Raw genomic sequence first — 63843 nt, forward strand, 5'->3', positions numbered from 1 at the left:
CATCTCTGCCAACTAATCCAATGATTCTTGGGTAAATTACTTACCCTCTCTGTGCCTCACACTCCTCATCGGTAAGAGCAGGGATTAACAATACCCACCACAAGGCTGCAATTACACTTAAATAAGGCAGCATGTGTAAGAGCCCCTGGCACATAGTAGGCCTGTGCTGAGTCAGGATTATTGGTTACCAGATGCCATCAACCAATCTTTCACCAGAGCAGGGAACCCTGCCTGACACTTCAGAGGGAATTCTGAAGCCAGCTGAGGGGTTTCCTGATGGTCCCTCCAATTTTGAGTTTCCCTCATCCAAACAGTCACATTCATCATGTTTCAGGGCCCTGGATTCCAGGGTCAGAACCCCTGACGCCTCATCAGGGAAGAAGCAAGATATGCCTGTGGACTGGTGATGGTTACCATTGGATCCCCCAGTGTCATGTGGACAAGTCAGCTCCCTGGCTGCATCTCAGACCGCTCACACAGTGCTGGGCTCATCCCAAGCTCCAGCTCTGAGACCCCTTGTGTCAACTGTACTCTACATCTGTCTGTTTCAGCCCAGGAACCACCAGGAGGACAGGAGGGGCGAGCTTCTGTCTGGCTCTGTTCAGGGGTCTATCCTAGGAATCCCACAGAGCTGGCCTGCTCTTGGGCTAAGGGGATCCTTCTGAGCCCCCAGACCTACAGGAGTCAGGTCATGGCTGGGGACCTGACCACTTCCAAGGAGAGAGCCATGGGCACCAACTCGACAGGGCCACTCACAGGTTAGGACAATGAGTCATCAGTGACAAACTTGAGAGAAGACCTCAGGCCTGCTGAGTCCTGGGCCAGGGCCCTGCCCCTGCACCGGCCTTTCTCCTGAGACTAGGAATGGCTTCACTGAGCTGGGGAGCCCTGTCGCTATGGAATGTCACTCAGTGCTGGAGTGCACAGGGAGATCTGAGTTCAAATTCTGGCTCTTCTACTTTCTGGTGGGAACAAACCCACTTAAGGTCTCTGAGCCTCTGTTTTTTATCCATAAAATGAGGTCATAATTGCTTACTTCCCAGGATGGCTATGAGGATTCAGGGAGATGAGTTCGGTACAGGGATGTAGCAGGTGCCTGGTACATGATGAGAACACAATATGGGGAAGCAGGTGCCACGGCCACCCCTCTGTAAACTGCCTTCTTATTGTCACACATACACATGTGCATGTACACCCCAGATGCACAAATATGCCCACTCAAACATATATACACACAGCATATACTGCAAATATTAATACTGGATAAAAGGGAAGAAAAGAAAAACCTCAAGCCAACTAACAGGGACTTTGTCCCATCCCTGCACACATTTGCTTTTAATGGCACTAGATAGGGAGAGACGGGGGAGAAGGAAACGAGGAGGCAGGAGGACAGGACCCGACAGGGGGCAGGGATTCACCCAGAAGCTAACAGTAAAAGGGACAGGGGAGAGGCAGTCCTCCTTGCCTCTCCCCCAGCCCCTGCTGGTCACCTAGCAACAAGCATCTCTTCAGAATCCTTCCTAAACTGCGGAGAGTCTTCTGCTCAGCAATGCCCTCCACAACTTCCCCTCACCCTTCCTCCAGGTATGAGCTGCCCTCACCTGTAAATCCACACCTCACATGTCCTCCAGGCCCACCTCCCAGGGCCAGGAGAACTGTAGGAAGGGACATCGATGGCAAGGTGCTAAGGGTGGGGCACAAATATCTGGGTGTTCCATGTGGAGGGGAGGGGCAACCAGTCTGAGATGGTCAGGATCAGGGCCCAGGAGGGGGCCCACAGCCGTACCCTGAGAAAGGAGAAAGGACAGGATCCAGAGCCACCTGATATCTCAGTTCAGAAGGCACAGCTGTGAAAACCCAGAGCTATTTAATATCTGGGACCAATGTTTGGGGAAAGCCAGAGTGGAACAGGGAAAATAAGTGAGAGGAAGCATTTGAGCTTGTACTTAGCTCGTACTGTGTGCCAAGCATTTTACACACACACTCACACACACACACACACACGTGCGCGCAAAGTCTCAATCCAAAAGCCCTGCAAGGTTGGGACCTCGAACCTCACTTTACCAATAAAGCATCCGAGGCCTCAAGGAGAGAGGTCCCTTGTCCTTGGTCAGAGAGCAGCAGATGTGCGGCAGCCCTGGGGTCAGAACTCACATCTGACTGACCTCAAGGCACTGGAATTTCAGGGCTAGTGCCAGGAGTCTGTGAGATAGAACCTGATCAAAGACAGGGCTTCACAGAGTGCCCAGCATGCACAGGGCCACTGCCACATGAAAACACCTGCCTGAACCAGGACATAAGTCAGTCAGTGAGCCCTTTCCCTCCTCCCCTCTCCAGGGGCCATGGCCTCCACTTCCCAGTGGCCCTGGGCTCTGGGTTGCCATGGTGGGTCATCGGCCCCCTCCAAGGGTTTCCCCAAGTCCCAGGGTCTCTAACAGGCAATGGCCATCCACCCCCTGAGACCTCCAAGCCCTCCCAGCAGTCCTGAGCTGCCTCTAAGAGCCCAGGGCTCTTTAGTACTGATCCAGCACCGTTCCGAGGGGTAGGCTCTGCACACAGCTGGCAGGATGACTGGTGGCTTCATGGAGAGGCGGTGATAAAAACAGAAGTATTAGCTGAATGCCTGCCCCTCACCAAGGCAGCCAGCACCCTCAGGATGGGTACTGGGCATGGGGTGGGCTGGCAGCAAGGAGACTCCTGCCCAGGACCTGGGGTGTGGGGTGTGTGCCCACTCTCCCCCATCTGCAGCCCTTACAGCTCTCCCTGCATTCAGCCTTCTGTCCACTGCTTTGCAGCCCCCTGAACACGCCACCCTCTCTCCCACCTTCATGCCATCGCTATCTCACCCTGTTATCCTCTTCCCCATTAGCTCCTCCTTTCTTCCTGTAATTCAGCGGCTCTCACTGTTGGCTGCACATTAGAATCACCAGGGGAGATTCTGATTCAATAAGTCTGGATAGGGTCTGGGCATCAGCATTTTTTAAAAGCTTGCCAGGGGATTCTACTGTGCCAACCTGAGGAACTGCTACTTTTTATCAGACCTCAGCTCAGAAGTCAACTCTTCTAGGAAGCTTTCCCTAACCATCCCTCCACCCCCAGCCTGGGCTGGATGCCCCTCCTCTGAGCTCCCAGGTCCCCTGATACCTCCAACTATCAACAGCCTTATCACATAACACTATAATTGACTTTATTACAAGCCTGTCTTGCAAAGACTGCAATCAACTCCAGGGCCAGGACTAGGTCTTGTTCATTGTTATATCCCCAGCACAGGGCCTGCTATGAAGAAGAGGCTTCAGAAATGTTTGATGCATGGATGGATGGATGGATGGATGGATGGATGGGTGGATGGATGGATGGATGGATGGATGGATGGATGGATGGATGGATGGATGGATGGGTGGATGGATGGATGGACGGATGGATGAACAAACACAGGTGCTAATGCTCTGCTCACCAATGTCTCTTCCCCTTCTTGTTCAGACAAGCCTCCTGGATTGCTAAGCTGCCTGAAGTCCCCTTTGCTTAATCATCGCATTCCAGCCGCCCATCCGTTGCCTACACAGGGTCACATGCCTGGGGTGCCCACCACACCAACCTGGATAAACCTCTCAGATCATTCTGACTGCTCCACAAATCTCTCCTGCTCCAGGAAGCCCCCATGGATGGTTAACCAGGTGGACCCCCAACAATTCTCCTTGATTTAGAATACCCTGGTTACTTTCCCACCACTTTCCCCCACACCTCGTCTTGGAGGGTCCGTGCTGGACTGACCTCACAGGTGACAGTCAGCAACAAGTCCAGGACTAGAGTCAAGAGACCTGAGTTCGTGCCACCAACTTCCTGCGTGACCCTGGGCCATTTAACCTCTCTGGGTCTCAGGTTTCCCATCTACACGATGAAGGAAATAATAGTACTCTCCTCATAGAGTTGCTGTGAGGATTAATGAGTTAACACATCTAAGGCCTTACAGTAGGACCAGGCAAAACGAGCTATTATCAAGGTGTTTGTTAACTCTTCTTATCTACCAATTGACAGAACAATAACCACTAGACTTGAGGCCTTTCCAGCCTGATGCATTATTTTACTATATCATCTGCCCAAGCCCCCACCTGTGGACAAGGCCACCAACGAGGGACGGCGACAGGCCTGGACTTATGCCAGCTGGCCCCTGGCTGAGGCCTGGTGATGCTTCTGTAAACGCAGTGGAGGTGTACCCAGGCTGCCACCCAGCCACTACCAGACTAGAGGATGGTCCACACAATAGATCGCCGCCCCAGAGTCCGGACCCACCTCGCCAGGATCAGGGAAGAGCCTTTTTCAAAACATCATGGGCACCACAGCCCCTCGGTCGTTTTTCCTGCTCACTTTTCAGCCTCCATTTCCCACACACTGAGGCCCAGTTAGATTCCCTCCGCACCTTCTGCCCTCCCCTTAAATAGACAGAGCATCAAAGCACGAAAAACACTGAAATTACCAAACGCAATTTCTCTCCAGAGATGACCAATCTGCTGCACTTTGTATTTCCAAACAGGAGCTGCAGCTCTTGAGCAGCTCCAAGGCAGGTTCCCTGCCCCCACTGACCAACTCCTCATAGGCACGGCACCCCCTCTCCCTCCACCCCTGCAGAGGAGGGGCACCCTGCATCTTCACTCTAGGGATAAGGATGCTGCAGGGGGGAAGGGTCAGAGCAAGGGCAGAAGGCAGAGGAGGGAAGCAGGCAACAGGTCCCTCGAGGTTCACTCAGCCACACCTGTCCCGCCAAGGCCAGACAGAACACCCAACAATGATCCCTGAGATGGGCCTGCTTGTTAAAGTTCTGCCTCCAATAAACAATGACAGCAATAACAGAGCCCACCATGCACTGAGAGCTGGACCACCCACTTCACTTACAAAATCTCATTTACTCCCCCCAACCCCGAGAGCTGAGTGGTCTCCTTCCTTCCCATTTTACAGGCAAGGACTTTGTGGGCTGGCCCAAAGCCATGCAGTTAGTAGGATATGATGTTGGACCTCTCACCTCCCTGACTCCAAAGCTGGCATTCTTCCCAACCACCATCCCGTGACCTGGGACACCTCTTTCAACTGAGTTTTTCTCTTCTGCAAATTAGTTTGAACCAATGTTTCTTCAAATACTTTTTTAAATTATGTCCTTGTTTAAGCAACATCAAGTATTTTTACATGAAAAAATTATAAACAAAATTAAAAGACAAATGATAAGGTCAAGGAAAATACACTTTAAAACATATTTCAGAAAAAGGATTAATTTCTTAAAGAACTGGAAATGAATGAGAAAATACCAAAGATCTAGTTCAAAAAATGGGTAAAGAACATGATGAGACAATTCACAGAAAAGAACAAAAATAGCTCTCAGACATATGATAAGATCCTCAACTTCATTAACAAGAAAACACACAAAACCTGGAGCAGGATATCTATGGCTTTTCACCTGTCATTTTTTTAAAACTCTCAATTATACTTCAATAAAGCTGGAATTTTTTTTAATTTTAAAGTTTGATAATAGTCTTTTGGAGAAATAGGAAGTCTCACTTTGCTGGTGTGAATTGACAAAATGTATATGGAAGGCAATCTGGCAAAATTTGACCCAGCACTTCTATTTCGAGGAATTCACCCTAAAGATTTCTTTACACATATGCAAAATGACTTATGTATAAGGGTATCATTGTATAATAAATCCACACCAGTGGGGATAACTAACCAAATGTGGGACCTTGGGCAAAGTTACTTAACCTCTCTGGGCCTTAGTTTCCTCATCGTAAAATGGGGATAATAACGGAAATTGCCTCAGAGATTGTTGTCAAATATGTACATAAAGCCCCTCGAACAATCGCCTGGGGTGTAGTAAGTGCTCAGCAAATATTACCGTTCATATCATTATTATAATTAATGTTGTCACCAGTGGAACCCAACTAGAGGCTGGCTCTGATGGTAGGAGTGAGGAGTTTGGGAGCCACCCATCATCTTCCTTTAAGGAGGAATCTCAGGGAGGCAAAGTGAGATTGCAACTGTGGCTGAGTAAGTAGAAACCCAGTCTTTGTATTATGGCCTTTGTATTACAGCAGCCCGGTCAGCAACATAAAGAGGAAAAATGGCTTTCCGAGAAGCAAACCTTGACAATGCCCATCCCTGCTCTCGTCCTGGAAGAAAGCATTTTGGCTAAGTAGGACTGAACCATTCCTCCTTTCTTGGAAAACCTACCCCAGTGATGGGTGAAAGACTTGCTTACTTAAGGCCAACTAATAATAACAGTAACAGCTAACATTTTGTGGTGTGTTTTCTAAATGCCACACAGAGCTAAGCATTTAACATACAATAATTCATTATTCCTCATACCACTCTATCTGGTAGGTTTTTATTATTCTCCCCATTTTATAGAAAAGGAAACTGAGGCTGCAATTTGGAGAGATTCACACAGCAGGTAAGTGGCAGAGTCCACATCTGGGCCTGGATCTCTGTTGCATCAGCCTTGCCCAGGTGGGCATTTCATTGTATTTCTCTGTATAAACCACAGGGTAGCATCTTGGCTTGTGTGCATCTGCTTCTTCTATGTATCTGTTAGTATGAATCAGTGCCAAAGGCAGGACCTCTCTGAGCCCAAGAACAACATTGGGGTTTAGAGCGTAGGAGGCATGGGCCAGGGCACGGGACCCATCCAGCCCATGTGAAACATGCATTTCTGTCCTGATCCCTATTTTCAGACAGAGAAACGGTCTCAAGGTGGCACACCCAGCAATGCCAGAACCAGGTCGCCCTCGCTCCTACTTATTGCATCTCTCCGTGGCACCTCAATGCCTAAGAAGCCTAGGCAAAGGCTGTGCTGGCAGGCAGGGTGAAATGAAGTCCCCCACATGCTCCTACAATGACAAGTGGTCCCTGAGCAGAACCAGAATTCCATTCAAGGCCATGGAGCCCCATTCCCTCACACATATGTGGCCGCCAGCTGTCCCGGCTAATTATAATACCTTCCCAATAAAGGAGGGGTCAACACTGGGGGAAGGTGTGCAGTAAGAACGCAGCTTCCCGGAGTCCTCACAGTCCCTTTAGCACAAGATAAACTGTGGCCTCTGATTCAATTTCTTCCTCCCTCACCCCCTAAAACAATAAGAAAACATATTTCTCATCACTGCATTTAATCCTCCAGGTAGGGAAAAGGAGCTATGCATCTACGCAGGTAATGACGAGGGAGGGAGAAGGCTAGGGAGGGGTAGGGTCGGGGCAGGCGAGTCCAGGAAAAGACTCAGAGGGGAAGACGGCTCAAAATGAAATTCTTAGGGAGATAGGATGCAGCTTGCTGTACTACGCCCTTAGTGAGTTAATCATTCTTTCACTCAACTAGTATCCACTGACACAGGCCCTGTTGTATGCTGGACAGACAGAGAAGAGAAAGACACAGTCCAGGATTGACTGTGTCATGGGAGACACTAACCTATAAGCCACTCACTAGATTACAGTATTCCATGAACTCTGATAGGCTTTGAGGGAGCAAGGACAAGGGAGGGCTTCACTCTGGCTACAGGAGGTGTTGCAGTGGATGGGGTATTTGTGCTGCCTCTCAGAAATTCACCCGGCAGGTGACCTGGGGAGGGAAAATGTCATTTTAATAATGGCATTCTAGTACTGTAGTGGTCCTTGCAGTGAACATGTGTACAGGGCTTTACAGTGTGCAAAGTGCTATTGCACCCATCATCTCATTTAATCTCATGCCATGCCTATGAAGCAGGGATTCTCCTATCACACTCATTCTGCAGAGGAAAAAACAGGAGAAATGTCTTGCCTGGGTCTCCCCTGTCAATCAGTAACAGAGCTGGAATTCAAGCTCAGGTTATCTGACTCTAAAACCCACGCTCTTTCGGGACTTCCCTGGTGGTCCAGTGGTTAAGAACCCACCTTCCAATGCAGGGGACGCAGGTTCGATCCCTGGTCGGGGAACTAAGATCCCACATGCCACGGGGCAACTAAGCCTAAACGCTCTTGAGCCCGTGCGCCGCAACTACTGAGCCCGCACCTCGCAACTACAGAGACAAGCCCGTGTGCCACAATGAAGAGCCTGCACGCCACAACAAAGAGCCCCACACACTGCAATGAAAGTTCCCACGTGTTGCAACAAAGATCCCATGTGCCTCAACGAAGACCCGACACAGCCAAATAAATATTTTTAATATTAAAAAAATAATAATAAAACCTGTGCTCTTTCTACAGCCCTACTGACGCCAGTTTGCTCCCCAGGAGAAGGATGCTGCAGGGAAGGCAGCAAAAGTAGAGTGAGGTCAAGGTAGGGTTAAGGAGGGCTGTGGACAAACAGCCATGGACTCCCTGAAACCGGTCAGCTACATCCCCAGGCCAGTCCACACACACTGCTAGGTCTGAGCTCAGAGAGCCCCTGCCCTTGGGGAGACATTCTCACTCAGCCAGGCAGCCACTGTGACAGTGGGTATGGTTAGTGTTTTGTAGAAAAGGATGTCTGGTCTGTTGGCTTAGATTTGCTCTTGCCTTGTAATTATGGCTCTCTATATATAAATACATGGAATCAGCTGCTATTTTGAAAATGGACTGAAGGGCAAGGAACAAGGACATAACTTTTTGTAGCACTTACAATGTACCAGATGCTATGTATGCTAAATTGTCCATCTCACTGGCTCCCCTGAAAGCCCCATGAAGGGAAATACTACAATTCCCATTATATAGATGAGGAAACTGAGTCTCAGAGAAGTGAAGCTATTTGCCCAAGGCCTCTGACCCAACCCCTGAGCCACTCATTCCTTTGTACCATAAATGTCCAGAAAAGGAGCAACCAGGGGTCGTCAGGACCCACGTAGCCTGAGCATCACTCTGCAGCATCCTCCTGAATGTGCCAGGGGTCTGCAGAAAGTCCCTTGTCTTCATTTTAAGACAATCAGTGTCAATAATAATAATTTAGTGCTAACATCGATTCATCAGAGCATGACCCTGGCAGTTGTGAGCACAAAGTTAAACCAAACCATGAGAGAGAACCAGAACGCCAAAGGATGCCACTTTAACATCAAGGAAAGTGCTACCCTAAAAAGTAGAAATAATAAAAACAGAACTACAGAATCTCCTCAAGGTCAAAGGTTTCTGGAGCCTGGAGACAGGAGGAGATTTCGATATCTCAAGAGGCCAACAAATGCAAAGTTCGATCACATGTGGAGGTAGCCCAGGAGGGGGCTGCCCGCTTCTGCAGTGGACTGAAGAACTGAGTCATGAAGGGACTCGAAGCCTGCCTGGTGCATGGAGTGCATGACCACCTTCTTTAATTCATGGAGTCTCTGACACAGCATCTAGACTGGAGCTCAGTGGGTTCCATCAATGCCACTGATAAGAATCCAGTCAGCATTGTCGCCAGTAACTATTATACAGCCTCAGTCGTCTGCGAAGGTGACCCCCAAAACTACTTAGGAATGCATAATTATCTCCTTAGTGCATAAAGATCTTTCAGTCTCAAAGACAGAAATGTCTGAGAAACTCAAACCCACAGGATGAATATTTTTAGATGTTAAAGGGTGTGTACATATTGGTACCATTAAGTATTTGTAATGTTGGAGAATGTGGCCTATTTGACTAGCAAGTCAGTCTTTAATTCCAATCTAAAATGTAATTTAATAATTGAGTTAGATATGTGATTTTAAGTTGAAAAAAATCATTAAATAAATAGACAGTGTTGGAACATTTAAGATAATTTAATATTCTCTTAGATTTATAAGAATTACTTAAAATTACTTGGGAAGGTTTATCAGTCAGGTAATAAAACATAGTACTTTAAATTTATCAATTAACATTTTACATATTTGAAGGTGTTTGATTAAGTTGGTAAATGAAACAAACATCATCCAAAAGCCCCTTAAAAAGACTGCTAAATTTTGACAGACTTATAAACAGAAAAAGAAAAATTATAAGCTAAATCTTAAAACTTAAGAACTAGATTTTTATGAAATTTATAACTTTAATAGATTAAATATTCCTTTCAAAGCCCAAAGGATCTTCTGGATATTTTTCCTGTGCATACATACAAACTGTCTTTGAGGATTGAAAGAAATCTCACATTGACATCAAGTACTTCCTACATGCTCAGAGCTAACGCTTTAAATGAATGATCTCATTTAGTCCTTACGACAGCTCTATGAAGTAGCTACTATTGTTATCTCCATCTCTGGGCACTGAAGGTGGGAGCCAGGATTCTGAACTGGGGCGGTTGGAATTTCAGAGCCATCTGTCTTAATCCCTGTGTCACAAGTTCCTGTGTAAAGAAAGAACCCCCTCTCGGGGCTGGCTTGGAAACACCATTGAACAGCCTGGTGGCTGGCCTCTTCTTTCTGCGTCCATTAGTGTTTGAGCCACAGCTCCCGTCCTCATCTCTGGACTGAAGCATGCGCGCCTAGAGCCCGTGCTCCGCAACAAGAGAAGCCGTTGCAATGGGAAGCCCGCACACCGCAACGAAGAGTAGCCCCCGCTCGCCGCAACTAGAGAAAGCCCGCGTGCAGCTTTCCTCCTCACTGTGTGTTCTAAGAACTAGCAGCCTGGGCATCACCTGGGAGCTTGTTAGAAATTCACTGTCTCAGGCCCACTCCAAGCTTTCTGAATAACCTGCATTCACAGGATGTCCCGGTGATGTGGTTGCCCATCAGAGTTTGAGAAGCCTAGATCTACAGTATTACTTTGGATCAGCCTCGCTCTACCTGGCAAAACAAGTTGCTGCTCCACTCTCCCTTTCCCCAGAAAACCCCCATTTCCTGAGGGCAAGCACAGTGTTAATAGAAGGGATGCAAAGCCACCTGGCCCAGCCCTTAGCGACTGTGAGGGTCTTCCACCACTCAAAGAAGTTCTGCCACCATCTGCAGAGAAGGGTAAATTTTGTTGAACTGCCCAAGGCCACGCTTATCTTTAATTATGCCGTTAATGTGTGTCTCCCCCCAGGTAGCTGTTATGCCAGCAGTAACTGCGGTGCCCTGGCTTTAAACAGCTTGCAGATTTCCTGACAGTATTAATGGAAGTTTTGCAAATTGATTTGGGGAGATTAGGTGGAGAGAGGCTGGCGTGACTTGACGTGAAGCCCATTCTAAGCAGCTCATATCCTCCTGTCCTTGATCCCTGCCCAGGACAAGGGGAAAGAGCAGGCATCAGGAAACCTGGGTTCCAGGCCTGGCTCTCCCACAGTGGAACTGTGGCCTAGGCCCTGTCACTTCCTGTCTGAACCTCTTCTTTAAAATGAGCAGGTTGGTCTAGTCTAGGCTCACCGATGATCCTCCTGGCTTGAATGGCTCTGATTTCTGAGTCGCAGAAGCTTAGAGGGGACGAGCTTCCTTCGTTCCTTCTTTCCCTCGACCATCATTCATACACTCACCTCTTCACTCAGTACAAATGACTGAGGACCATATGAGGCTCTGCTGTAGACACTGGGGACACAGGTATGAATTAGCTGCTTCGGGCTCGCATAGTCACCCTCAGGAAAGCCAAAAGGCAAGTGGTGCTCATCATGGACTGAGTCAGCTTGGCTTCAGGTTCAGAGTACATTGGCCCTGTCTCCATCATCCCCTCTGCTCCAAGATTCAGAGGAGGGAGGTGACCAGAAGAGGCAGTGAGATGGGGCGGAAAGAGAATTGGCCTTGGTGCCAGGGACCTGGGTTCTGGAACCAACTCTGGCTCTAAATGCTGTGTGACCTTGGGCAAGTCACTTCCTATTTCTAAAGTTCCCTTCTCGGGACTTCCCTGGTGGCACAGTGGTTAAGAATCCGTCTGCCAGTGCAAGGGACATGGGTTCGATCCCTGGTCCGGGAAGATCCCACATGCCACGGAGCAACTGAGTCTGTGCGCCACAACTACTGAGCCTGCGCTCTAGAGCCAGCCCACGAGCCACAACTACTGAGCCCGCGTGCCACAACTACTGAAGCCCGCGCACCTAGAGCCCATGCTCTGCAACAAGAGAGCCCATTGCAATGGGAAGCCTGCGCACCGCAACAAAGAGTAGTCCCCGCTCGCTGCAGCTAGAGAAAGCCTGCGCGCAGCAATGAAGACCCAACGCAGCCAATAAACAAATAAATAAATAATAAAATTTTAAAAAATAAAGTTTCCTTCTCTGGAACATGTGGAAACACAGATGATCATTCCTGTTCTGTCTTGCTAGGGGGTGGTTGAAAAGAATGTCATTAGTGAACCCAAGTGCCTTTTGTGTGTGGGTGGGGGAGAAGGATTCTTCAGTTGCCAGGAGCTGCCCCGCCCATTTCCAAGAAATCCAGCCTTGGGGCAGAGTATCCAGGGGGCCAGGCCTTGGCTGAAATCTCTACCACCCCCCGTCCCCATCTCATGAGTGACTGGGACTGCAAAGCTTTTAAACTACTCCCAGGGAGACACGCAGGGCAGGGACAATGGGAAAGTGGAGCCGGGGTAGAGGGAAGCAGAGTCAGAACAAGGATGGAGACCAGGGATCTGCCCTAGTTCCTGTGGGTGGTCCCTAGTGGCGGAACTGGATCCTCAAGTGTGTCCCCATCTCTAAACCACCCCACTGCAGAAAGCAAGGACAAAGTCCAGTATCCCAGCGAGGGGAAGTAACTGACCTGGGGAAGTGGCCCTGGCCCACACTCAGTCGGGGCAGTTGGGAGACACCTTGGGCCTCCTGGCTCTCCCCACGCCCAGGTGGTACCCCTCTAAGCTGGGCCTCCCCTGTATCTCTGCCCTTGTCTCTCTAGCTTCCAGCTTCCTTCCTTGGCCCTCACTCCCCCTAGGTACCACAGCCTCAGTGTCTTCACCCTCTCTGACAAGCTGGCTAATGCCAAGTGTCCTAAATTCTGCCCAACACCAGAGCCTCTGGCACCTAAGGGCTCTCCACGCCCCCAGCCCCTCCATCATCACTGCCATCAGCAGCAAGAAGGGTTTATATGCCTGGGTTTATTCTAAAAATAAGTTTTCAATTAAAGCTGAGAGGTATGAGAGAATGCTGCCTTGGGCAAGCAGCCCCTCTCTGAGGCTTCCTGTCGAACAGATGGTTTGTAGCATTTTTAATTAATGAGAGATGTGCAGATGGGGACACTTAATAGCCTGCAGCAAAATGTAGAGGCTGGGGAGGGGTGGAGCACAGCTGGCCCTGAGCAGCCTCTGAGCCAGGGGATGCTGTCCAGGTTGGAGAAGGGAGCCCTGCCTTTAGTCCTGTCTCTCCACGGCCAGCCCGGCACGCAGCACCCGGGCCAGCCCTGGCCAGCCCTGAGGATGAGAAAGCCTTGCACTGTGGGTTCTATGCTCCGCACCACAGGTGGGAAAGGCAGGCATATGGAAGGGCAAGCTGCTCTGTACAAATCAGATGGGCCTGAAGGGCCTCTGCACACCTTGCTTTAGGGTATTTTATGCCTCTCTCATCTGAATGCCCCCTTTCCCCTGATCTACACCTTGAGCAAGGCTTTTAGTGGCTCTGAGCCTTAATATTCTCATGGGGAAGATAAGGATTGGAGAATCATAAACCTGCAGGCTTGAAAGGATCATAAAGTCCATACTATTCCACCACCAGGGCCTGAATACCTACCAAATCTCTCCCACCAAGAGGTGGCCTGGTCTCCAAGGCTGAGGCCTCACTTCCGCCAAGAGCCACACAGAAGCCACTTTTCCCTGCGGTCAGCTCTGATAGAAAAGTCTACCCTAGAGTACGGTGGACCGGCCTCCCTGAGTTAAGTATGAGCGTTGTGGAAAATTAGGAAGGAGACAAGGCATATGAAGTTGCTGGGTAAACTGACTGTAACTGTCTTTAATTATGGGAACAGATGATCTAGGGCCAGAAGAGGAGAAAGTAGGGGTCAGCCAAGACAAGGTCCCAAAACAGCATCCCAAGCCTTGCTACGGAAGCCCACCAGGTGATAACTAGCCCCCCACCCTATCCCACCCCAGAAACCCCTGCCTCTTGGGCTCAACAAGGGAAAAACGGTCAGAGAAAGTGTGCTTAGGTCAGCATTAACTAGCTATCACTAGATCAGCAAAAGCTCCTGGAGCCCCTACTATGTGCCAAGGACTGTTCTAGGCACTGCGGATTCAGCTGAGGACAGAAAGCATCTTCCACTCTGGTGCAGGGGAAGTAAAAAATTAACCAACAAGCATTTTATTTAAATCTCAGGTGGTGAGTAGTAGTCTGAAGAAAAATAAAGCAGACAATACAGAACATGGCAGGAGGCAGGGTACTTCTTTAAAAAGGAAGTGTAATAATTAAGTAAGGAGTAAGCCAGGCAAGGGTCTGGGGGAGGAGTGTTCTAGGCTGAGAAAAAGCAAAGTCCCCAAGACAGAAACGAGCTTGACAGGAGGAGCAGCAAGGAGGCCAGTGTGGCTGGAAAGAAGTGAAGGGAGCGGGGAGGGTGAGAGATGAGGCAGGAGAGGGAGGTGGGGTGGTGTGATGTAAGGCCCCTTAGGCCACGGTGATGACTGGTGGGGGCTGGGCACTCAGGTGACCCTCCCGGACAGAAGCCTTCCTCCCATTCCCAACACAGCAGTCCACCCCCACCCCACCCCCACCGCCAGCTCCCAAGTTCACACTCTGCTGCTGCTTAGGGTTCTGCGAGGACAAGGAGGCGGCAAACTGTTTGTCATCCACTGGGGCATCGCCAGAGAGAAGCGGGATGGTGAGGGAGGGCTGACTGGACAGCTACAAGGACTGAGGAAGAGGTGCTTCGTCATTCATGAGAGACAGAGGATGTGAATTTCAGTGGGGAAGGAAAAAGAACATAAAATGTAGACAAAGTAGACAGAGAGAAAGAGAATGCCAGATAATAACAGTAGCTAACGCCACGTGCCAGGAGTGTGATGTAAGGTGCCAAGTGCCACTGTGTTCTTAAAACTTCATAAAGTCTTTTCACCTTCCAAACAACCCTATTAGGTACTATTTTATGATTCCCATTTTAGAGATGAGGAAGCTGAGGCACAGAGCAGTTAAGTAACTTACTGAGAGTCAACCAGTCAAGTGACAGAGCTGAGACTTAACCCAGGCATGCTGGCTTCAGAGTCCACGCTCATAGCTATGTAGGATGCTCCAGACAGGAAATGGACAAAGATGGCTTGAAGAGAAGCAGGCTGAGCAAGGGGGAGGGAACCTCAAGGGACAAATTTTGCCACCCATACTATTTTTTCCCCATAAAATTCAATGCTATCCATTCAGTACTTGGGAAGTTTACAAAGTGCTTTCCTATTTGATCCAAAATGACTGTGAAGTAGGTTCTATCATCATCCCCAATTTATAGATAAGGACACTAAGACTCAAGAGGTTAAGTAACCTTACAAGGGAGTGGTAAAGACAAAATTCAAATACAAGGTTTACCTGACTCCAAATCCCACACTCTTTCATTCATCCAAAAAGCACTTACGAGCATGATAAAGTGGTAGGCACTGAACCAAGTATTCAGACATGGGAAAGACGCTGCCCTTGGAAGGATCCCTTGGTTAGTGACCCTGTCTCCTATACTGTGTACTCAGCCCCATAAAGAACAATTCATCTTACTCCTGGCTAAAGCACTCGAGAGCCAGGGGGAGGGAGGGAAAGAACACTCATGAGCTCCTGCTCTGTGCTTGGTTTTTTCAGGGATTACATCACTGAGCCCCTCCATCAGCTCAGCAGGGTAAGATGTGGCTGGGACCGCTTTGCCTATCCAGTGTCATGCTTCCGTACCTCTGCAGCATGAGAACCCTGGTCTTATCTAGAGTGATGATGTGCCTAACTAAATACTACATTTTAAAGCCTCTATTGCAACTAGGTGTAGCCAAAAGACTAAGCCGTGGCTAACAAAATACAGAGGAAATCACTGTGTGGGACTTCTGAAAAGTCTCCTTAAAACAAAGACAGACTCCTGAGATGGGCCCTTTGGACCCTTTCTCCTTTTCTCCTGTTTCCTGCCCGGAACTCGGTTATGATAGGTGAAGTTCCAACAGACATCATGGATCATAAAGGCAACTTTAAGAATGGAAATCAATAGTGGAACAAAAAAGATTAGGGTCCTGGATCCCAGATGATACTGAGGAACCACTATACAAGCCCTGATCTCCCTGCTTCTGAGAAAGAAACTTCTATATTGCTTAAGTTACTTATCTCAGTTGCTGGAAGTCAAGAGCATGTCTTTGTAACAGATACAGTAGTTACTACCATCAACCCATCTGGAAACCGAGGTTGGCAGTTTGCCCCAAATCCCACAGCTAGGCAAGGGAAAGAAGCAAGTTTCAAACTTGAATTTGCCTGGTTCCAAAAGCCATACTCCCATCCCTTTGGTGAGAGCCTCGTTCACTCTGAGTAATTCATGAGAAGGCACGGGCATGGCAGTAGAGTATTAAACAGCCAACAACCTCTACGTCCCCTGCTCTGGCCTTAAGGATGCACATCAGAGCACACTGTCTTCCTCCCTACCTATGCGCTCTAGTAGGTCAATTAACTATATACCAGACCGCAGGCAGATCTTTTATTTCCCATCTAACGTCTCCTCTGCCTCCAAGACCCAAGTTGCCAGGCCTTTTCAGGACTCCCGGAAGAAAGTCCCCTAAACTCATCCTTGTGCAAACTTGACAATGTGCTCCACTCTAAGTACAACTTGTGTATATTAATTCCTTAGAATTTCCTAGATACCAGATAATGTTGTCTGTGAATAAACATAGTTCTACTTCTTCCTTTCCAATCTGGATGCCTTTTATTTCCTTTTCTTGTCTACATGCACTAGCTAAACCTCTAGTACTATGTTGAATCAAAGATGTGAAACTGGACATCCTTGCTTTGCTTTGTTCCTGATCTCAGGTGGAAAGCATTCAGGCTTTCAGCATTAAGTATGTTGTTTCCTGTGGGTTTTTTTATAGATGCCCTTTATCAGGTTAAGGAGGTTTCCTTCTACTCTAATTTTACTGAATTGTATTGTGAATTTTGCAAATGATTTTTTGTGTGCACACTGAGATGATTGTGTGGGTTTTGTCCTTACATTAACTGATTTGGGGATATTAAAACAACCTTTCATTCCTGGGATAAATCCCACTTGGTCATGGTGTATAATCTTTTTTATATGATGCTGGTTTTGGCTTGCTAATATTTTATTGAGGATTTTTGCTCAGATATGGCTCTGTAGTTTTCTTGGATATCAGGAATATTGTTGTGTTGGAGGTCACCAAGAGCATCCCCAGGTTCGATGATTCACTAGGAAAACTCAAAGGACTCAGCATAGTCATACTTATGGCTATAATTTATTACAGAAAGAGGATACAAAGCAAAATCAGCAAAGTAAAAGGTGCATAGGATTAAGTCCAGAAGAAGCCAAGGGCAAGTTTTCAAGGACCCTCTCAGTGGAGTCAGACCGGAAGCTCTTAATTCCCCCAGCAAGAAATTGTGACAACATGTGTGAAATGTTTGCAACCAGGGAAGCTCATTAGGGACTCAGTACCCAGGGTTTTTCTTAGAGACTGGTCACATGGGCACCCTGTGCCTGACATGTACCCAAATTCCAGACTCCCAAAGGAAAGCAAATGTTCAGCATAAGCCGTATTATCAACAGTTTAGGCACAGTGAGCCACTCTTTGATGTTAGGGCAGTGGGAATACTCCTGAAATCCGAGTTTCCAGATGCCAACCAAGGACCAACTGCAGAAGCAGGCCTTTCAAAAGACAGGAGTCAGATCTGCCATGTTAACCCTTTTTTGCACACTTGCATTTAAAACAAAAACCCAGAAAGCAGATATTGCTTAATACAAAGGAATTCAATGCTAATGTTGGCATATTAGCCACAGGAGTTAGGGAGGATTGAGTATCAGGATGTTCTTGGTGCCTTGAAACCACACTCTTTCAGCTCACCCACATGGATGTGGAAGGTCAAGCCTGTGTCTCTAGAAAGCTCCATCTGGACTGACAGAAAAGGCCTCTCAGTTCACGCTATGCAGTGCTCGGGCCCAGCACTGTAGGAAAAATGGCTTTACAGGCCTTCTGGCCTTTCAGCAACGTGAGCCTCCCACCCCGGCCAAAAATGCCCAAGTTTCTTCAGTCACAGTCTAGGGTAGAGGCTGAGGTGAGCCAAAGGGGAAACAGGAGAGCAAACACTCATTTGGCATCCCTCTGGCACACTCTCAAGATGCAACCTGCCTCCAGGCAGCAAAATCCTGGTCCTACAGACAAAGCAATGTTGACACTGAGTTCCACTGGCTACAGTCAGACACTTACAGGTTTATTCTGCACTAGCTGATTTTACTCTGTGTATGTCACAAACTGCACCCCTAACCCTTCTCTGATGCATACCACTGATGGTAATCAAAAAAAAAAAAATAGCTAAGCAGTTGTTAAGCACAAAGTATGAATCAAGCACTGTGTGAAGGAATTTGCACAAACTTATCCCCACAACAATCCTGTAAGATAGGTAAAATATTATCCCCCTTTTAAAGATGAGAAAACTGAGGTTAGGTAACTGGCCCCAGGTCACACAGCTGATAGATGGCAGAGATGGAATATGATCCCATGCACTCTGGCTCCCAAGTCAAAATTCTTAGCTGCCAGCACAACCCTGCTTCACCAAGACAACACCATGACCCAGGGGGTTTCCAACACTGTCCTCCCCCCAGGATAGCCCATCAGATTCTCTGACCTGGATTGGGGGTGAGGTAGAAAGAGTACTGAGGCTGAAGTTTAGTGAAGACAAAGAATACAATGATACACAAGTGGGTGGATCATGAACAGTTGAAGTTTCCTTCAGTGGTACCACCTTCCAGAGGACACCTGGAAATGCAGGGGCATTCTTGGCTGTCACAAGGAATGGGGGTGTACCGGCCATTAGTGGCCAGGTGCTAGGAATGTGAAACATTCTACAGTGGATAGAACAGTCAACACAATAATCGGTGCCTCCCAGATGTCAACAGCACTCCCACTAACAAACATGGTGCAACCAACTGGCCCTCGTATACAGCTCCAGGGCAACAGAAGAAACAGGCAATGGGAAAGATCCTTTGAAGCTCATTGCTTTTGAAGCCTTACCTTATGCATCTTGAGCTTTTGTGAAGCACCTGCCAGGCAAGCATATGGCCCAAACCTGTCCCTCAAACTCCACATCAAGATTTATCTCCAAGGTACGGACAGGAGCCAGATTCAGGCCCACAGGCTATTTGTCCAACAAGACATTTGGCTCCATCCTGGCCCAGGCAATGAGCAGACACAGGGCTATGCCAGCGGATTCTTGGACTAAGCAATTGAGAATGTTGAGAAAATCTCAGAAGGAAGGAGACTGCAGTCATTGCTCATTGTGACTGTCATCAGCTCTGTTCTGTACTGTCAAGGACTCTGCTGAGCACGGAGAAGGTGGCAAGTCAGGTCATGGGAAAACAATTCTTACCATCTGTGGGCTCTGGGGAAATACCAGCACCCTGGTACTTCCCTTCTCTCTCTGTCCTCAAACACAATGCCCCTCAGTAAAGGCTCCAACTCAGGTCCCAAAGTCTCCTTTATAAAGAAAGGCTAATATTCATGAAATAACTAAAGAGCAGCATAGTCAAGAATCCACAAGTAAGTCCGTGTTGCAAGGCAACCTGTAAAGATAGCTTAGCAGCATATGTTTGTTTTTCACTAAAAGCACTAAATCAGTGATCTTCTAAATACTGAAACACTGATCTTCTAGTTTCCCATCTCTGTCCCTCTCCTACATAGCCTAAACATCTGGCCAGGCAAAGTATGACTGAAGATTAACTCTAATTCATGAGACACTTGATTTCCTAGTTGATAAGCTTAAAGACCTCAATTTAGCATAGGATAAGGAAAGCAAGGCTATTTACAGGGTCGCTGGGGTATCCGCAATGATTATACCCTTGTTCCCCTAGATCTCGTTGACAATTATATGGGCAGCTGTAAAGGAAGAGTGAATGGATTGTTACAAGGCCTTAATACTTAGTGATATTAAACTGAATTATGTTCAAGAGCAAGAACCCTGGAATGACAGTGGTATTGTGGGAGTCTGGGAAGGCAGTAATATATGACTATCAGACAGGATCAAAACATAAAGCAATACTGATGGCACCAGTAAAGTGATCTCAAAGAAACAGTTATTGTCATGGAAAGGACTGTAAAAAAATATATGGGTAGGAAACAAACTGTTAGGAAGAGAATGGCAGATGGGGGATAACAGTTCTTGGCTCGTGATTCTTTAAGTGAAACTGAGAGATTTATGAAACAAACTTACGATAAAGTCTTTTTTATTTTTAATGGAAGTGTCATGAATTTTTTATGTACTCAAAAGTTGGCTACTCTCCAAAAGAGAAAATTAGTTAAACAACTTGAATTAAAAATACGTAGGTTGGCCTCCCTGGTGGCGCAAGTGGTTGAGAGTCCGCCTGCCGATGCAGGGGATACGGGTTCGTGCCCCGGTCTGGGAGGATCCCATATGCCGCGGAGCGGCTGGGCCCGTGAGCCATGGCCGCTGAGCCTGCGCGTCTGGAGCCTGTGCTCCGCAACGGGGGAGGCCACAACAGTGAGAGGCCCGCATACCGCAAAAAAAAAAAAAAAAAAAAAATACGTAGGTTGGGCTTCCCTGGTGGCGCAGTGGTTGAGAGTCCACCTGCCGATGCAGGGGACACAGGTTCGTGCCCCGGTCTGGGAAGATCCCACATGCCGCGGAGCAGCTGGACCCGTGAGCCATGGCCGCTGAGCCTGCGCGTCCGGAGCCTGTGCTCCGCAACGTGAGAGGCCACAGCAGTGAGAGGCCCGCATACCGCAAAAAAAAAAAACAAAAAAACGAAAAACGTAGGTCTGGCAGTTGTAGCAAATAGCAGATTTAGCCAATGTGGACGACCCTCCACCTCACCCTCAATTCACAAACACAGAAAATTGTCAGATAAAATGAAGCATATTTAAAACTACATATTCAATATGAGAGACCACTTCATACTCATTAGGATGGCTATTATTTAAAAAACACAAACAGAAAATGATAAGTGTTGGTGAAGATATAGAAAAATTGAAACCATTGTACACTGCTGGTAGGTATGTAAAGTTTATGGTAGTTCCTCAAAAAGTTAAACACAGATTACAATATTATCCAAAAATTTCACTTCTAGGTTATACATCAAAAAAAATGAAAGGAGGGACACAAAGAGATACTTACATACACATGTTTATAGAAGCATAATTCACAATAATCAAAAGGTAGAAGCAACACAAGTGCCCATCAACAGATGACTAGATAAATGAAATGTGGTATACACATACAATGGAATATTATTTGGCCTTAAAAAATAAGGAAATTCTAACACTTGCCACAAAATAAAGAAACTATAACATGATGAACCTTGAAGTCATTGTGCTAAGAGAAATAAGCCAGACGCAAAAGGATAAATACTATATGGTTCTACTCATATGAGGTACTTAGAGTAGTCAAACTCATAGAAATAGAAAGTAGGATGGTGGCTGCCAGAGGCTGGGGGGAGAGAAGAATGGGAAATTATTGTTTAATGGGTTAAAAGTTTCAGTTTTGCAAGAATAAGGTTCTGGAGATGAGTGGTGGGGATGGTTGCACAACAGTGTGAACGTACTTAATGCCACAGAACTGTACACTTGGAATGGTTAAAATGATACATTTTATGTCATGAATATTTTACACAATTAAAATAAATAGAAAAAAAAAACTGTATGGGGCTTCCCTGGTGGCGCAGTGGTTGAGAGTCCGCCTGCCGATGCAGGGGACACGGGTTCGTGCCCCGATCCCGGAAGATCCCACATGCCGCGGAGCGGCTGGGCCCGCGAGCCATGGCCGCGGAGCCTGTGTGTCCGGAGCCTGTGCTCCGCAACGGGAGAGGCCACAGCAGTGAGAGGCCCGCGTACAGCAAAAAAAAAAAAAAAAAAAAAAAAACTGTATGGCTGAACTTAAAAGAGAGAAAGGGAGATTTTCCTTAAGAGGAAACCAAAACAGAGTGATAAACTCTGAAGGTGAACTGTAGAAGCCTGGGAAAAACACAAGATCTGGTCTAGGTGTCAAGCTTTGAATGCCCACACAGAAACAGGGCCACACTTGAAGGAGGAGTTGACACTAGGGCCCTAAATGAAACAGGAGCCTTGATGCTAGACAAACTCTACCCACCTGCCAAGTGAAACAGTAAAGAAACTTGCTCTGCTCAGGGCTCCTATAAGATATTAAAGCCCGAAGTCTGTACCTTGCTTAGGAGCAAATGAAGAACTTATATTACCCAAGTGAAAAAAAAAAAGGTAAAAAAAGGGTCCCGTGCTCTATAAATTGCTGACAGTAGTGCAAATTAGTATAACCCCTAGGAGGGGAATTTGCCAATACTGGTGAAATTATAAAGCATATATAATGCACATACAAAGCAGAAAACAATAGGATAACATTTTCAAAATGCTGAGAGAAAATAGTGGTTAACGTAGATAAACGAAATGTGGTATATACACACAATGGAATATTATTCAGTAATAAAAAAGAGGTAAATTCTAACACTTCTCACAATAGGATGAATCTTGAAGTCATTATGCCAAGTGAAATAAGCCAGACACCAAAGGCTTATACTATATGTAAATTACCACTCAATAGCAGAGGGCAATGAAGACCTTTAGAAGGAAGCAAAACTGAGAGTATTACTACCAGACTTGCACTAGGACTAGGATATACAACAGAAAGAACAAAAGTGAAGCCAGTTGGAAGAGTACAGTTGCAAGAAAGAATGGTAAACAAAGCAATGAGTTAAAAATGAACGGAGTGGGACTTCGCTGGTGGCACAGTGGTTAAGACTCCGTGCTCCCAATGCAGGGGGCTCGGGTTCGAGCCCTGGTCAGGGAACTAGATCCCACATGCATGCTGCAACTAAGAGTTCACGTGGCACAACTAAGGAGCCGGCGAGCGGCAACTAAGGAGCCTGCAACTAAGACCCAGTGCAACCAAAGACCCAGTGCAACCAAATAAATAAATAAATAAACATTATGTTTTTTTTAAAAAAATGAATGGAGGGGGCTTCCCTGGTGGCGCAGTGGTTGAGAGTTCGCCTGCCGATGCAGGGGACACGGGTTCGTGCCCCGATCCCGGAAGATCCCACGTGCCGCGGAGCGGCTGGGCCCGCGAGCCATGGCCGCGGAGCCTGTGTGTCCGGAGCCTGTGCTCCGCAATGGGAGAGGCCACAGCAGTGAGAGGCCCGCGTACAGAAGAAAAAAAAAAAAAAAAAAAAAAAAAAAAAAAAAATGAATGGAGGGACTTCCCTGGTGGTCCATTGGTTAAGACTCTGCACTCCCAATGCAGGGGGCCCAGGTTCGATCCCTGGTCAGGGAACTAGATCCGGCACGTCACAACTAAGAACCCGCATGCTGCAACTAAGACCTGGCACAGCCAAATAACTAACTAAATAAATATTTTTTAAAACAAAGAATGAAAAACATAAACAGGAACTCTTTTATTGTTGTATAAAACAATAATAATAATTATTATTATGACTAATTTAGGGGATCTAAAAGACAAAATGGAACTAAAATATTGAATAAGAACACATATAAAACAAGAGGCAGACTTCCCTGGTGGCACAGTGGTTAAGAATCTGCCTGCCAATGCAGGAGACATGGGTTGGAGCCCCAGTCCGGGAAGATCCCACATGCCACGGAACAACTAAGCCCATGCGCCACAACTACTGACCCTGAACTCTAGAGCCTGCGAGCCACAACTACTGAGCCCCTGTGCCACAACTACTGAAGCCCGCATGCCTACAGCCCGTGTTCCCAACAAGAGAAGCCACCACAATGAGAAGCCTGCACACCACAACAAAGAGTAGCCCCTGCTCACTGAAACCAGAGAAAACCCCGTGTGCAACAACGAAGACCCAACGCAGGCAAAAATTTTAAATAAGTAAAATAAAATAAATTAAAAAAAAAGAGGGGATAACTATATTTAAAATGTTTTAAGGACTTTGTATTGTTGGGGGGGAGCAGAGAGTTATTAATTATATTAAGTAAGCAAGTTAAATTTTTTTTTTTTTTTTTTTGCGGTACACGGGCCTCTCACTGCTGTGGCCTCTCCCATTGCGGAGCACAGGCTCCGGACGTGCAGGCCCAGCAGCCATGGCTTACGGGCCCAGCCGCTCCACGGTATGTGGGATCTTCCCGGACCAGGACATGAACCCGTGTCCCCTGCATCGGCAGGCGGACTCTCAACCACTGCGCCACCAGGGAAGCCCAGCAAGTTAAAATTTTTAAAGTAATAAATATGATGTATCATTTCCAAACTAGCAGAGGGAAAAGAGGGGTAATAAACTAAATTTAAAAATTGGGTCAATCCAATAAAAGGTAGTAAAGGAGAAAAAGCATAAAAAAGGATAAACAGAAAGTATCAAAATTATATGGCAGAAGTAAATCTAATGTATCAGTAATCATAAAATATTAACTTGCCAGTTAAAAGAAATGTCAGACTGAATTTTTAAAAATAATAAAAATCTAGCTATAGGCTGTTTTTAGACATACTTCTAAAAACAAAGAAAGTACTTCAATTAAAATAAATTTTTTAAAAAAATCAACTATATGTCAATTAATAAATATACTTTTTTTTTTTTTTAGAAGATGTTGGGGTAGGAGTTTATTAATTTATTTATTTATTTATTTTTGGCTGTGTTGGGTCTTTGTTTCTGTGCGAGGGCTTTCTCTAGTTGTGGCAAGCGGGGGCCACTCTTCATCGCGGTGCGCGGGCCCCTCACTATCGCGGCCTCTCTTGTTGTGGAGCACAGGCTCCAGACGCGCAGGCTCAGCAGTTGTGGCTCACGGGCCCAGTTGCCCCGCGGCATGTGGGATCCTCCTAGACCAGGGCTCGAACCCGTGTCCCCTGCATTAGCAGGCAGATTCTCAACCACTGCGCCACCAGGGAAGCCCTAAATATATTCTTAATATATTTTTAAATAAATAAAAGCAAAGAAAGTAAATGGATACTAGAAAAATATTATCCTCTCTCAATCCCCACCTACCCAGCCCCACCATACCAAACAGAGACAGCATCTCTAGGATAATACACAAGAAAATAAGGCTCTAAGGGTAAAAGCACCATTTTATAGAAGGTTTCCGTAAAAATATAAATTATGAAAACAGACTCAAAAGGAAATAGAAAACTCAAGACCTAAATCAATGAAGAAAATGTTATCAGTAGTCGAAAATCCATCCCTCCCATTTAAAAAACTACTAGGCCAAGACCAAGCTGTCAAGAAAGAGATAACCCTCCATCTGACTGACTCAAATTGTTCCAAAGAAAAGAAAAAGAAGAATAATTCCTCAACTCATTTTATAAGCCTAGTATGTCACTGATACCAAAATTGTACAGTGAACAGGTAAAATTATGGACCAATCCTGCTTATGAATACTTACAAAAACCTAAATAAATATTAGCCTCAAGTCCAGCAAAAAGAATAAATACAATATTTCATCAAATTAAAAATGTCACTAATTGTAAGACACACTATTACTTTTATACTAAGAAACAAAAATCCTGTCATTTCAGCCATAGCATAATGCTTTCTTATCACTCACACATTTTATTTTATACTCACTGAAGGAGTTTTCAGACTTAGTTACACTTATTTTTATCATTTATCATTCTTATACATTCAAAATGAGGAAAATATAAGCAAAATAAATAACGTTAAGATCTTCATATTGGAGTCCAACTCTTCTAAATCACCTTTCAATTCAGAGTCTTTGATATTTATTCTTGCCATCAAGAGGTGGTAGTATGTAACATTTCAAAAAGTAGTTTCTACCATTCTCTCTGGCATTTTCTTCTAAGCCACTGACACATATTTGGAAAGTTTTGTTGCTGAAATTTTCTTACTTTACCAGAAGTTAACAACAGATAGTTTTCAGCAACAATCAAGACTCCTATTCCTTCCTCAAAGGGTCCTTAAATGGCTGTTAACTAAAACGCTAAGGAATCACAGGTAACCAAGTTCAAGTAAGAGCAATTAGAAGATGCCATTGGGCTTCCCTGGTGGCGCAGTGGTTGAGAGTCCGCCTGCCGATACAGGGGACACGGGTTCGTGCCCTGGTCCGGGAAGATCCCACATGCCGCGGAGCGGCTGGGCCCGTGAGCCATGGCTGCTGAGCCTGCGCGTCCGGAGCCTGTGCTCTGCAATGGGAGAGGCCACAACAGTGAGAGGCCCGCGTACCGCAAAAAAAAAAAAAAAAAAAAAAAAAAAAAAGAAGATGTCATTGACTGTAAAACATATTCTACTTACAGAAATGTGAAAATGTAAAAAATCTGTCTCTCGGAATCAACAAACATGGTATTTCACAATCAAAGAAGATTTATTTCAGAAATACGAGAATAGTTTAACATTAGAAAACTTATTAAAGTAGGTCACCACATTAACACATTAAAGAAAAAAACTCAAAGCATGCAGAAAAGCATTTGATAAAATTCAACAATCATGACTTTTTTTAAAAAGCCCCTTAGCAAAACAGAAATACAAAGGAACAGACTTAACCTTATACAACTGACTACCTGCCAAGATTCCACAGTAAAAACAAACAAAAAAATGGTAAAATGCTAGAAACATCCTCTTTAAAGGCAAGAACAGGAATAAACGTGACTGCCATCACTGCTTCTATCCAATATTCTACAAAAGGTCTTAGGCAGGGGCTTCCCTGGTGGCGCAGTGGTCTGGGAAGATCCCACATGCCACAGAGCAACTGGGCCCGTGCGCCACAACTACTGAGCCTGAGCTCTAGAGCCTGTGAGCCACAGCTACTGAAGCCCGCACGCCTAGAGCCCATGCTCCACCAACAAGAGAAGCCACCGCAATGAGAGGCTCGCGCACCGCAATGAAGAGTAGCCCCTGCTTGCCACAACTAGAGAAAGCCCACGCGCAGCAACGGAGATCCAACACAGCCATAAATTAATTAATTAATTAAAAAGGTCTTAGGCAGCTCAGTAAAACAGGAAAATACTAGAGATAGTACAAGGAGTGGAAAACCTGTTATTATCAACCCAGATAATCCAAAATAAACCACAAACTATTGCACTAATAAGAGAGTTCAGCAAGGTTATGAAATATAAAAGCCAATATATTAAAGCCCATAGAGGGCCTATAGTACAGCAATGAACAATTAAAAATATAATTTTTATAAAAGATGGTATTTATAATAGCTTCTAAAAAATACATAGAAATAAATTTAATCAAACATGTAATGCATTTTTATAGGAAACACTTAAAACTTCATTGAAAACATTTACTAAAAAAAAAACTGGGGCCTCCCTGGTGGCGCAAGTGGTTGAGAGTCTGCCTGCCGATGCAGGGGATACGGGTTCGTGCCCCGGTCTGGGAGGATCCCATATGCCGCGGAGCGGCTGGGCCCGTGAGCCATGGCCGCTGGGCCTGCGCATCCGGAGCCTGTGCTCCGCAACGGGAGGGGCCACAACAGTGAGAGGCCCGCATACCGCAAAAAAAAAAAAAAAAAAACTGAAGCACTAAGATATCAATAAAGTGATATAAAATATTTATGAGTGGAAGGAATATATATATCTATTTCTACCAAAAATAATCTATAAAGTCATTGAAATTCTAAAATTCTAATCAAAACATATAACTCAACAAGCTGATCCTAAAAGAGGGAAGAGAGATCTCGGAATAGCCAAAACAATTTTGAAGAAAATAAAGAAGGGGTTGGGGAACTCAACCTACCATGCATCAAGACTTTTTATAAAGTTTTAAGAATTAAAACAATGTGTATTGATATAGTAACAATTATCAGTGCAACAGAACAAAATATTTAAACCAGAAACAAACCCAAGTAAAGAAAATTCAGGGACCTCCCTGGTGGCACAGTGATTAAGAATCCACCTGCCAGTGCAGGGGACACGGGTTCAATCCCTGGTCCGGGAAGATCCCAGGTGCCGCGGAGCCAACTGAGGCTGTGCACCACAAATACTGAGCCTGTGCTCTAGAGCCCGCGAGCCACAACTACTGAGCCCACGTGCCACAACTACTGAAGCCCGCACGCCTAGAGCCCATGCTCTGCAATAAGAGAAGCCATTGTAATGGGAAGCCCACGCACCGCAACGAAGAGTAGCCCCCGCTCTCTGCAACTAGAGAAAGCCCACACACAGCAACGAAGACCCAATGCAGCCAAAAATAAATAAATAAATAAATAAATTTATTTTTAAAAAACATCAAAGAATATCTCTAGGTAGTTCTTTTTCTAAGGAGAAAGGGTGGGAAAAGCATCTGATAAGGAGGAGGTAGGGGACAGTGGCAATTTAACAACATCCATACTTCCTTATTTCTTTACAGAAAATCTGAAGCAAACATGACAAAACTTTACTATTTTTTAAAGCTAGGTGGAGGGTGCAAAGGTGTTTATTATATTTTTTCTGTCCTTTCAGTATATTTTAAGTATTTCATAATTTAAACATTTTACATAGAAAAGGTCTGGGAATATGCATGATATACCCTTTTTTTTTTTTTTTCTTTTTTTTTTGCGGTATGTGGGCCTCTCACTGTTGTGGCCTCTCCCGTTGCGGAGCACAGGCTCCGGACGCGCAGGCCCAGCGGCCACGGCTCACGGGCCCAGCCACTCCGCGGCATATGGGATCCTCCCAGACCGGGGCACGAACCCGTATCCCCTGCATCGGCAGGCGGACTCCCAACCACTGCGCCACCAGGGAGGCCCGATATACCTATTTTTAAAGCCCTATCCTACAAAATAAGGATAGAGTCTAAAAAAGATGTTTGTTCATAATGGGGAGAAATTGAAAACAGAATTAGCTAAACAAATTGCAGAACAGCCACACAATGAAATGTCACAAAACCACAAAAAAATTATAGTTCAGAAGTGTAGTTATTAACTTGGAAAGATGGTGACAACACATTAAATGGAAAAAAAACAGACTATATAAAACTATAGGCTTTCAACTAAGGCATTAAATGGTTAAATGAACTTTGCCCCACAAGCACCAGCAGGCCAAGGTTCTATTAATGCACCTGCCATGTTTTAATCTCATCAACTTGCGTCCATTGACAGAAGTTAACTACAAGGAGCTTAATAATAATAAAAATTACAATAGATTAATTCTAGTGTTTTGAATAAGAAAGATATTGCTGTAATACTGATATAGAATAGCAGCATTCAAAGCCAAAAAAAATTATTTCCCAGTGTTGGTGCCAACAATCCCAGCCTTTCCAGATGAGACCTGTTCTATCTAATCATCCAGTCAGAGAGCTACCAGAGTTAGCACAGTAGTGTAAATTGCTGATCATATGTAAGAAAGAGCCAGGCAAAATATAATAAAATGTATTCAAAATAAACTGTCAGGTATCAGTGAAACAAAGCTATACTAACAAAGTGATGCCATATTTATTAGAGAAAAGAGTGGCAGCAAGAAGTTACTAAAGGAATTTTGAGAGAATAAAATATTTTGCCCTATTACATTTATACCCACTGATAAATTGGAAATTGACTTGGGTACTCTAAAACCTGTGCTCCATATTTTGTTCATTAAAAGTTGGCCAAGGGACTTCCCTGGTAGCACAGTGGTTAAGACTCTGAGCTCCCAATGCAGGGGGCCTGGGTTTGATCCCTAGTTGGGGAACTAGATCCCACCTGCATGCCACAACTAAGGAACCAGCAAGCTGCAACTAAGGAGCCCACGTGCCACAACTAAGGAGCCCGCAAGCCACAGCTAAGACCTGGGGCAACCAAATAAATAAGTAAATGTATTTTTTTTAAAGTTGCCCCAAAACATCTAAGCATCACCACAGATTCTATTTGATGAAAACTGCAGTAGCATACTAAAGGAAAATTGTTTCCTCTACTCACAACCTTTTGATATCAAATGTGTGGGGATTTTCCCACACCAACCAATTCTCCAACTCTCCAGACACAACTGGGTGTCCTACAATTCAACTCTGACACTAACCACTGGGAGTTAGCATAGACCCCAGAGAACTGAGCCCCACAGGCTCAGTTCCACAAGGTTGTCCTCCACTTCAGACACCAATGAACAAGTGGTGGGTCCCCATGTTACCCACACTTCTGTCCAACTTCTGTTCCCATGACCCCCCTCCTCATGTTTGATAATTTGCTAAACCAGCTCACAGAACTCAGGGAAACACTTACTTACATTTACCAGTTTATTATAAAGGATATTATAAAGAATATAAATAAAGAGCCAGATGCAGAGGTATATACAGCGAGGTCCGTAAGAGTCCTGAGTATAGGAGTTTCGATCTCCATGGAGTTGGAGTCCACCACCCTCCTGGCACATGGATATGTTCACCAACCTGGAGGCTCTCCAAACCCCATAGTTTAGGGATTTTTTTATGGAGGCTTCATCATGTAGGTATAACTGATTAGTAACTCAGTCTCCATCCCCTTTTCCTTCCTTCCCAGGGCGGGGAGCCTTAAAGTTCTAACCCTCTAATCACATGGTTGGTTCCTCTGGAGACTAGCCCCCAACCTGAAGCTATCTAGCGGCCCACCAAGAGTTACCTCATTAGCATACAAAAAGACACTCATTAATTCCAGAGATTTCAAGGGTCTTAAAAGATCTTATGTCAGGAACCAGGGACCAAGACTAAATATTATAATAAAAAATGTTCCTGTCACCCTTATTGCTCAGGAAATTACAAAGGTTTTAGCAGATCTTGTGCCAGGAACTGGGGATAAAGACCAAATATAGGACTTCCCTAGCAGCACAGAGGTTAAGAGTCCACCTGCCAGTGCAGGGGACACAGATTCGATCCCTGGTCCAGGAACATCCCCCATGCCGTAGAGCAACTGAGCCCATGTGTCACAACTACTGAGCCCACGCACCATAACTACTGAAGCCCGTGTGCCCTAGAGCCCATGCTGCACAATGAGAAGCCACCACAATGAGAAGTCTGTGCACCGCAACGAAGAGTAGTCCCCACTTGCCGCAACTAGAGAAAGTGCGCGAGCAGTAACAAAGACCAAACGCAGCCAAAAATAATAAAATAAAATAGGCCAAATATATATTTCTTATTATATCATAATATCACACATACAATAAAGGGTAGGGAGTTAGAACTTTGAGGGAAAAATATTTGCATTAATATTATTTACTGTGAAAGTATTTCTTGTGTTCTTTTTTTTTTTTTCTTGTGTTCTTTGTACCTCGATGAAATACCTCTGAGACTTATAAGACCACCAAATATAAACTGCATTTACTGTGTAAAAACTAAGAATGGCTCAGGCTCTATAATGGTGTTGGATGTAAGATGTGCTAAGTCTCAGCTTCTAGAAGAGTTGGTTTTGAACTCAATCACCCTTTGAGAGAAGACATACCAGCTCGCATAATTTCATCAACCAGGAGAATGTTGGTGGCAATCACTGTGCTGAGGGAAAAGATGACAGGGTGAGTAAAGCTTACCAATCCACTCTTATCTTCCCCCCCAGAAATCTTCAGCTACTAATGACACTTTGTTCTGCAATGATGTTGGTGTGAGATAAGACAAAGCTATTATAAATACAAACATCACCCCTTGCATTATAATTTCAGCTCATTTGCTGATAAAGTAGAAACCTAATTTTATATTCCAGCAAAACTGAGCTCATTTTTAGCACATCATTTGATCTTCTTCCACTATGCATGTGGTACTATTTCAGTAAATGTCCTTCTTTCTCTTCTCCCTCAAATAAACAGTAAGATTAACATTTCCCATAACTTACACTGATAGAACTAAAATCTAAAAGGGACTGTAAAATGACAGAAGCTAGTCTTAATAACTGGATACCATGCCTTTTCATACACTTAGCCATTTTCCACTGTAGGAGGCAAAAGTAAGAGAAAAATCTTAATGTTATCAATTATGTCCTTAAAAGTCTTCCTCTTTTTATTAATACAAACTTACCAAGAGTGAAGAAGTTGCTTTTTCACACAATAATTATCCCAAACTCCTGCATCTGCTGCTACCATTGACTCACCTGCAAAGGAAAAACAGACTATTTCAACACTACAATCTTGATATATTCTGTTAATATTGGCTGTATATTCTAACAATATTTAGTATATCACCGAAATTATTATCAAGGTCATCAATGATCTCCACGGTGTCAAATCCGAAGGTCAATTCTCAGACCTCATCTATCAGCAGCACTGAACTAACACAGCTGATCACACCCTCCCAACTGCTCTTTCTTCACTTGTCTTCCAGGACATCACACTTGCCTGGTTTTTTTCTTTTGCACTAGTGGCTTCTTTTCTGTCTACTTTGCTGGTTCTTCCTCTTCCTCCTGAGCTCTTAACGTTAGAGTACCCAAAGGCTCAGTCCTCATTCTTCTCTCTCTACGCTCACTCCCTAGATGATCTCATCCAATCTTCTAGATTTAAAGCATATACACTCTGACGATTCTCAAGTTTTTATCTCCAAGCCGGACCACTTTCCTGAGCTTCAGACTTGTACATCCAACTGTCTATTTTAAAGTCTCCAGATACTTCGAACTTAACTTTGCCAAAACTCAATGCTGACCTCCGGCCACCACAACATGCTCTACCCACAGTCTTCTCCAATGCAGTTAATGGCAATTCCAATGGCAATTCCTTCCAGTTGTTCAGTTGACTCCTCTCCAGAGTAGCAAGAGTGATCCTTCTAAATATATTTAGACCATGTCACACCTCTGTTCAAAATTGCTCCCTATTCCACCACAGAAAAAGTCAAACTCTATACACTGGCCCACACGCCCTCGCATGATCTGACCTTCTATTACCTCTCTCATCTCCCTCCTCCTCAAAAACACCACACAGTGGCTTTTCCACTAGCTGTTCCCTCTGCCTAGGACATTCTTTCCCTAGTTCCCATGTGGAACTTCCTAACTTTCTTTGATTTTGTTCAACAGATATTCTCAGTGAGGCCTATCCTGACCACCCTCTTCCCATTGAAACCCCCTCCCCACACTCCTGTGCTAGCATTCACAATCATCCTTACACTGTTCCTTTATTTTTTTCACAGAATTTATTACCTTTAAAAATGTTAAAGGAACTTATTTATTCAGGCTATTATTTACTGCCTATCTTTCCCTGCTACAACATAAACTCACAAGGGAAGGGTCTTTGTTTTGTTCTGTGTGAATCCCGAGTCAAATAACAAGCACTCAATAACTATTTCTTAAGTGAATGAATATTTGCTTTTAAGAAGCTCAAAAGTAAAACAAAGGCACCCAAAATTTAAACATAAAAGTCATCCAAACCTCCACCCCCTTACTTAAGTTCTGGGTCACTGCAGTATAACCTCTTTTTTTTATTAAGCAGCTGATTTTTCTTTACTTTCTTACCTGTATTCAAATCTATGCCAACAGGTTGTTTTGATTCTGAATGCTCAACCTGAACTTTTACTAGTGTTTCCTGCAGGTCATAACCAGAATTCTGAGCAAGAACCTTTAGGAATAAAAAATAATCATAAATATATGTATGGAATTCCTTCATATATATTTGAATATCAGATATAAAAAATAAGGCACTGCTCTCCAGTCTTGTGAAAACACATCCATAATATAGTAATCATCTCCTTTTGAAGAATTCCATTCTTAATCTAAATCAAATTATTTCATGTACCTAGTAACTTTTATACTTAAACATTTTCCCTATGTACATCACAGTAAATTCTAACGAAGACTAATGAGAGTTTCCCCACCCCACCCTTCTACATTAATTTCCCTGTCAGGGAACCGTGGACTGAAACCACCGTTTGCATAAGTTGTCTCACGGAACTGACAGGGTGCCTCCAAAACCAACCAGAAGAATTTGGGAGGGGCCAAAAAGAGGGAGGAGACACCAGCCCATAATATGTCCTGACAACCTCCCAGAAATCCTCATGCTGGAATCCATCTTGACTGAGAGAAGTACACACCCACCAGGAAGGGCCCTGAGTCGGGCCAAATACGGCACAAGCAAGATGATTGGCCAGAGACAACCTGGAAACCAACGTCAGCACCACAAAACCTGAGACGGCAAGCCACGAAGCAGAGCAGCTCTCCTGGGTTCCCTTACCTGCTGTTCTCTGCTCGAGCGCCCACGTCTTTTGCTTTATCAGTATGTGTGTCTCCTTGGACAATTCATGTCCAAGTGTTGGACAAGGGTCCCCAAAGGGGTTCCTCTCCAGTAACACCTCCTTGCAAAAGATTTTATTTTAAATGGAAGGAAGTAGAATGGTATTCTTGTTTGCTTGGTCCCTCTAGCCACATGTTTTCTGGTTTTTCCTGGGCACTTGCTAAACCTGCTTATCTGCATTATATCTGTGCCCCTCATTCACATGAGGAGAGTTATGACCTGTGGCAACAGGGATGGAGATACCTGCACTCCAAGCGAGGTTTATTTCCAAGTGGTCCTAAACCAACAGCCGATGAGTGAAAAGTTACCACCAAATGTCTACCAGATTTACCAATATGTGTCAACTATAGGATTGTTACTGACTTTGCCTCTTCAGGGGAAGAAAAAAATGGCTATCTAATTCACAAAGATTCAACAAATTATTAATAATTTTAAAGCAATTATCAGAGACTTTGCTAGCATTGTTAGTAATGTTTTAATTCATGGTAATAGTATATTTGAAAGAGTTCTCTGTGTTTCCAAGTAGTTCACAGTCAGATTAAGGCAAAGGAAAAAAATGGTAGTTCTCTGTCCTTATGTTGATACATGGAAAAAAACTGGTTTCTCTCCTTTTCTAGGAATTATAGTGACAATGACAAATGCAAGCCTGAAGTTCTCACTTCCCATAATTTAAAGTGCTAATACTTTGGATACCACCAACAAAATAAAGGTCTACTCAAAATCTAATTAAATTTTACATTCTACACTTCTTCATTATGATTAATCATGAACCATTTTTGAAGGAAATTTTTGGAGTTACTTCAACTTTTGGAGCTCAGAGATGGAAGCAAAGTGGTAATTTAGCCATTTCATGAAACTCCTACATGAATTCAGAGCTGTTATCCTAAAAACTTCCCTGCTTTAGCTATATAATATCTTAAACAAAACTGTGTAGGGAAATAAAAATACCTCTTTCTACTCTACTGTTATACATAATATGGGCAATTTAAAATTAATTAGACACCTTTGTTCTTTGGCCATTAGGATAGTTCTACCTTAGGGATAATGAGTAAAGCATCAGCAAAAGCTTGGACTCCAAGAAGAGCTCTTCCTTTTATACTGTGCTTGTATGTAACTGGAGCTTCAGCTATTGCCACTTCAACTGCACCCGCTCCTGGAACCACACAACCTATTGGAGGGAAAAAAATGATTGGCAAGACACACCACACAGAAGAAACAGAGAAAAAAGCAACTAGCTATTCACGTTCTGATCTTTATGATTTCTTTCCTTCTACTGACTTTGGGTTTTTTCTTTTTTAAAAAATTTATTTATTTTTTGGTTGTTTGCTTATTCATTTATTTATTTATGGCTGCACTGGGTCTTCATTGCTGTGCTCAGGCTTTCTCTATTTGCAGCAAGCAGGGGCTACTCTTTGTTGCGGTGTACAGGCTTCTCATTGCAGTGACTTGTCTTTTTGCAGAGCACGGGCTCTAGGCATGCGGGCTTCAGCAGTTGTGGCATGCAGTCTCAGTAGCTGTGGCTCAGAGGCTCTGAGTGCAGGCTCAATAGTTGTGGTGGACGGGCTTATTAGTTGCTCTGCAGCATGTGGGATCTTCCCAGACCAGAGCTCGAATCTGTGTCCCCTGCATTGGCAGGTGGATTTTTAACCACTGTGCCACCAGGGAAGCCCTGACTTTGGGTTTTCTTTGTTCTTCTTTCTCTAGTTGCTTTAGGTATAAGGTTAGATTGTTTGACATTTTTCTTGTTTCTTGAGGTGAGATTGAACTGCCATAAACTTCCCTCTTAGAACTGCTCTTGCTGCATCCCATAGGTTTTGGGTCGTCGTGTTTTCGTTTTCATTTATTTCTATGTATTTTTCTAATTCTTCTTTGATTTCTTCAGTGATTTCTTGGTTATTTAGTAGTACACTGTTTAGCCTCCATGTATTTGTGGTTTTTTACAGTTTTTTTTCCCTGTAATTGATTTCCAATCTCATAGCATTGTGGTCAGAAAAGATGCTTGGTATGATTTCAATTTTCTTAAACTTTCTGAGGCCTGATTTATGACTCAAGATGTTATCCTGGAGAATGTTCCATGTGCACTTGAGAAGAAAGTGTATTCTGCCACTTTTGGCTGGAATGTCCTATAAATATTAATTAAATCTATCTGGTCTATTGTGTCACTTAAAGCTTGTGTTTCCTTACTTATTTTCTGTTTGGATGATCTGTCCATTGGTGTAAGTAGGGTGTTAAAAGTCCCCTACTATTATTGTGTTACTGTCAATTTCCCCTTTTATGGTTGTTAGCATTTGCCTTATGTATTGAGGTGCTCCTATGTTGGGTGCATAAATATTTATAATTCTTATATCTCCTTCTTGGACTGATCCCTTGATCACTGTGTAGTGTCCTTCTTTATCTCTTGTAATAGACTTTATTTTAAAGTCTATTTTATCTGATACGAGTATTGCTACTCCAGCTTTCCTCTGATTTCCATTTGCATGGAATATCTTTTCCCAACCCTTCACTTTCAGTCTGTATGTGTCCCTAGGTCTGAAGTGGGTCTCCTGTAGACAGCATATATATGGGTCTTGTTTTTGTATCCATTCAGCCAGTCTGTGTCTTTTGGTTGCAGCATTTAATCCATTTACATTCAAGGTTATTATCAATATGTGTGTTCCTATTACCATTTTCTTAATTGTTTTGGGTTTGTTTTTGTGGGTCTTTTTCTTCTCTTGTGTTTCCGGCCTAGAGAAGTTCCTTCAGCATTTGTTGTAAAGCTGGTTTGGTGGTGCTGAATTCTCTTAGCTTTTGATTGTCTGAAAAGCTTTTGATTTCTCCGTAGAATCTGAATGAGATCCTTGCTGGGTAGGGTAATCTTGGCTGTAGCTTTTTCTCTTCCATTACTTTAAGTATATCCTGCCACTCCCTTCTGGCCTACAGAGTTTCTGCTGAAAAATCAGCCGATAACCTCATGGGGATTCCTTTGTACGTTATATTTTGCTTTTCCCTTGCTGCTTTTAATATTTTTTCTTTGAATTTAATTTTTCTTAGTTTGATTAATACATGTCTGGTGTGTTTCTCCTAGGGTTTATCCTGTATGGGACTCTGCAATTCCTGGACTTGGGTGACTATTTCCATTCCCATGTTTGGGAAGTTTTCCACTATGATCTCTTCAAATATTTTCTCAGACCCTTTCTTTTTCTCTTCTTCTTCTGGGACCCCTATAATTCCAATGTTGGTGCGTTTAGTGTTATCCCAGAGGTCTCTGAGATTGTCCTCAATTCTTTTCATTCTTTTTTCTTTATTCTGCTCCTTGGCAGTTATTTCCACCATTCTGTCTTCCAGTTCACTTATTCGTTCTTCTGCCCAGTTATTCTGTTATTCCTTCTAGTGTATTTTTCATTTCAGTTATTGTGTTGTTCATCTCTGTTTCTTTGTTCTTTAGTTCTTCTAGATCTTTGTTAAACATTTCTTATATTTTCTCAATCCGTGCCTCCATTCTATTTCCAAGATTCTGGATCATCTTTACTATCCTTACTCTGAAGTCTTTTTCAGGTAGGTTGCCTATTTCCTCTTCATTTGCTTGGTCTTGTAGGTTTTTACCTCGCTCCTACATCTGTGACATATTTTCTTGTCGTCTCACTTTTTTTTTTTTTGATGGGTGGGATTGTGTTCCTGTTTTACTGGTTGTTTGGCCTGAGGCTTCCAGCACTGGAGTTTGTAGGCTGTTGGGTAGAGCTGGGTCTTGGTGCCGAGATGAGGACCTCTGGGAGACCTCACGCTGATGAATATTCCCTGGGGTCTGAGGTTTTCTGTTAGCCCAGTGGTCCGGACTCAGAGCTCTCACCGCAGAAGCTCTGGCCCAACCCCCGGCTCGTGAACCAATATCCTGCTGTGTGGGGCAGCTAAGAAAAAAAAAAAAAGAAAGAAAAAAGAAAAAAAGGAGCAGAACAATAACAAAGAGTATAAAATTAGATTAGAAAACTAACAGGCATGTTAGAAAGAATAAAAAATAAAAATATAGATGAAACAACAATGGAAGGTAAAACAGAACCAAAATAGTAAAAAAAAAAAAGAGACAAAGAAAAAAAAGTTGGAAAAGGCCTTGGCTGTGGGGTGGTGGGGCTTAGGCAGGGGCGTGGTTTAGGTAGCAGGCGGGGCTTATGCTTAGGACCCACAGGGTGGGGAAAAGGCCCTGGCGAGGGGGTGGGAGGTGGGGGGGGTGTTAGGCTCAGTGCAGCAGGAGGGGCTGCAGCAGGAGGGGCCCAGGAGTGCCTCTGGCCCTGGAGGGTGGAGGACCAGGTCCAGGACACCAGCAGGCTTACTGGGCTCAAGTGGGCAGGGGCAACACTAGCACATTCCCCCCGATCATCTGATCCCGGAGGGCCCCTCCCCGTTGGCCTCTCTTCTTCTTCCCCCTCCCTCCATCCTATGCCCCTGGGATCCACACGGCCGGAGGGGACCCCAGACGGCAGGGGACCAGACCAGGAAGGCCGACAGGTTTACCAGGGCCAACTGGGCAGGGGGAACACCCACGGCACTGGATCCTCTGGCCTCGGATGGTCCCCACCCCCATCCACCTCTCCTCCTCTTCCCCTCTCCTCCCTCCCTTCTATGCCTCTAGGACCCACGAGGCTGGAGGGATCCCTGGAGAACAGAGGACCAGGCCCAGGAGCCCAGCAGGCTTCCCGGGCCCAATTGGGCAGGGGAGACACTAGCTGCACTCCCCCCTGACCCTCTGAGCCCCAGAGGGTCCCTCCAGATGTGGGAACCCCTCCCTCCTCCCAGCCGCCCCTCAGATGCGTTGGTCCTGTCCAGCCTCCACTTATCCTCCCCCCTCACTCCCCCTTCATTCTACCCGGTCGCTCAGGGGTTCCTCCTGTCTCCTTGAGCATCAAGGTCCCCCACCAGCGTCCGGGAGGCACCCTAGTTGTGGGGAGACACGAACTCCGCGTCCTCCCCCACCGCCAACTTGACTCCACCCCAAACATGTGTGTTTTTATTGAATTATCTACCCTAACTCCTTTTAGAAGGAGGTTGGAGGTTTAAATTATCATTAAATAATAAATGCTAATATTCTTCTCCAATCTTTCTTAAAATTACACTGCAGCGAGGAAATGGAATGGGTTCTAAGCTGTAAAAGCTTTTTCATGGCTTTAAAAATAAATTTCTAAAAATGAAAAATGATACTACAGTATTAAGGGTTTTTCATTTAATACACAGAAGTTAATTAAAAAGGCAGCATACTATTAAGAATATTCCAGGGCTTGCCTGGTGGTGCAGTGGCTGAGAATCTGCCTGCCAATGCAGGGGACACGGGTTCGAGCCCTGGTCTGGGAAGATCCCACGTGCCGCGGAGCAACTAGGCCCATGAGCCACAACTACTGAGCCTGCGCATCTGGAGCTTGTGCTCCACAACAAGAGAGGCCACGACAGTGAGAGGCCCGCGCACCACAATGAAGAGTGGCCCCCGCTCGCCACAACTAGAGAAAGCCCACGCACAGAAACGAAGACCCAACACAGCCATAAATAAACAAATAAATAAAATTTAAAATATATATATATATTCCAAAAGAGAAAACTTCACAATCCAAAATATAAGCTGTGCATGCCACAACTAAGGAGACTGCATGTCACAACTAAGAAGCCTGCCTGATGCAACTAAGACCCGGCACAACCAAGTAAATAAAATAAATAAATAGTTTAAAAAATATATCACGTTTGCTAATCATCACTAATATTATCAGAAAAGTCTTTTAAGTACTGGAAAGCTGTCAAGCCCATAGTGGCAGATACAAGTTTTCCAAAATTCTAATTTTTGTTTGAAAGCTCAAATATTATCATTGCCAACACATACTGCCTGTTGTTTCCTTAAAGTGACAGGACTGTTTCATTCATTTCTGAGAAAAACCTACCAAATACCTATGTCTAAATAACTATTCTGTCAGTCATTCTTTCAAGTAAAAATGGCATTCCATGAAAAAAGTGGCTACTTTAGCTTGCAACTCAATTACATAAGAGCTTTCGTTCAAGACCCTTATTTTGAAATGTGGCAGAAGTATTTTGTGTATACTTCACACTTTGTGACACAGAATTATAAAAGGATGCATCCATTTCTGGGTATATTCCCGGAAAAAACAAAAACACTAAGTCGAAAAGATACATGCACCCAATGTTCACAGCAACACTATTTACAATAGCCAAGACATGGAAGCAACCCAAGTGCCCATAAACAGATGAATGGATAAAGAAGATGTGGTATATGTATACAATGGAATATTACTCAGCCATAAAAAAATGAAATACTGCCATTTGCAGCAACATGGATGAACCTAGAGAATATTATGCTTAGTGAAATAAGTCAGAGAAAGACAAATACTGTATGATATCACTTATATTGTAGAATCTAAAAAATTATACAAATGAATGTATATGCAAAACAGGAACAGACTCACAGATATAGAAAACAAACTTGTGGTTACCAAAGGGAAAAGGGAAGGTGGGGAGGGACAAATTAGGGGTATGGGATTGACAGATATAAACTACTACATATAAAATAGATAAGCAAAAAGGATATACTGTATAGCACAGGGAATTATACCCACTATCTTGTAGTAAACTATAATGGAGTATAATCTGCAAAAATCACTTCACCTGAAACTAACACAATATTGTAAACCAACTATCCTTCAATTTAAAAAATAAACAAAGGATGCAAATTTAAGGATCAAAATGTAATAAAATTATTAAGTTTTGCCACTTCATCAAGACATTTTTAAATGAAACTGCCCTTTTTGTGTGCAGGGTGATGTGGCAATAAAGAATACGATGACTAGCACAGTTTGGTGCTACTTCTTTGATTTGTACTAAGGTGCCAGCAGTTTTACCTATCATTGCTTTTGCATCAGCATTGCAGATGTCAACGCAATGTAAAGGCATTATTATTAATATTACGAAAATAGTTTTGACCTCACCGGCCCCCTGAAATGGGGTCCACAAACCACACTTGGCAAAACACTGAAGAACATTTACGAACAGTGAAAATCTAAACTTTCTGTCTCACCTTTTGATTAATGACAACAAATCCTTTATTGGACTGAGCACAGACTTTGTCTTTCAGGTCTATTATTTTTTGTACTCTATCTTCAATAAATTTTCTTTCAGCTTTTACCAATTTCTCTTTCTCTTCTGCAGTCTTATAAAAGAAACCAGAGCTCACCTCTCTAAAAGATTAATAAAAACAAGCGAGTAAAGGCAAGGTTGGGGAAGAGGGAAAGGTAGAAAGAGTTTATACTAAACATTTGGGAGGTAAGAAAGGGATTAAAAAACACTTTTAGAAAAAAACAATTTCAAAGGATACAAAGAATAACTGACATACGTACGTTTTTTCATATTCTAATGATACATTACAAGTAAGGATAAATGCTTCTTGTACTCACTTCTTCATATCTAGATGACGGGCACCATGATCCAAAACTAATCCTCTGATCAACCTATTAAAAATATGTAATGTTTCGTACTTTGAATATACACTCTAAAATTTGGTATAAAATTAAAACTATACTCTTAAAGTTGTAACATATCTGCCAGGGCAGTTGTTAAACACTGTTTCCTTATACCAACTTTAAGCCTAACACATAATTAGTAAAATTAGGAAAGAGAACCTATTTTAACACAGTGTGACTGTGAAGTCACAATGAAAAGTCGACCCAGAATTATTCTTTAAATTATGTGGCTCAAACATGTGACACAGCTGATCAGGTAATGAAAGGTAGGCACACAATGAGTTTCTTAGGAACATCTGTTCAAAATAATTACACGGAACAACTAAAAATTGTTAACCTAAATGTCCAACAATAGGGCATTGCTCAGCAGATAATGACTCAACTATGTGTTAGTCATGAAAACCATGTAATAACATGGAAAAATATTTACAGGGGTAGCTAATAAGCAGAGAATAACAAATTACATATAAAGCACGATTATAACTATTCTTTTAAAAAATAAGCACCTTGGGGGACTTCCCTGGTGGCACAGTGGTTAAGAGTATGCCTGCCAGGGGCTTCCACGGTGGCGCAGTGGTTGAGAGTTCGCCTGCCGATGCAGGGGACACGGGTTCGTGACCTGGTCCAGGAAGATCCCACATGCCGCAGAGCGGCTGGGCCCGTGAGCCATGGCCACTGAGCCTGCGCGTCCGCAGCCTGTGCTCCGCAGTGGGAGGGGCCGCGACAGTGGGAGGCCCTCGTACCGCAAAAAAAAAAAAAAAAAAGAGTATGCCTGCCAATGCAGGGAACATGGGTTTGATCCCTGGCCCAGGAAGATCCCACATGCCATGGAGCAACTAAGCCTGTGTGCCACAACTACTGAGCCTGCATGCCACAACTACTGAAGCTTGCACACCTAGAGCCTGTGCTCCGCAACAAGAGAAGCCACCGCAATGAGAAGCCCACCCACTGCAACGAAGAGTACTCACTGCAACTAGAGCAATCCTGCACACAGCAATGAAGACCCAACGCAACCAAAAATTAATTAATTAATTATTTTTAAAAAGCACCTTGGCATTGAAAAGGAAAAATGGAAGAAAACAGAGTAGTTATGCTTGGGTGGTAGGAATAGAGATAATTGGGGAGGGTTTTTTTTTTTTCCTATTTTCCAAGTGATCTTTCAAGAGAAAATATTTTTATAACTTTTAAAAATTCATTTATACCCAATTAGGAAATGCATTTCTACTTATGAATCTTTTATAACCAATATTTGTTACCCATTCATGTAAAGAAATAATTTTTAAAATAGTTAAGCGTAATTATAGGGAATTTTTCAAAATTTTCATCTACCTAGATTACTCCAACTCCTAACTGAATGTGAAGATACTTTATTTAGGAAGAAGAAAACAAACTATATGTTCAATATTCTTCACTCTTCCAGTCTCCTTCACTCTTCCCCTTCTTCTCACGCTCAGCAAATGATCTTGCTTCTTTGAGCAAATAAAAACATTGTCCCATCACTACCTCTACCAATCCACCTGCACTTGAACCTGAACCTCCTATGACTAGGAATGAACTGCCCATGCTCCTCGCTAAGGTTAACGTCTCTGCTTGTGTACTGTATCCCATCTCCCCTCTCTGCTCCTGCAACGGTCCCCTCTTCCCTCACATCAACTGTTCCTGCCTACAGGAGCATCCTCATCAGGGAACAAACTTGACATAGTAATTCCCATCTTTAAAACAAAAAATTCTCCTTCAACCCCATTCCCATATTCCCTTCCAGCTACTGCCCCACTTATCTGCTCCCCTTTAGAGCTAAACTCCTCTGAGTTGTCTACATTTGCATCCTCACTTCTTCCCTAACCATTCTCTCTTGAGCCCACCTTCAATCTGACTTTCACACTCACCCCTTTATTGAATCAACTTTCATTAAAGCCACCAAAAAACTAAACGTTCTCCAAATCTAATGGTCACTTCTCAGTTCACAACTTGCTCATCAAAATGTCAACCGCATATGACATAGCAGATTATTCTCTCCTTCTTGAAACACTTTCTTCTCTTACCTTCTGGGACACTATTCTCCTTTGGCTTTCCTCCTATCTCACTGACCACCCCTTTTCAGTCTTCTCTGCTCAGTCCTCCCTATCCTCTCAATTTCTAAACATTGGAGTTTTCAGGGCTCAGTCTTTAAACTTCCACTTGTCTCTATCTATATCACTTCCCAGATGATCTTATTAACTCTCATAGGGACTTTCCTGGAAATCCAGTGGTTAAGACTCTGTGCTCCCAGTGCAGAGGGCATGGGTTCAATCCTTGGTCAGGGAACTATAAGATCCCATATGTTGCACGGTGCAGCAAAAATTTTTTTTAATAAATTAAAAACTCTCATAGCTTTAAGTCATCTACACACTGATGACTCCCAAATAAATATTTCCAGTCCAGACCTCGATCCTGAACTCCTGACACCTCTCTCTAAATTCTTACGCAACATCTCCACATGGACATCTAATAGGCATCAAAAACATAACATTCCCCAAGCTAAACTCTTTTTTTTTTTTGACTCATGAATTTGTTTTTATTTTTATTGGGCTATAGGGGATGGATTGGGAAATATCTCTGTAAGTTATGCCCTACTAGGGAAATGTCCATTCTAATTTTCCTGGGATAGCTTTCGGAGTTTTTTCTTTTTCTTGGAGCTGCTGCTCTTGCTGGCAGTAGCCTCTTCAGGTCCACTGCTGAAAGGCTCCTCCTTGGAAGAGAATTTCCTCTTTTTCTCCCCAAGCTAAACTCTTGATTTATTTCCCCAAACCTGCTCTTCCCAGTCTTCTCCATCCCAAGAAATGGCATCTCTGCTTTTCCAGCTGCTCACGCAAAAACCCAAGAGACATCCTTGAATCCTGTTTCTGTCACATTCTATGTGGAACATCAACAAATCCTACTGCTCCTTCTTTCTAAGTATACCCTGATCCAAATCTTTTTTTCTTTTCTCACCTATATTACAACAGATTCCTAACCGGTCTTCTGCGTCTGCCCTTGCACCTCCCACCCTGTTCCACACTGTACTCCCCACACAACAACCACGGAGATCCTTCTGAAATATAAACCAAGTACTTGTTGCCCTCAGCAATGGTAAGGTAAACTGGACCAACCCTACTACCAAAAGCAACTAAAAATGCTGGATTAAAAACAAAACAAAAAAAACCTTAAAAACTCTGCAGAGCCATAAAAGAGTAAAGAGCTACAAAAGTTTTCTTTTCAAAACTGAAAACAAAACAGGAACTCCAAGAGGTAAGTAGATAACTGCAACCACTCACCCTAAAGTCATCTGACAATTCAGGAAAATCTGAATTTTGACCTCATAATGAGAGGGGGACAGAATTTAAAAAGCTCAAGGCTCATCCAAAGTAGAGAGTATAACAGTAAGACCCCCTTCACATTAAACTAGAACCTCAAAGGCTACATACTCAGGGTACAAACCAGCAGCCCTCACATGGACTTGCAGTTAGAATTCACAACTGGTTATTCAAAAAAAACCTCAAGCTGTGGATTTAGGTTAAAGTCGTCCCTGGGTGGGGCTTCCCTGGTGGCTCAGTGGTTAGGAATCCTCCTGACAATGCAGGAGACAGGGGTTCGAGCCCTGGTCCGGGAAGATCCCACATGCCGCGGAGCAACTAAGCCCGTGTGCCCCAACTACTGAGCCTGTGCTCTAGAGCCTGTGAGCCACAACTACTGAACCCGTGTGCCACAACAACTGAAGCCCGCATGCCTAGAGCCCATGCTCCACAACAAGAGAAGCCACTACCACAATGAGAAGCCCACGCACCGCAATGAAGAGTAGCCCCCGTTCGCCACAACTAGAGAAAGCCTGCACGCAGCAACAAAGATCCAACACAACCAAAAATAAATTAATTAATTTTAAATATAAATAAATAAAATATACACCAGAAGTAGACAAGACAAAACTTTAAATATTGTAATTATCAAACTGAACTATATGTTTAAAGAAATGAAAGGTAAGTTTGAAAAGATCTGCAGGGAACAGGAAACCATAAAAAGTGACAAGGCAGATGTAAGAACGAACCAAATGGAACTTCTATAAATAAGTAAAGACACCTACACATACACACACATATATTAAAAATAAATAAAGTATTTACAGATGAAATATAACATCTGAATTGGCTTCAAAATAATCCAGGTTTGGGCAGGGGGAAGGAAAGAGGAGTATATACGGGGGATATAAGACTGGCCGTATACTAAAAATTGATAAAGATGAGTGACAGATACGTGGGAGTTCATTCACTATTCTGTTCTACTCTTACGTATGTTTAGGGTTTTCCATAATAGAATGTTTAAAACAAGTTAAGTCCAAAGTCAGCAAGGTGCTGCTCCCTCTGAGTACACACATACTCAGACAAGGTTATAACTGTCTCACCTCTCTGACCTCACCTTCTACTACTTTTTCCTCTTCCTCTGCTCCAGGCACACTGGAACACCCCAGCACACTTCTGCCTCGGGGCTTCTTCCACTGTTATTCCCTCTGCTTAGAACACTCTTCTTCCAGATATGCACATGGCTAGCACTAGAGACCCCTTTAGCTCTCTAGTTTACTTTCTCATCACAATGATCTTCCCTTGCTACCCTAAAATCACGCACATGCTCACATATACAGCTGCTCTAGCCTCTTCACAGCACTTAGTTAGCATTATTTGTCCACCATCTCTTTCAACTAGAAATGTAAGATTCTTAAAAAAAGAAATTCTGTTTTGTTTACTCTTCATTCCTAGCACCTAAACAGTGAATGGCTCCTGGTAAGTATCCAATTAATATATGCTGAATGAATAGATTGATGATGAATAGAAGTAACTAATGAAGTCAATGAAAGAATATCTGAAGATAACCAAGTATTCTAGAATCTATGCACTGTTAAAGTTTATATCATTTACTTTGTTTCTGATTTATGCTTCATCTCCATGATTTCTACCATGAAGAGATCAATAGGATAACCTGGTCTTCTAATAGCCAAAACAGAATCCACCACAGGCCGGAAGAGAAATGAATGAGAAAAGTAAATTATTTGGTCTACTAAAAGAAACCACTGGCCCTACTAATCTATCACCAGACAAAGCAGATGAAGTGTTTCAGGCTCCAAAACACAGGGCAACATCAGAAAGTGTCACTTTGGCATGGATACGAATGATAACCAGTGCCAATGGATACTTTAGAGCCTACAGGGACTTCAGAGATTATCAGGTCCAAACCCTTTATTTTACAGAGAAGGAAACTAAGGTAAGACTTTAAGAAGTTATGGTCTTAAAACAAGGTCTAACAGGTAGTAGCAGAGTCAGGACTAGAAATCAAGTCTCTTTAACTGCCAAGCCTACTATACAAACACTACTCAAGCTTCTCCACCAAAGGACACCTTAATGGAAAAGAAGGAAATGAAATCTAAGGAAAGAGTTCAAATTTGCTGGCTCTAACATGAAATTTTTAAGTCTTATGTTTTACCATGAAACTTTTCCACATCATGCCATAATATATACATGTTTGTTTTCTGTTGTTTTTTAATTTTCATTGGGGTACAGTTGATTTACAGTGTTCTGTTAGTTATATATGTTTGTTTTAATGTGAAAATAATGTTTTTCCTCCATCGTAAAGTAAAATTGACACTCCAGAAAGACATGTCTCATTTATTCTGCCAAATATCCCCAGGGATATGCAATTTGAGAAGCACAGCACCACACAGCCTATTGCTTAGCTCAGAAAGTAATATGAAAATAACTGACTACAGAAATTAAATGCTACAGTATAAGCATCCTCAAATAAAATAAAAGAAAAAAAAAACCTATATCTTAGAAAAGTTTACTGAGGTAACATGATTTTTGGTTTTGATGACTAATGGGGAATAATGACAAACCATTGGAAAATGAGAGTATTAGTGTTTTTATAACTCCAGAAGAGAATGGAGGCCCTAATCAGATAGCCTGAAGATTCTGGGCCACGTGATATATGTACTTTAACATCAGAAAACACAGCAGAGTCTTTATTTAGACTGCTCAGCAAGAAAATGTCTTAATTTCTTAATCTTAATCTGATTTCCCAAGTAGGTTCTCCTATTGGTAAGAATTGACCAGAAACAACTCAGGTGTTTCAGTATTTATATTTCTCAAGGTAAATTAGTAAGACAGAATTCTGATTTCTATGTCAATGTCTTGTGAATTTGGTTGTTATGAACTCATCATTCCTGATAAACTAATATACTCAAGTTTCAAAAAATGCAAAGCTGAGGAACAATGATGATATCATCAAACTACAGCTACCTGATAAAAGCCTTCCCAAAATACCCAACTTTGTACTGATATTATATATATATTCTACCTTTAGAAGTAAACAAGTATACACTTCCCAGATGTGAATATTATCTATCAGGTCAATCATGCTCATTAAAGTGGTAACCTTAACTACAAGGCACACTGCCAAAACAACATCCCCAACCTCACATAATAAATATGGACCTCTAGGTTTAGGAGACCAGTGTGCATCACACCAACAGCTTCCACAGGGGGTGATCCATAGGCAGCCAAGTCCCTCCCAACTTTCAAGTTAACTTAAAAGAAGGCTTGGGCCTCCCTGGTGGCGCAAGTGGTTGAGAGTCCGCCTGCCGATGCAGGGGATACGGGTTCGTGCCCCGGTCTGGGAGGATCCCATATGCCGCGGAGCGGCTGGGCCCGTGAGCCATGGCCGCTGAGCCTGCGCGTCCGGAGCCTGCGCGTCCGGAGCCTGTGCTCCGCGGCGGGGGAGGCCACAGCAGTGAGAGGCCCGCATACCGCAAAAAAAAAAAAAAAAAAAAAAAAGAAGGCTTAATATGACACTTATGAAAAATTACACATACTGTCCTGACCAATCAAATCTACTCTGTAAATAAGCCTATAAATGTCTGTCTTCTATATTTTGTTGTATGTTCAAAAGAACCACATGCTATAGCTAGCTGATTATCTTATAGGAAAAAGAAAAATACCACCATGTGTTAGGCTGTACTCATTCTGCAAAAGTTTAACCACATACCTCTGTTAACACATCAGCCAGTTGGGGATGAACTTTAGTTTGTAGAGATGTTCTAGCCACATCTAAGAGGATTTCTCTTTTCATCTCTTTTTTAATTTTAACTTGTTCCAAAACTTCAAGTGCCTTTATTTTTGCAACTTCAAATCCTTCAGCTATTATTCTAGGGTGCAGGCCCTAATACATCAACATAAAACTATAAATTATAAAGTAAGTTATCCAAAGTAAAAGTAACCATCCTTTCCTACTAATAGGTATGTCCAAAAAAATTAATTACCTATATCGATGCCACTAAATATAAGTGTATGTATGTAATTTGTAACCTTTCAGCGCTTCATATTTCAAACAATCTCACACTTACAGAAAAACTGTTTACAATTTACAACAGTACAAAAAAACTACAAAAGTTCTTTTTATGTCTAAAAACTGTAACACACTGTCGTGTAGGCTCTTCTGAATGAGCACAGAAGAAAAGACTCCCTGTAATGTAGAGGAAAAGAACCAGCATTGTTTGGAGAAAAATGACAGATAGGCAGCACCTTCACCAAATGTTCAAAGTTAACATCATAGAACGGGACAAGCACACACCATGTGCCTCCAGATATGCTGCATTAAGACCAATTCAGCATTTCCATGGCACTCCTGCCAAAGGTTCATAACCTGAGTCTGATAATGAGGAAACAGACAAATCCAAACTGAGGGACTTTCTTAAAAAAAAAAAAAAAAAAACAGCCTATTCTCTAAAGGTAGCAATGTCAGCAATGTCATGAAACACAAAAGATGGCTCGGGAACTATTCCAGCTTAAAGAAGGCTAAAGGGGTATGACAACTGAATGGGACAAATGATGAAATTTGAATAAAACCTGCAAATTAGATAAAAGTACTTATCAATGTGTTAATATTAATTTCCTGTTTTGATCACTATACTGTGGTTATACATGAGAATTCCCTCGTTTAAGAAACATACACTGGGGCTTCCCTAGTGGCGCAGTGGTTGGGAGTCCGCCTACCGATGCAGGGGACACGGGTTCGTTCCCCAGTCTGGGAAGATCCCACATGCTGCGAGCGGCTGGGCCCATGAGGCACGGCCGCTGGGCCTGCGCATCCGGAGCCTGCGCTCCACAACGTGGGGAGAGGCCACAACAGTGAGAGGCCCGAGTACCGCGAAAAAAAAAAAAAAAGAAACATACACTGAAATATTTAGATCATCATGTCTGCAACTTATTCTTATACCATTAGAAAAAAATATGTATATTACTATATATATACACATTCCATATATTTTTTTTTCATGAAAGAGAGGGAAATGTTATTCTTTGGAATATTCTTGCAACTTTTCTGTAGGTCTGACATTATAGCAAAATTTTTTTTTAAAAAACGCTATTGTTTATTCTGAAAAATAATACATAAACTTATTGAAAGCTGGAACTAGTTCTAATTTATTCCCTTCCTCCATTCCTTTATGTCAGTCCTATAATAACTTTCAAAAGTTGACATTTATTGAGCATTTGTGCCAGGCACTATTCTAAGGGATTTACGTGTATTATTTTAGTCCTCTCAACACTATGAAGTGGGTGTTTTTTATCATTCCTGTTTCACAGAAGAGGAAACTTAGGCTTAAAGGCTTAGATCACCAGGCTAGTAAGAGCCAGAGCCAGGATTTAAACCCAAAAGGCCTGACGCCAGAGCCTGTGTTATTAACCATCTTCAAAACATTTCCTCAGCCTAGGACCTCATAACTTCTCACCTAAGACTACTAGGAAAACCTTCAGTCTTGACTCCTTGGTTACTATATTACATGCCTATGCACTACTGTCCGCATCACTTTAAACTCCACCAACACCAGACTGCTTGTAGCTCTGCACACACACCAGTTTGCTTCCTTTCTCTGTGCCTTTGCTCACGTTGTTCCTTCTGCCTGGAATGCCGTTCTCCGCACCCCTCACTCTTTCATCAGGCTCACTCCTTCTAATCCTAAAGATTCAGCCCAGGCCTATGTCCTCCAGCAAGTGCTTCCTGACTACCTCAGGCTAGTTTAGGATACCCCTCCCTCCTCAGTGTTTCTATCCCATCCTGTGCCTAGTTCTGTCACTGCACTGACACAGTTTCATAACTATGTCAATGTCTGTCAGCATCTCCCCTTCCCTAATTTCTTCCTTCCTAGCCCAACCCTAATTTTGTTTAGGTATCTCTCTTCCTCAGTGCTTCAGAGGAAGCTGACCCTATCCCTAGCTCAAGGGGCGGATCCTAATTAGATTAGGTCAATTTCCCGAAAAACTGTCACTGGTTTGGGATGGACATAAGACCAATGTTGGCCCAATCATATAAAGGAAGGACTTTTATTCTATGGCTGGGTGAATGGTTTTCTCTTGCCCTCTCCTGCTGAGTGTTAGTAAGGAGAACAGGTAGCCCTGATCTCTTCTGGCAGTCTTTCATCCAGGATGGGAATAAGCCCATGATGAAACAGCATTACAAGTGGAAGAGCTAAGAGACAGAAAGGATCTGGGTACTTGATGACTGAATGAATTTTTTAATCAACTAACCCTAGAAGCCTGCTTTATTGCTCTATTTCCTGTTACGGGAGATAATTTTTTTATTGTTTAAGTGACTTTTAGTCAAGTTTCTACTGCTTACAGCTAAAAGCATCTTGAGATAAGTTGCAGGTACTGAATTAATAGACAGATCCCAATACTAAGTGAAACACAAAGTGATCCTTTTAGCACTTTGAAAGGACAGGTTATGCTTTGCTAAAATGGTCCTAGAAAGAGCAAAAATTCAACTGCTTAATTAGAAAAGACATAAGTAACGCAAAGAAAACAATACAAATTGAACAAAGGCATGGAGGTAGAAATGTATGTAATGATTTCAGAGGCCAGTGAATGAAGGAGTCTGGCTAGAGGAGACTGTTTATAAAGGGAAATAAAACTAGAAAAGTAGGTAAATTCATAATGTGGAAAACCTTCAATAATTCTCCTCTAGTTATTTTTTAAAAGGTGCATAATTTGGTCTCAACTTTCTCAGTGATGTTTTCTTTCTTAGGCCATTAGTCATGGGTACATGGCTAATTTTTTAACTTTTATATATATCTCAAATATTTCATTTTTTAAAAAGGTATATAATTTCAATAAAAGGCATTATTTTGACTAAAAATTTAATTATTGTTTCCATTTATAATTGTCCAAAAATATCTTGATAAAAATTAACTTTTGCCCTCTAAAATTAAACCATTTTACTAGCAAAAAATAAATAACTTTTGATTCAAAATAAAGTACCACATGAATGTGAATTCCATGAAATTCTAATACCTCAGAAATGTAAAGATCAGCTTGCTTTAGTAACTCTCCGATAATTAGAACATTTGAAGTAGTACCATCTCCTGTCATGTCATCCTGGGCTGTTGCTACTTTAGCTATCAAGGAAGCTGTTGGGTGTTGAATTTGCCAAAAAAAGCAAGCAACAGATTAAAAAAGAGAGAGAATGACATAAAGAAATAGTCCACCAAAAACAAGATAACCTAAGGGTCAACAGTCAAATTAAGAAATGAAATAAGCTTCATTCTATAAGTTCACAAGTTTTATATTATCATACATAATAAATGTCAAAACGAAAAGTTAAAAACTGAGAACTAATGAGGTGTGAACATTTTATAAAAGAGTCTCTGCTTCGAATGCAATGACATTTCCAAAATAAGATTAAATCCTTCAATCTTGAAGATGCATGTACGTACTAAACTTGCAAAGGATTTTTTTTCCGTGATTACAAAGAACATAACGCATTGCCTTTAAATGATGTAACTAATTTGGAAGTATCCCTAAGCTATTATTTGCACTACACAAAGATCTGAAAACAGCCAATAGACTTTTTTTTTTAATCCAACAAGCATATCTCATGACTGCAGTATTTAGCTGACGGCCTTGCTTTAAGGATATACAAATTGTACTGTGTTCTCAGCTAAGGCTAATTAAGGTTTATTAAGTCAGGAACATCAACTCACCCTCTCACGGAGCAGTACAATGCCATCTTTGGTGGGTCTGATGTCTTCTGCACCAGAAACAAGCCTGTTCAGAAAACAGTGGTTATAAACTTCATAGAGCAAGAGCCAAACAAGACACTCCCAGTGTTAGCCACTCCACTATCCTTAATATAAGTAACTGGGTGTGGAAAACTTCCATTACACCATGGGGGATACCACAGTAACTACCACAGAATCACTTCTCCCCAGATGGACTGCTATGGTGATTTCATTCCAAACAGCACATTTACAAGTTTAAGGACAAGAGCAGTCCATGAGTTATGAACAGTGGCTTGGTACCTGGAAGAGTACTTGGAAGTCTACAAACCACAGATTGGTGAACTTTCTGCAGGTTTCTTTTTTTGTGACAGGTTACCATTCATTCACTCAGCGAATGTTTTCCCTCCCCCCTCACGTTTAGTAGATCAAGTTCTGTCAATTCTACAGCCTAAATGTCTCCTGAATCTACCCGCTCCTCTCCATCTCCACTGTCACCATCCTCTCTAGTCTGGACTACTTAGCATCTTGATATCTCTGAATTTGAATTTACCCTCCACACTGCATTGATCTTCCTAAAAGGCAATGTGCTTCAGTCAGTTCCCTCACCAAAAATCCTTCCATGATTTTCATGTTCTCCATCACCTTCAAGATAATATACAAACTATATAGCAATGACATAGTTGACCTTTCCCAATCTACCTCTTCTACAAAATGAGATCTTGTGGGCAAACCTTGGGGTTCCCTTACTACAGCATGTTTGCTTTTGTTTCTGTTGGATTTACACCATTGAGCTTCTCCTGTTCCTGAAGTTACCCTATCTAGAAGGCCTTTACTCCCTTCTCCACCTGGAGAACTCTAATTCGTTTTTCAAGACTGATGAAAACTCCCGTTATTGAGAAGCTTTCCCTTCTCCCTTCTGCCATCAGTTATTAGTCCCTTTCCTCAGTATAATGGTATATATATAATTAGCACATTCATCTCTACCAGAACTCCTTAAGAACAGAAACTGTATCTTGGTCATCTCTGTGTTCCCAGCATCCCAGTTCGTACATACTCAGCGCCCTCTTTTACTGTTAATATTAATTACTTTGCTCATTCCTCTGAGACCGTACCTCTCTCCTCTTAACACCTCTTTGCCCTCACTAGTCTCTTTCCCTCTCTTCTAAAGAAAATAATGGTCCTAAGTAAATATATGCTGAAAGAGCGTTCAACTTGCCTAGGGACGCATAGCTAGAGCGGACCTTGGATTTGAACCCAAGCCTGCCAGGTTCCAAAGCCCGTGCCGTCTCTACAACCCACTGCCAAGCAAATCCCAAACTCTTAAACAGCAGGGGAGCTAGACGGCTTATGTTTCATATATGACACTAAATGAACTGACTTTCTACTTGCATATGAACCTTAACAAGAAGTGGGGGGGGCAGGGAGGGGGTCACAGTGGGCCCTTTCTTCGGGTAGCATTTCTCCTCCTCTCCCACCAGGCTAGAAATGAGCTCAGGGCAGGAATGAGAGCGAGGGAAAGCAGGCCCACAAGTGCGTCCACATCGCTCCCAACTCTTTGTGGAACGTCTGCCTCACAGCGCGCCCCGACACCCAACAAACCCCGACGCCCTAACCGCCGTCTCACATTTTCATGGCTCCCTTAGAACACAAGTTGGTCCGCGCAGCACATCCTGCAGCCCTCGGGCGGCGCATACATTGACTGCCAAGGCCGCCTGGGCCCGCGCCACCTCAGCCTTGGAGTTTATGGCTTTTTTCGCAGCCATGGCCAGACGGTAGGAAGAGGAATCCCGCCTCGTAAAGCAGCCTCAGCTGCTATTCTGAGGGAAATCCTGGCGCCACGGCTCACGCTCCTGAGCCTCAGCCAATCCGCGCCCGGACAGGAAGTAACGTCATCAGGCGTCTGCGGGACGGAAGCCAGAATCGCCTCGGGTCGGGTCGCAAAGATGGCGTCCTCCGCCTCCGCTCGGCCTGAGGCGGGGAAGCGAGTGGTTAATCAGGACGAACTGCGGCGGTTGATGAAGGAGAAGCAGCGTCTGAGCACCAACCGTAAACGGATAGAATCTCCATTCGCGAAGTACAACCGCTTGGGGCAGCTGAGTTGTGCCCTGTGTAACACCCCGGTTAAGAGCGAGCTCCTGTGGCAGACTCACGTCCTGGGAAAGCAGCACCGGGAGAAAGTGGCGGAGCTGAAGGGCGCGAAGGAAGCCGCCCAGGGACCGTCCGCCAGCGCAGTGCCTCAATCCGCCAGCGCAGTGCCTCAGTCCGCCAAGAGGAAGGCGCCGGACGCGGACAGCCAAGATGCCAAGAGAGCGAAGGCCTCCGTGGTGTCTCAAGTACAGCCCTCCACTTCCGCTTTGCCCACCAACTTTGACAAAGCCGGAAAGGAGCCCACTAGGGCGACCCTCAGTAAGGCTTCGGGGCTCGGTTTACTCCCTGATTATGAAGATGAGGAAGAGGAGGAGGAGAAAGAGGAGGGAGGAGAAGGAGAAGGGAAAAGAGGGGATGTCTGTAAGCATCCGGCCAACGCACAGGGCAAGGAACACTCTCTTTCCTCCGCGCGGGAGGCAACCGGTAGTAGGCTGCCGAGCGATTTCTCGGACACAAATCCTCCCAAGGCCCCTTTAATTCCTCATTCAGGGTCAATTGAGAAAGCAGAAATACATGAAAAAGTGGTGGAAAGGAGAGAAAACACCGCGGAAGCATTACCGGAAGGGTTTTTTGACGACCCTGAGATAGATGCGAGGGTACGAAAGGTTGATGCCCCAAAGGATCAGATGGACAAAGAATGGGACGAATTTCAAAAAGCCATGAGACAGGTCAACACTATTTCCGAAGCCATAGTTGCCGAAGAGGATGAGGAGGGACGGTTGGACCGGCAGATTGGGGAGATCGATGAGCAGATAGAGTGTTACCGTCGGGTGGAAAAGCTCCGGAATCGCCAGGATGAGATAAAAAATAAGCTTAAAGAGGTTCTGACCATAAAAGAACTGCAGAAAAAGGAAGAGGAGAACGTTGACAGCGATGATGAGGTAGAACTACAGGATCTGTTGTCTCAGGATTGGAGGGTGAAAGGGACTTTGTTATAGGGTATCAAAGACCCAAGAGTTCTACATCCTCTACGACTGTATAAAAAGTTCCACCTCAATACGATATCGTTTACTCCATGCCTAGAGATTGGGTAACTTGACTGTCAAGTTATGTCAAGTTATGTCAAGTTATGATACAATGAGCCTGTGAAGATACCGCTTTGGAAAATTGGTGTAAACTATTTTTCAGGTAAAGGTGTTTTTGAAGTTTTCGAAGTATTACACTCAAATGCCCACTTTTTCACACACTTATAGATCTAAAGTTTGAGTTGTAAAAGCTGTAAGCTGTAAATATTGTACATATTAAATATATATTTACTTAAGGATTATGTTTTGGAATTTATCAGTTAATAGAAGTCAGACCAACAGACAAGCTTTTAGATGAAAACCAAGTGTGGCATTTAGAATGTATATGGCTTTTTCTTTTCTGACTCCCTAAATCAAACTCAAGAGGGTTGTGGCCGGGCGGGGGGTTGTTTTGTTGTTTTTAAGAACACTACTCATAAACAAGTCATTCAGGGCTAAGCAGGTCTCTGTTTCAAAACCGGGTTCCAGGAGAATATGGTGAAAATTTTATGCCAAGTATGACCAACCTCCTTAATCCAAAATTTCTCTTGATTAAACCAGTGATTCTCGGATGTAGGTGCACAGGAAGATCTCATACAAAGATTTTTAAAAAGTGTATGGATCATCTAGGAAGATTTTTTAAAAATTCATGTGCTCGTGCCCTACCATTAGAGAGATTCAGTAAATCTGGAGTGGGGCTCAGACACCTGCATTAGTTTTAGTTTTGATGGCTTCCCAGGTTATTCTGTGGGAATGCCCTGGTGGTCCAGTGGTTGGGACTCCGCGCTTCCACTGCAGGTGGCGCGGGTTCTACCCCTAGTCGAACTAAGATTCCCGCAAGCCGCGAGGCGCGGCCAAAAAAAGAAAGCTTCCCAGGTTATTCTCGTAAGGCCAAAATTGGAGCACCACTGCCCTAAATCCAGAACCTATTTGTATTTTTCCAGGCTTTGTTTTTTCTTTAAATGACACATTCCGTAAGTTTACTGTCTATTGCATAAAAGAAAGGCTACCTTTTATTTATATCCCATCTAATCTTAAATTTTATTGTTACATATTATAAATTAGGGGTCAGAGTTAACAGGTTCTATCAATTGTAGGAAGGAGGTATAAGTTGTTTCTCCAGCGGTAACAATTAGCCTGTGCTGATCATCAATAGTTTAAATCAGTCTTTCTCCCTTTGGAGATAGAGGTATTCAAATAGGAAAAAGGAATTAGCAGTGTTCCGGGGATAGAAATGCGTACAGCACATTCAAATAAAAGTGAGTAGTAATAATAATAACTAAGACTTTCTTATAAGCCAGGCAGAGTTCTAAGTGCTTTACATAAGCTCAGTCTAGTTTCCCTAAAGCCCAGGTTTTAAGCCCAGGGATAAGGTATAAAAAAGCCTTGAGTGTTGAACAAAAGAATTCTTCCTGTAGGCAATGTGGGCAAAATGGAAGTTTTTGAGCAGAGAGTCATATCTGCAAGAAATATTATGGAAGATTATTTCAGTTGCAGTATATATAGAACGGAATGAACGTAGGTAGGGGGTAGGAAGCTGGGAGACTACTTAGAAACTAGATTTTAAAAGCAAGGCAACTAAGACTAATTAGGTATGTATTGAGAGAAAAGTAATAGTATTGAAAGAATTTCACAGGAAGGGCTAACATTGACTAGAAGTGAAGAAAAACAGTAGATATATAGATGGAATTCAGGGGTTTTGGGTTTTTCTAGTGTGGGTGCCTAAAAGAAGTTATCTAACACTTATGGAGCATATTAATTGTCCTATGGCCTTTGGCAGAAAGGCTTTGCTTTCCTGAGCTGTCGCGTGGATCTGTGATAGCAACTTCAGTTTGATAATGTAAAAGGCATGTCTGCATCAAATGTATGAACCCACAGAGTTTTCTGTCGTTTATCATCTTACTATTACAGGATGTGAGAAAGTACAAGGGGGGTCTTGAATGGTGGGCCAACTTCTACATGGGCCTAAGAGGCTAGGCTAATGATCTAGAGGAGCACTGAATATTAAAAATATAATTCAAGCCACATACATATATTAAATTTTCTAGTAGCCACATGAAAAAGTAAAAAATGTGAAATTATTTTATTTAATCCAATATATCCAAAATATTCCATTAAATTTCAATATGTAATCAATATTTAAGTATTATTAATGAAATATTTTACATTTTGGGGGTTCCTATAGAAATGTATTTTGAAATCTGGTGTATCTAATAGCACATCTTAATTTGGACTGGCCGTATTTCAAGTACTCACTAGCCATATGTGACTAACGGCTACCATAAAGGACAGCTCAGGTTTAAAGAGAAAGGTATTGGGACTTCCCTCGTGGTCCAGTGGTTAAGACTCAACGCTCCCAATGCAGGGGGCATGGGTTCAATCCCTGGTCAAGGAACTAAAACCCCGCATGTTGCACGGCACAGCCAAAAAAATAAAGAGAAAGGTATCCAGGTGGAAAAATACAACATGATCAGGAGGTAGTGAGCAGCCCAGTTTAACTGGAGCAGAGTGTTTATTCCTGACAACAGTGGGAGTTATCACTGAAAAGGTAGGTTATGAACCGTTGTGGAGGGCCTTGAATGCTGTGCTCTAAGGAGTCGGAACTTTCACTAAGTTAAGGGTTGAGTATCCTTGAGGTTGTTGAGTCCTTTACTGTAACACAGTTAAAGGATGAGCTTAAGGAATGCCAGGCATATAAACCCCCAGTGGGTTTTTAGGAGGACCCAAAAGCTCTCAAAATCTCCCAATGCTCTGTATCCCAGAGCATGAGTGATGGGTCCCTGATCAAGATCAAGTGAATCCTTGTTGTATCTGAGATTGATGTCCTTCTTGTTCCTCCATGCCTTAGAGAGCTCCTTTGTACCTCTTAGAGCTGTGGGAAATAGGTTTCGGCATTAGACTGCAAGTACCACCAATGTTTCCAAATTGTAAGAATTGGTCCCAGGGATTTCTTCCTGTCGCTTGTTCTGTTTTTAGAGAACCCCCCCCAATTCAGCCAACATTTACAGGCGTACCTCAAAGATATTGCAGGTTCCATTCCAGACCACTACAATAAAGTGAATATCGCAATAAAGCAAGCCACACAAATTTTTTGGTTTCCCAGTGCATAAAAAACTTATGTTAGGGCCTCCCTGGTGGCGCAAGTGGTTGAGAGTCCGCCTGCCGATGCAGGGGATACGGGTTCGTGCCCTGGTCTGGGAGGATCCCATATGCCGCGGAGCGGCTGGGCCCGTGAGCCATGGCCGCTGAGCCTGCGCGTCCGGAGCCTGCGCGTCCGGAGCCTGTGCTCCGCAACGGGGGAGGCCACAACAGTGAGAGGCCCGCATACCGCAAAAAAAAAAAAAAAAAAAAAACTTATGTTTACACTATATTTTAGTCTATTAAGTGTGTAATAGCATTATGTCTTGAAAAAAGTACATACCTTAATTTAAAAATTCTTGTATAGAAAATGCTTACCATCATCTGAGCCTTCAGTGATCATAGTAGTAACATCAAAGATCTCTGACCATAGATGACCATAACAAATATGGTAATAGGGGAAAAGTTGGAAATATTGTGAGAATTATCAAAATGTGACAGAGACACGAAGTGAGCAAATGCTGTTGGAAAAATGGCAGCAATAGACTAGCTCAACGCAGAGTTGCCACAAACCTTCAGTTTGTAAAAACAAATGTAGCACTATGAAGTGCAATAAAATGAGGTATGCCTATGTGTTAGAATTATTGTAAATACTACAAAAAGTAATTATGTAAATACTCTCACCCAATTGAATACAGTTCCCCTAACTTGGAGAAAAAAAAAAAATGCTGATCTCATAACTAGCCTTCAGATGTTCATTTGTCCAGTGCCTTACAATTTACAAAATGCTTTCACATAGATCTCATTTAATGATGGAAGTAATGACTACTTTTTACACACCAGGGAACAAAATAAGATGCTATGGAATTAAAATTGCACGGAAGGGGGCTTCCCTGGTGGCGCAGTGGTTGGGAGTCCGCCTACCAATGCAGGGGACACGGGTTCGTGCCCCGGTCCGGGAGGATCCCACATGCCGCAGAGCGGCTGGGCCCATGAGCCATGGCCGCTGAGCCTGCGCGTCCGGAGCCTGTGCTCCGCAGTGGGAGAGGCCACAGCAGTGAGAGGCCCGTGTACAGCAAAAAAAAAAAAAAAAATTGCAGGGAAAAGAGCATAACTTAGACCTAACACTTTTAACGTAATACTCACTAGATTAGTATGGAGTAATGGAAAGAACAAAGGAATTGGCACGAGAAAAGACAGGTTCAAGTTCCCACGCTACTTTTTTTTTTTAATGAAGTATAGTTGATTTACAATATTGTGTTAATTTCTGCTGTACAGCAAAGTGATTCAGTTATATTTATTCTTTTTCACATTTTTTTCCATTATGGTTTATCACAGGATATTTAATATAGTTCCCCCTACTCTACTTTTTAATGTCTAGTGATCTTGGGCAAGTCGCCTCTCTGAAACTTAAGTTTGCTCTACTATAAAATGATGATGATACCCCACAGGGTGTAGTGAGAGTCTAATAATACATGCACGTGAAAGGGGTTTATAAACTGAAGTTTATAAATAAAGCAATAAAAGTGTTTCTACTAGTAGAATCTGGTCTAACTCTGCCCCATGCTACTATTAACTTGCTAGCTTGCTCTTAGGCTAATAATTTAATGTCCCTTAACTCCCTCTTTAAAATGAGGGAATTCGAGCAGATGATTTTTTTTTTGAGATTTCTTTTAACTCCAAATACTTAATTTGCCATGAGACAAGTGGCGTCTCACCTTTTAAAGATTTTAAAAGTCATTCAGTTGACTATCTGGAGACAGAGATGGCCAAAGTATTTTTACTTTTACTTGCAAGATTTGCCCAGGATAGTCCCAGTTGTCTTGGTGTAATTATGAATGGTGTCCCCTTTCACTCTCAACACTGTTCCTTTTTGGAGATACAGATATAGGTATATACTCACCTACCTAAAAGTTTGATATGAGGAGAAACCACTTTCTAATAAATAGAAGGTCTTAATGAAAATAGTATGTTTCCTGTTAATGATGCACCCATTGGCTAGCTACTTGGCTGGATGTTGTGTTAGGGGATTCGAGTAAATACATATGTGGGTAGGAATTGTGGCTAGATAGATGACCTTAGGCTGTTTTTTTTGTTGTTGTTGTTGTTTTGCTGTGTTGGGTCTTCGTTGCTGTGCGCGGGCTTCTCACTGCTGTGGCTTCTCTTGTTGCGGAGCACGGGCTGTCAGTGAGCGGGCTCAGTAGTTGTGGCTCGCGGGCTCTGGAGCACAGGCTTAGTAGTTGTAGAGCACGGGCTTGGTTGCTCTGCAGCATGTGGACCAGCATCCCGGACCAGGGCTCGAACCCATGTCGCCTGCATTGGCAGGCAGATTCTTAACCTCTGCACCACCAGGGAAGTCCCCCCTTAGGTTGCTTTTTAATACTGAGAGTCTAGTAGCCTGTATGATACCAGGAATTTAGATGCTTTAAATTTGAACAGGAAAAAAAATTCCTGTAACCCTGTGTTCTGTTTTCTATCTGCATTTCCTCCCTCAGCAAGCTCATTCATTCCCATGGGTTTAAATATCACCCATAGTGCAGCAAATGAATGGACCTAGAGATTATCATACTAAGTGAAGTAAGTCAGACAGAGAAAGACAAATATATTATCATACTAAGTGAAGTAAGTCAGAAAGACAAATATCATGATACCGCTTATATGTGGAATCTTAAAAAATAATACAAATGAACTTATTTACAAAACAAATAGAGTCACAGATGTAGAAAACAAACTTATGGTTACCGGGGGGAAAGCGGGGGGAAGGGATAAATTGGGAGATTGGGATTGACAAAGACACACTACTATATATAAATTAGACAACTAATAAGTTATCCAACTGTATAGCACAGGGAACTCTACTCAGTACTCTGCAATGACCTATATGGGAAAAGAATCTGAAACAGAGTGGATAGATGTATATGTATAACTGATTCACTTTGCTGTATAGCAGAAACTAACACAACATTGTGAATCAACTATACTCCAATAAGGGACTTCCCTGGTGATCTAGTGGGTAAGACTTCACACTCCCAATGCAGGGGGCCTGGGTTCAATCCCTCAGCCAACTAGATCCTACATGCATGCCGCAACTAGGAGTCCGCATGCCTCAACGAAGATCCCATGTGCCGCAACTAAGACCCAGTGCAGCATAAATAAATAAATAATAAATATTTTAAAAACTATACTCCAATAAAAAAATTTTTTAATACAATTAATATCACCCATATACTGATAACTCCTGATTTATATCCCCAGCCTTAACCTTTCTCCCGGGAGGCATCCTTCATTCCCTTTTCTTATCCAAATCTAATGCATTAGCTAAGTCCTGGCAACTCTACCTCTAAAATATGCCCAGAATCTGTCTACCTCTTTCTGTCTCTACTGGTCCTAACCACCAACATCTCCTGCATTAATTGTTGCCTGTCCCCATCCCAGCCACAGAGTAATCACAGTCATCTTTTAAAAATGTAGATCAAGTCACTCTGTCACTTAAAACCCTTCATTATATGCTTCCATCACACTTAGGGAAAAAAAGAATCCAGGCCCTATCAAGCCTACATGATGCTCTGTGGTTACTAATTCAAATATCTACTATTTATGAACTGCTGACCACGAGCCCCATTAAAGAAGGATGGGAGGGGACAGGTGAGCATAACTGCTGTATGTTGAAATCAAATGTTATCATTCAGGAATAGAGGCCTGGCCTGGCCAAGTTTTTTTTTTTTTTTTTTTTTTTGGCCAAGTTTTTTTAATTTTCAAGAGAAATTGCAAGTCAGGGTCATTTATGTTTTTAGTGAAATCTCAAAAACACCATGTGAGCTAAATGTGATCCAGGGGACCCCACTTTGTGAACTACTTTTAACATCATGTGCTACACTCTCCCCTTTTATTCTCTATGTCCCAGGTCTCACCGGCTAGCCTCCTATTCCTCAAGCATGCCATTTCAGGACCTGTGCCCTGCAGTTCCCTCTGCTTGGGGCCTGACCTCAAATAGCATGGTGGTAGTCTCATCATTCAGTTCTCAGCCCTAATGTCCCTTTCTCAGATGACATAAACAGCCATCCCCCCACCTCCTGTCATTATATCACATTTTTCCTATGAATTCAGTAAACTTCCCACTATCTTAAATTAGCTTGTTTACTGGTACATAAATTTTGTGTCTCCACATCAGAAAGTAAACTCCACAAGGGCAGGGAGCTCGTCTGTCTTGTTCACAACCTAAAATAATGCCAGGGGGGACTTCCCTGGTGGTACAGTGGATAAGACTCCACGCTCCTAATGCCGGGGGCCGGGGTTCAATCCCTGGTCAGGGAACTAGATCCCACATGGATGCCACAACTAAGAGTTAGCATGCCACAACTAAGGAGCCTGCGAGCTGCAACTAAGACCCAGCGCAACCAAATAAATAAATACTTAAAAAAAAAAAAAAAGCATAATCCTGGACTGGATCCTGGATCAAAAAAATAAAATAAAATAATGCCAGACACATAATAGGGCTCGATAAACATCTACTGAATGAATAATACCCACAAGGCAGCAAGTTGCTTGGCAAAGTTCTCAAAAGACCAAACTCATGGAAATTGGAACCAAAACAGAAGTCAGTTCAGCAGCTTAAAGGAAGGGATAAGAAATCTGCCTTGTGTCTCCCTTCTCTGGCACATGAAGCCCTTATCTATACTGAGAGGAGCAGCACAAGGAGATATACACAATAGCCTCTACAGTGTAATGGGCCACCTCCGCATTTAGCAGCTAATACGAATTCTTCCTGGCACCAAACAAGCAATCCAGTAAGTAAATTGTTTTCCTGAGTTCTGTCAGCTGCTCTAGCAAATTAATCGAAACCTGAGGACGGGGTGGTGGGAAATTCTGATCTACAGTCAGTCAAGCGCAGATACCAACCTGGATTTGTGACTGGCATCCAAAATGGTGGGAGGGTGCAGTCTCATTGGACTGCGCACTTAACCGATGGGGTCTGACACTAGCTCCAGGTAGATAGCGTCAGAATTGAATTAAATGGCAGGACACCCAGCGGGTGTCACAGAATTGCTTGAT

The 63843-nt window shown here is 43.2% G+C and overlaps 2 protein-coding genes and 1 non-coding gene across 3 annotated transcripts; 2 read left to right on the plus strand and 1 right to left on the minus strand.

The window, feature by feature from the left end:
• Positions 1–23190: 23190 nt before the first annotated feature.
• Positions 23191–23263, plus strand: TRNAG-CCC (transfer RNA glycine (anticodon CCC)). Its single transcript has one exon. It is a non-coding gene; the product is annotated as a tRNA-Gly (tRNA).
• Positions 23264–30984: 7721 nt separating this feature from the next.
• CCT6B (chaperonin containing TCP1 subunit 6B) lies at positions 30985–54427 on the minus strand. The gene is given in 12 exon segments (XM_060082810.1): positions 30985–31313; positions 31830–31902; positions 33250–33352; positions 35059–35192; positions 40978–40984; positions 41067–41226; positions 46434–46529; positions 48551–48726; positions 51855–51992; positions 52547–52607; positions 54186–54220; positions 54223–54427. Coding segments are annotated over 12 exon segments (1158 nt in total). The 5' UTR covers positions 54325–54427; the 3' UTR covers positions 30985–31240.
• Positions 54428–54489: 62 nt separating this feature from the next.
• ZNF830 (zinc finger protein 830) lies at positions 54490–57761 on the plus strand. The gene has a single exon (XM_060081488.1). It carries the CDS (start codon positions 54505–54507, stop codon positions 55645–55647), a length of 1143 nt encoding a protein of 380 aa, XP_059937471.1. The 5' UTR covers positions 54490–54504; the 3' UTR covers positions 55648–57761.
• The last annotated feature ends 6082 nt before the right edge of the window (positions 57762–63843 follow it).

The sequence above is a fragment of the Mesoplodon densirostris genome, chromosome 18 (assembly GCF_025265405.1).
Source record: "Mesoplodon densirostris isolate mMesDen1 chromosome 18, mMesDen1 primary haplotype, whole genome shotgun sequence".
NCBI classification, from domain to species: domain Eukaryota; kingdom Metazoa; phylum Chordata; class Mammalia; order Artiodactyla; family Ziphiidae; genus Mesoplodon; species Mesoplodon densirostris.

What these genes read in the sequence shown, in the direction of transcription:
- ZNF830 (XM_060081488.1), top strand. Translation starts at nt 54,505, where the DNA reads ATGGCGTCCTCCGCCTCCGCTCGGCCTGAGGCGGGGAAGCGAGTGGTT.